The 72,089-nt window shown below is 32.9% G+C and overlaps 5 protein-coding genes across 7 annotated transcripts in view; 2 read left to right on the top strand and 3 right to left on the bottom strand.

Annotated features, from left to right (window-relative positions):
• The window catches only part of LOC132757546 (beta-1,3-galactosyl-O-glycosyl-glycoprotein beta-1,6-N-acetylglucosaminyltransferase-like), a 5,692-nt gene extending 1,162 nt beyond the window's left edge, over positions 1 to 4,530 (bottom strand). The window contains exons 1-3 of the mRNA XM_060748859.1: positions 4,050 to 4,530; positions 1,810 to 2,279; positions 298 to 521 (exon numbers count right to left, since the gene is read on the bottom strand). Coding sequence (XP_060604842.1) covers positions 298 to 521; positions 1,810 to 2,279; positions 4,050 to 4,496 — 1,141 coding nt within the window. The 5' untranslated portion in view covers positions 4,497 to 4,530. The remainder of the gene's footprint in view (positions 1 to 297; positions 522 to 1,809; positions 2,280 to 4,049) is intronic.
• Positions 4,531 to 16,876: 12,346 nt separating this feature from the next.
• LOC132757545 (cyclin-dependent kinase 9-like) lies at positions 16,877 to 41,615 on the top strand. Its single transcript, XM_060748858.1, has 4 exons — positions 16,877 to 17,091; positions 35,502 to 35,583; positions 36,608 to 36,698; positions 37,540 to 41,615. Exons 1-4 carry the CDS (start codon positions 16,940 to 16,942, stop codon positions 38,361 to 38,363), a joined length of 1,149 nt encoding a protein of 382 aa, XP_060604841.1. The 5' UTR covers positions 16,877 to 16,939; the 3' UTR covers positions 38,364 to 41,615.
• Positions 19,823 to 25,259, top strand: LOC132757544 (uncharacterized). 3 transcript variants are annotated; one of them, XM_060748855.1, is made up of 3 exons: positions 19,823 to 19,853; positions 20,280 to 20,375; positions 20,852 to 25,259. In XM_060748855.1, the coding sequence occupies exons 2-3, from the start codon at positions 20,304 to 20,306 to the stop codon at positions 23,006 to 23,008; spliced, it is 2,229 nt and encodes a 742-aa protein (XP_060604838.1). In that variant the 5' UTR covers positions 19,823 to 19,853; positions 20,280 to 20,303; the 3' UTR covers positions 23,009 to 25,259. The 3 variants fall into 3 exon arrangements, with proteins under 3 accessions (XP_060604838.1, XP_060604840.1, XP_060604837.1); XM_060748857.1 differs by lacking the exon at positions 19,823 to 19,853 and having other exon boundaries at positions 19,860 to 20,375; positions 20,852 to 22,919; positions 23,229 to 25,259; XM_060748854.1 differs by lacking the exon at positions 19,823 to 19,853 and having other exon boundaries at positions 19,860 to 20,375.
• An 8,310-nt stretch (positions 41,616 to 49,925) lies between the features above and the next one.
• On the bottom strand, positions 49,926 to 52,857 carry LOC132757556 (uncharacterized). Its single transcript, XM_060748870.1, has 2 exons — positions 52,837 to 52,857; positions 49,926 to 52,298 (listed from the first exon to the last, which is right to left on the bottom strand). Exons 1-2 carry the CDS (start codon positions 52,855 to 52,857, stop codon positions 49,926 to 49,928), a joined length of 2,394 nt encoding a protein of 797 aa, XP_060604853.1.
• LOC132757543 (uncharacterized) lies at positions 52,164 to 68,920 on the bottom strand. Its single transcript, XM_060748853.1, has 13 exons — positions 68,517 to 68,920; positions 63,836 to 64,467; positions 63,327 to 63,354; positions 62,291 to 62,815; positions 62,035 to 62,106; positions 61,330 to 61,725; positions 59,976 to 60,182; positions 56,519 to 56,653; positions 56,069 to 56,154; positions 55,676 to 55,778; positions 53,811 to 54,173; positions 53,135 to 53,576; positions 52,164 to 52,298 (listed from the first exon to the last, which is right to left on the bottom strand). Exons 1-12 carry the CDS (start codon positions 68,671 to 68,673, stop codon positions 53,152 to 53,154), a joined length of 3,129 nt encoding a protein of 1,042 aa, XP_060604836.1. The 5' UTR covers positions 68,674 to 68,920; the 3' UTR covers positions 52,164 to 52,298; positions 53,135 to 53,151.
• Between the last annotated feature and the right edge of the window lie 3,169 nt (positions 68,921 to 72,089).

Genomic DNA, 72,089 nt, shown 5'->3' with positions numbered 1-72,089 from the left:
ATTTATAATATAGCAAGCATCATTTTGTGGAGAAAAAGTAAGATTTCTTCATAAATCGACAGCAGTCGTGTAAATAAATCTATATAAACGTCACGATTATCCAATGAAAAGCGACGTTACAACCTTACAGTATTATAAAACACTACATTCTCAATCTTCCAGTTACCGCCCCTCCCCCAGTAATATACCTCCTAGTAATACCCCCTTATTTTGTTGTAAGCGTTGTGAGCAGTTTGGTATAATTTCTGTCGAAGATGTACATGTATTACGGATATAAATGGCTAAAATATAGGTTACCTCTATGTGACCCTGGTGCTTTAAGCTTCTGATTACAGTTAAGTGTTGAAAAAGCTATTTCATCTGAAGGTATCTTCAATTGCTTTGTCCAGTTTAAGACCGCTTTTGCTGTTTTATTGTAAAGAATAAATTCAACAAACTCTCGAGTTAAAACAACATGTGTTGAGGTCTTGTAGGCAGTAAGGCCGTAAGGTGGCTGTCCTGATATAAGTAGATCAGGCTTTCTGAAAACAAATATCATTTATCAAAACTATTTGCACTACTAAAACGTTTTTGATGGAATGTAAAAGTGTCTAATTTAGTATGTCAACAATCGTCATTCTTGAAATTTTCCCAATGCACGGTATCACTTTTTATATATTTTATATCTAAGTATTATTATATTGACTTTATTTTTTTATACAATGCACTTAGTGTGAATGCATTCCTTTATGTTTCTTACTTCAATGTTAATGAACAATCTATATTTTAATGGCGTGTTATCAATAAACTACTTGTACGCCGATTTAATCTACTAATGGATACCATATATTATATAAAGTACGGAAACGTTAAAGGGCCTCCAATAAGTGAGACCATGATGTGTAAGTCGACTGATTTTAATTCGATTTAATTATGCGTTTTAACACAAATCAATTTATTACATTCACCGAACTTTTTCCCGATAAATTTTTTGTCTAGGCATAAAGGTATCTTTTCGTCTTTTGTGACTCCTAGACTAAAAACTTCAAGCATTTTTAGAAAAAGTGAGTAAGAATGACAAAAAAATGGTATTGTCTTTGTGAATAAAATGAATTGATTTAAGTATATACATCGTATTTTCATTTTCCGTATTTTTACTGTAAAAAAAAATATTTTTCCCTGCAGCGAAACATATTTTCCATATTTTCACTGGTGCCTTGCCGGACAAATTTCTTTTAAATTTAGCCAGTACACAAAATTATATGGGAAGTCTTTCAAAAAGGAATGTCAAAGAGAGAAACAAGTTTATAATTTACAGAAAATTCAAATTTTTCCTATAAATACTGGATTTATTTTCATCTTGTGGCATGAAAATCGTCATATTTCACTCGTGGCTACCGCAATTTATTAAATATTCATTTTCTTAAATAGATAAATAGAATATTATATTCTTGTAGTTTCAATACTAAATTTATTGAACTCATTGAATAAAACAGTATGATTTTATTCAACTCGTTCAATAAATTTAGTATTAAACTACACTCATTCAATATCCTCTAACTATCGTGGCTTGATGTCGCGTATGATACTAAATACTGTCAACATAATTATCTTATACAACAGACATTCTATATCAATAATAGTTATAATACGGTGAATGGCGATTTGTGATTTTACAATATTATACAAATATTGACTTTTAAACTGGTGAATATGATGTGATATTTACAGAAAAAAAGAAGTTAATATTGACCGAGGCAGAAGCAAAAATTTACTTCTTAGCAAATAAGGGAAACGCATATATAGTAAAGATTAGTGCTATATACTCACTTTATACGGTCGCTACACTTCATGTTGTTGTAACCTCGGAGAGCAATAAGCACCTTGGCAATTTCGTAATTAGTTCGTAACGGGAATTCTTGCCCGGTTAGGTTAATAAAATATTTCCAAGACTTAGTTTTGTTCAAAAGGTCTTTCATGCATGACATTTCGGCTTCAACTACAGAAAAATTGCCCCAGTAAACATTCACAGGCTTCGTGGCTATGAACACGTTTTGGAAACAAGCTGCAAGTCCTCGCACACGATTTTTAAAAAGTTTAGGTGATTTATTATCAACGTGTATACAGTATGTGTTTTGTGGCTTGTAGATAGTTCGTAGTAAAAATTCAACCATTTGATAGTCTTTATAAACTAGAATACTATAAGCTATTTGAACATCTATTTCCTCTTGGAATGCGAAATAACTAACATCCTCTATATCCTTGTGAATTTTCCTGCAGTTTGGTACCGTCGAGTAAGTCTACAACAGAATGATAGAAAGGAGGATAAATTTTCTAATCTAACAAACCGTATGTCCATTACAATGTAAAAAGACATTGAACCTAATTTTAATGGTAAGTATTTAGTAAATACGCATGACACAATCTAGCCGTTGAAGAATTAATTAATTCTAGAACGTTAATACATAGGGTTTCGGGGGTGTGGAGCTCGAAAATATCACAGACGTTGAAATAAGATTTATTTCTTTTTCAAAACGGCATATATTAAGTTTTTTTTTTTACATATATGACAGGATTGACAAATAAACATTTCATTGAAATTTAAATGTGTTTTGAGCTCCACACCCCAAGTGTCTGTGGTTTAGAACAAAATCTTTTATACTATACAATATCAATAAAGTGAAACAAACAATCAATACATTTCACGTATTAAGGTTTGTTTATTGATTCCACTCCCATGCACATGTTTCATCAGGGATTATATTAATTTGGAAAATATTTAGGATAACTAGTCATACATTTAAAGCCAACCTTTAATAAAACGAAAGAAGAAAAGCATCAGCTAGTTTCATTTAAATTAACATTAGTATCTAATACTGTAATATATTTCAAATATATCACATATAAATGTGATATTTCTGAATATTATGACATTTAAAAAAAAACAGACCAGCAAACATACCAGTATCTTGTGACATTTAAGGCTAAACTTGTAAAGGAACGGAGAACTAGAGGTGTCTGCCTTTAAACCAAGGCATCGTGGTTTCGAACTTTGGTCATGTTTCCTCATAAGACAACAGTACTGGTTATTTCCAAGGAGCGAACTACAGAATTATTTCAACAATCTTAAAAGCGATCATCATGAAGCGAAAGTTAAAACTATATGAGCCGCGTCACCACAAAACCAACATAGTGCGTTTGCGACCAGCATGGATCCAGACCAGCCTGCGCATCCGCGCAGTCTGATCAGGATCCATGCTGTTCGCTTACAAGCCCTATTGCAGGTAGAGAAACTGAAGGAGAACAGCATGGATCTTGATCAGACTGCGCGGATGCGCAGGCTGGTCTTGATCCATGCTGGTTGCAAACGCACTATGTTGGTTTTGTCATGACGCGGCTCATATATGTTTAACCCTAAGTCCGTTGTCTGCAACAAACTCCTCCCATGTAGCCAGTGCAGACCAAGACCAGCCGGCTCATTCATTTGGTCTGCCCTGTTCGGTTTTCAATCATTACATATATTAGATAATAGTTTTATCTAGATTGGAAGAGTGCATGGAAGATATAAAGCGTGCTCAAGGTTAAACCTCTCTTGTGATCTTTTGTTACATCTTGCAATAAAGGAAATGTGTGAACAGTGCATGGTAAGTGATAGACTATAAGATAGTCATGTTCTTTACTAGATATATCACTGATCTTACTACATACAGCATCAGTTTTTATATGCCTTTAATTTAAACATAGTTTATTTCAAATATACCACTTACACTATACAGGCATGAAAAGACTAACTCCGGATTAAAGAATATTTGGGGTTTTCCCAGCTAATCCGTAGGTACAAGTTACAACTTTGAAAATGAGCGCATAATCTTTTGTGAAGGGTAGTACACATACTGATTAGCTGGGGGAAAACCAACATTTGCCGAGTTCCGGATAACATCAATTGTTGAAAAAGGATTGGGTTCGAAAGCTGAGCTTATAAAGGACTTAACCTGAGAATGCCTTACGTGCCTTTATTTGTCTTGCTCTGGAAGTCAAATTACAATGATATTACATGTACTTGTACTCACCTCTAATGACATATTTTGATTTGTTATTGTACAGTTGCCTAGATTTATCACTTTTCTTGCTAACGCTTCAAATGCCAAACTTGTTGAAACATCAACTGGGATAATTTTCCCTTTGTTCCACATATATAGTTTTTTACTTCCAGCTTCTGGTTCGAAATAGAACTTTCCTAACGTTTCTTGATTTTCAAAACGGAATATCCAACTCTTGTTATCTCTACTAAGATCAGCTATATTATTGTTTCGTAGGTGCTCAATATCTATTTGAATACCCCTTACAATACTGGAATAGCTATACATGAAATAAACACCAGTCAATGCTGTTTGTAGACACACAAGTATCATGAACGTAACTGCACGTTTTTTAATTCCTTTACACAAAGTAAATCCATCGCACAATTCAATTATCTTTGCAGATTTTAAATCAAAACTGTTTAACATTTCTGACATTATGTATACCGTACACGCGTAATTAGATACTATTCCTGTGCGACACATCTCCTAGATTTTAGTGTAGATTTCCCTACAGTAGTTTCATATTACTGATGATTTAAATCAATATCGTCCTCATTCTCGTTATAGTATATCGTTTCTTGATGAAGTATTGCAACAGTGTCAAAGATTTCTCTTGTATTACATTAGGAATAAAATTTTAAAATTATTTTAGATTAAATGATAATGTTTTAAAGGTAAATGATACACCTGTGATACATATATAATGTTATCAATAGCTAAACAGTCGACATACAATGACTTGTATTTTATTCTTCATGTAAGTCAAATATATAATTATGTCTTGTAAGATATTGATTAAGTTTGCATTTCCGTGCCTGATAAATACCAAATAAATGATATGAAGGTACGATACAGAAATGATTTGAGGATTGTCGATTGCTAAATGGACTAACCTTTGTCCAAAATTATTCTCTTTTTTCACCAATTTAATTTAGCACAATTAATGAATATTAAAATCCGATCACTGGTACATTTCGCAACTTTATATTAATACCCGCGCCATATCATCATAATCCATTTTGTCCAAAATGACGGATAAAACTTAACCCCTCTTATATATACAATAATAATGCCTGTGATATACTTCACTATAGACTGTACGACAAATATTGTTGCAATATGATCTTATGTTAAGATTGTGAATTATTGAATACTATTGTAATCTTTGTTAAATCTGTGAATACGATAAATTCGTGCATATTTTTAGATCAATACTTGTATTGACGCGTATTAATTTGTTAAGAAATACAAAAAAAAATATATTGTGGTATAATCCGCTTATCTTGACATATTTATAGCGATTGTTACCTTAAGTTGAATCACAAATAGTATTAAAAGTGACGAATTTATATTATTTTCTTTTAATTGGACTCCACTAAGGGTTTTTTGACATGACGGAACTGGAAATGATATTTTGAGATTGATGTTTAACTTGTTGTTTGAGATTAATACATGTTTTATTTATTGTATATACCAATTACTTGTGTGCAAAATTTCAGATCATTCGCTCACTCTGTTTTTCCTTAATGTCCAGAATTGAAAAGCGTGGCATTTAACTCTTTTCACTCATCGATCAAAACAAAAACACAAAAATACGATTTTCAATTTATTTGCGAGCTTTTGCATGTTTTTCTTTTTTAAGAACCCCTGCTCACCGTAGGGAACGTGTTACAGTATCGCGTTTTTCGGTTACAGTATAGAATTTTCAAGATGGAGGATTATTTATGGGAAGAGATGTAGGTGATTTTTATTCAGGTCCATACTACAAGTAGTTTAGTTTCTAAAAGATGTTTTTGTGCTTTGCTTGTAAGGAACAGAATCCGGTATCTAGTCATATATTTCTTCAGACCCTGCACCGCAGATTTATCTCTATATTGTCTCATAAATGTGCAGATTTGACAGTTTAAAAATTTGAATCGAGAGACCAACGCATTTTTTCCCCATTCCGACATTATTTAAGCATGCCTAGATAAAGTAAATCTACAAAACGTTAGTCCTTTGTGTTAAGAAACGTTTATAAAAGTAAATGACCAGTTGAACCTATTTTTCTGTTGGTAAAATGCGTTTGAAAAAATAAACAATGTTACAGTATAGAGCGAGGTTAATTTTGAAGGGTTACAGCATAGACCTAGCGACTTTGATCCAATTTTGTTACAGTTTATACCCAGATTTCGGTTACAGTTTAGATACTTGCCAAATTTCAAACAAAGTTCGTGTATCCATTATTTTTATGAAATAACTCATACCTTTCTATTTAATACATTCTTGAAAGGTTGTATTACTTTTTTCTTCAGCAGAAAAGTTATAGTTTGCTATTTTTCTTACTTTAAGTTTCAGATTGAGACTTTTTGCAGAATAAGTAATGTCCTAAGTAAGGACTGTTTTCACGACAACAACAGTAACGAAGAAATATTATTGCTTGATTTCATTACACATTATAATAATGCCTATTAGTAATAAAATAGAGAAAAAAGAATCCTTAACAGAAGTCCAACACGGAAAACATGAAAATGTTGCAGGATCAGTTTGATTAAACCTGTTCATGGACGGTAGTGGTAACTGCAAGCTACCGTCCAGGCCTCCTAGCACCGGCTTCAGCAGAATTCACATTAAACATGAACTGGTACACTTTAGATTTTTTAACATCTGTGAATGTGTTCATATGGTGGTTATCATGGAACCTTCAAAGTGACACGTTATTGCCATTCTATGAAAAGCGGCATATTACCCCCAAGTTAAAAATGTCGTGTGCCCTAAACGAGAATACAATGAGTGAAACTAAATAAAATGAAATTTTGAGAGGGGATCGGAGGTTATGAAGCCTGCATACCATAGATAAGCTGTCAAAAGACACAATTAACAAGCAGGAAATACCCTGAGAATGATTAAACAGTGAGCAATATTTCAACCTTAAATTGTATTTTAAGTTGGAATTTCCATCTACCATAATGTATTTTGTAAGTATTTAAAAGGGTTTGTTACGTTTGGCTTTCTTGGATTTTAAGTTTCAACGACACTGAGGTCATGTGAAAACATTCCTGCTTTAGTGTAAAGAAAGACCCCAGATACCCTTTGTGAACATTTCAGACACGAGCGGACACCTGACTAGAACCACCGACCTTCCGTAAATTAGCTTGATAGATTCCTCACATACAAAGAATCCAAAGTCATGATTGGATTTCAACTACAGCAGTAAATGAAGATGGCCTTATCCCGACTCTACCACTTTTATGTACCTCAATCAGCCTCACTAGAGAAGATATTGTAATTGTCTGACCTTAATTTATACTTTCAATATTATTTTCTTTTTCAAAAACATGAAAACTGTTATACAGAATGTCTCTAATAAGAAAAAAACGAGTTTCAATTTAATAATGACAAAATAATCATAAATTCAACAAAGAAGCATTCGAAATGACGCCATGATCATGATTTGATTTGAATGCTTTTGGTTCGAGACGAGAAGGGTCTTTAAACATTGCTTTTTTCAAAATCTTTGTTTTGGGTTTTCGTGTCCCCGATTGCAACCGAAACCATTTGAACAACTACATGTAATTGGTAGAAAGTCATGTAAATTTCAACTCATTTAGTCAAGTAGTTACTGAGCGGTTGAGATTGAACACACATGTGTACGACAGACGGACGAATAGACATCGGGCCAATAAGCTCACAGAGATTTAAAAGTCTATGTAACATTCATACATTTTACCTAGTATATATAGAAAATACCGAAGTCTAAACTGTAACCGAAATCTGAGTATAAACTGTAACAAAATCGGATAAAAATCGCTAGGTCTATGCTGTAACCTTGCACAAATAACCTCGCTCTATCCTGTAACATTGTTTATTTTTTCAATCGCATTTTACCAACAGAAAAATAGGTTCAACTGGTCATTTACTTTTATAAACGTTTCCTAACATTAAGGACTAACGTTTTGCAGATTTACTTTTTCTAGGCATGCATAAATAATGTCGAAATTGGAGAAAATGCGTTGGTCTCTCGATTCAAATTTTTAAACTGTCAAATCTGCATATTTATGAGAAAATATAACGATAAATCTGCGGTGCAGAGTCTGAAAAAAATTATGACTAGATACCGGATTCTGTTCCTTACAAGCAATGCACAAAAACATTTTTTAGAAACTAAACTACTTGTAGTATGGACCGGAATAAAAATCACCTACCTGTCCTCCCAACAAATAATCCTCCATCTTGAAAATTCTATACTGTAACCGAAAAACGCGATACTGTAACACGTTCCCTACGGTGCTGCTGATCTTTGTAAGAAATTAAAAATTTATGGTTTTTTTTATGATTTTGAACCTCAGCCGGGTACCTTTTAACTTTGGCTAAAATTTTTCTTTTCTATTGTAAGCTCATAATTTATAAGTTTAATATCGACTGGAAACCAAATTTCGGACTACTGACAACGTTTACGTTTACCCTAGTGATACCAATTATAATTATCAAAATGTTATTACAACAATGGTAACAATATTGATAATCTTAATAAATCATAAATTAAACAGATAATGCATTTTCTTCTTTTTGCAAACTAAAGCATTTGTTTATATTATGACTTATTTTTCTCTCTAACTTAATTACACAGACTTTATTTGACAAAGATCGGACACTATCGTATAGCTAAAAATTGTAATTATTAAAGTTCGTAGTTAAGGTAACATTTTTTACCAGACCGAGAAATACCTTATCAACGGAAGGACATATTTACATGTACATGTACATGTATGTATAAGTATACGTACAGATCTACCATGATAAGTTTATGTCTAGACCTTATTTGTCAGTTTAATCAACTCTTAATAAATAAATATTTTCCTTCTTCTTTTTTCTTTCTTTCCATTTCTGGTTTTGTTATGCGATATGTTATGATAACAATGTTAGTAAGAACAGTTGCTGGAGGGATACTATACGGGAGAATATATATAACCTTACAGGAATAGATATAACCGGTTAATAAAGTGCACGGGTCATATTGACCTATATACACGAATATAATATTCTATTTATCACAGAACGCTTAACACATTAAAAAATTACAGACACGAATACATTTTTTCTCCTTTAAAAAGGGCAAACATGAGTGTTATAAATTTTAAACAATGTTTGAAGGATATGTAAGATACTTTTTTATCGAAAGAAAATGACGCTGATTGTAAAATTATTTATCATAAAGGTGGGAAAATGTTATAAAGATATAGGTATTTTGACTTTCTTTAAAATACAAGATCACTTTATATCTGTACTAACTGGCAAAAAGCAACAAAAGCAAAAGGATGGTTCTGGTAAATGGCCAATGATCATGAGGATCGTTTTGGAAATTTTAACAGGTCACGAAAAACAAAATAAAGATTAAAATACGATATTACTTAAACAAAAAAATAATCAATCTGTAAAAGAAAAAAATCGGAAAATATTATTAACGTTACTGTACAGTACAAGTCTCGGCACTTTAACACTAGATACAATGGTTCATTCCGTTTTTAATCCTGTTCTTAATCTGAACCGATATATCAATTGATTAATGATTCTCAAAATTCTACTTTTTTTCTGAAAAGTGTTTTACTATTTCATATTTCTAAAAAAAAGTAACGGTATTGCTTGTAAGTGCTTTAATAAATTGGTATGACCGCCAGAATACACTGCATACGTGTATTTGATATGAATGGAAGTAAGTCTGATTTCACCGAACTTCCATAAATGGTGCTATTATACGTTTATGTGAATGTTTAATAATTATGTCGGAGAGATGGTACCCAGGGACTATCTTTGTGATGAGTACTGGTTTCGTAGGACTCGTACTTTTTAACAGATAACATAAAAATCTGTCAACGGAAGAGTACAAAATTTTGACAACCTGTTTAGCATTACCATGTTTTCAATGTTGCTCTTTACTTTTTATTTGGAATAAATGCCTGAAATGTAACACTTTTTCTCAATTTTATTCAAAATTTCATAGCAGTATTCCGGCCCTTTTTATTATGAATATAATTCAGGGGTACCAGTAAGCAGTGTTAAGATATTTTTTTCAAAAATAAAAATAACTTTCCAACTGTCGTCTGCTAATATATTGTTAAAAATATTGATTTACCTAGAATGGGATCTCTATTATTGAGCACGGTCGTTCAAACTAGAATTCCCCTTTTTAAAAGTCCCAAATTCTATTATGTTACTTTAAACAACAGGTAAAGGTTAAAAAACATATGAATCGCTGTACTATTTTATGTGCTGTATTGCATAGAAAACACATATATCTCCGATAAATAAAGTGACATATAGATGCTTAATTGATAAAAAAGGACTGTACTGAGGGGCCGTAAATCTGCTAGGAAACCAGTATAAGAACAGATCGAAGTGACCAACTATAACACAGCTGTAAATTGATTTAGGTTAGAATTGTTCTACCGTTTATCAATTAGTAAATTTAAATTAAAATGCATATCTACATCTACATCTACATAATAATGCTTCAGAATCGTTAACGATTAAGCAGGCGCGTTGTCTGGGAATAGCTATTTATAACAAATGTGTTTAGTGCAAATATTTTAGGTACAAGATAAAAGCAAGTTAAAAGATAACTACAATGCTAAGATAAGAATTTAAAAGCAAAGCTGACTTAGAACTGGTAAAAAGGATACAGCTGCCCAGTAAAGAGGTCAAAACTGGGACTAGCTTGTAAGGACACGGGTAGGCAATTCCACAGACGAATACTTCTAAGTAAAAATGAATAGGAGTGATATTGTGTCCTTCAGTATGGTATTAGGCAGTTCCGGTTTCTAGTGGGTGTCCGATGATGATGGTCGACCCTCACAAGATTGTGTTGGATTTTGTAGAGTAAGGTAACAAAGCTGATGTTGCGCCTCTGCGCTAGAGTTTGCCAATAAGATCACTACACTTAGTGGGGCGGGAAATAGAGAATAACAGGTTACTGTCTTTTGAGAAAGGGTTTCTCAGACGAGGTTAGATATGGTCCTGGAAGGGGCGAGGCTTGCCGAGCCCCTTCCGGACCATATCTAGCCGAGTCTGAGAAATCCCTTCCTCAAAAGACAGTAACCTGTTATTCTTTTTATCATGCCTCTATTATGACTTTGCATCTTATTTTTTTAATTCGGGGCGCTAAATTTCTGAAAGTACGGTAACCAGAAGAGGGTTTTACGCCAAAAAAGTAGTCCGAGGGTTTTTACCAATAATTTTATAACACAACACAATTTTTGGTACAATCTGTTTTAACAATTTATTTACTGTGTATTATCATAAATATTCAACAAAGTCAATTAAACAATACCAACAATAAACATCATCAATGCTGATCTGGCGTAGGAACATAGTGTTCTCAAGTCACTGACTGAGAAAGGTTGATGTTCTCAGACAGGCTTTATCAGGCAGTTGTCATAGTAATGGCATGATAAATAAGGTCTCTGCTGTCAAAATAGTGCAAATTGTGATACAAGCATCAAACTTTCAGGAACTTATCTTTAGACCATGTAGATTTCAAAAGTGAAGTGGGCCCAAAAATATCTCTGCTCATTCAAGATGGCCGCCATTTTCAAGATGGCCGCCATATAAATTTGACGTACATAATAGCTCATTCATTCCAATTTTTTGTACAGACTTGAAACTTACACCAAATCATGCATACTGTTTCCCCTTTTCAAATATTTAAATCTTTTAGCAATTTCCCTTGCATATTTCTTCAGAATCTAAGATGGCGTCCAATATGGCTGCCAATTTTAATGAAAACTGATATATCTCTTTTGTAGTATTATTTTTTGCACACAGTATGCTTATTTCCATACAAAATTGTTCAACATATTAGAACAAAAATCAAATTTTAGGTTAACCACATTGTTAGTCATGTTTTTAGTTTTTTGTACAAAAAATCTTTCACAATATCAAAGAAAAAGTGCCACTTTTTGCATTTTTCTCTAACATGGTTTTCTAGGTCTATGTACAAAATTCCAAAACTTACAAAGTTTCTTAAAGTGTATTTGATAATGAATCAACACTATGTTTTATTTAAAATTGTAACAAAAACAAAAAAATGTGAAGGTTTTATACTTATTCAAAGTGGGTGGGGTAAATTTATCAGACAATTGTAGTACAAAATAACGTCTTTTCTGAATTCTTATGCAAATATTCACTGTCAAAGTATTTCATTGTATTAAGGTATTTTTGTCTTCCTTCAGGTTAAAATATCAATAAATGCAGACACAATCATATGTATACATTCAGTTTAATTTTAAATGTGTTTGCATGATATAAGTTGTTTCAATATTCTTAATATAATTTGATAATTGTACAGAAAGAAGACTGAATATTCATCAACGAACCATATGTTAGATAAAATCATGCCTGGACCTGAGTGAAATGTTGTCTATTTATGAATAAAATTATTTCCTGGACAATTAAGTCTTGCTAAAAGCTTGTAACAGAATGATTCAAAGTTATATTTACTTGCACATCTTTGTAACCAAGTACAATTGAGTAAGTACTGTCCATTTCTTATAACTTATGTAGACATGATATTTTCAAAAGAAACAAAAATTAAGGCGACTGATACATCATATTATCTATGTGTGCTAAAAAAGGTATCAATAAACCGCTTGACCCACATAACATATCTTATGATTTGGAATATAAACTAAATTTATTCATACTTTATTTTAACCCCATTAAACAATAAAGAATAGTTGACCCAAGATCACTCGCCTAAGATCCACTGCTGGAATTTTAAGGTCTATAATTCTTTAATACTGAAGAATGCTAAAATCATATAAGGAGTATCTTTTTTCACCAAATACAGATTTATATACTATTTGAAAAGAAACATGCCCAATAACTAGGCTCTCAGAACTACAAAAAGACTCATATAACTATATTCCAATAAGAGTCCATGTAAACTAAGTGATTTTGACCATACGCCAAAATAGTTCATAATCTTTATATAGCATCACAATGTGATGGTATACGATATATTTTATTCTCTGTACACTGTAGTTTCAGAGAAGAATTTTATTATATAAGTAAATGTAAACAAAGTGACAAGTAAAGTCATTTTGGACTGCAGGAGCATGATTTAAAGGCCCTCACGAGGAACCCAGTTTTAAGAACCTGTGTAGGGAATCTTATTATCCCCCGCCGATGGAATCGGGAGGGGGATATAGTTTTGGCGTTGTCCGTCCGTCCGTCCGTCCGTCCGTCCATCCGTCCGTCCGAATTTCGTTTCCGGAGTAGTTCTCTGCAACTAATGGCTGGAATTCAACGAAACTTTATGGGAATGTTGATCAGCATGTGAAGTTGTGCACCTGGGTATTTTCGTCTGGATAATTTAAGTATTTTTAGAGTTATTGCCCTTGACTTAATAAAACATCCGAATTTCGTTTCCGGAGTAGTTCTCTGCAACTAATGGCTGGAATTCAACGAAACTTTATGGGAATGTTCATCAGCATGTGAAGTTGTGCACCTGGGTATTTTCTTCTGGATATTTTTAGTATTTTTAGAGTTATTGCCCTTGACTTAGTAAAATTTTGTAATTTTCAACTTGTGTCGCATGTAACTCAAAAAGTATTTGACCTAGAGTCATGAAACTTTACAGGAATGTTGATCAGTATGTGTAGTTGTGTACCTGGGTATTTTCATCTGGATATTTTTAGCATTTTTAGAGTTATTGCCCTTGACTTAGTAAAATTTTGTAATTTTCAACTTGTGTCGCATGTAACTCAAAAAGTGTTTGACCTAGAGTCATGAAACTTTACAGGAATGTTGATCAGTATGTGTAGTTGTGCACCTGGGTATTTTCGTCCGGATATTATTACTATTTTTAGAGTTATTGCCCTTGACTTAGTAAAATTTTGCAATTTTCAACTTGTGTCACATGTAACTTAAAAAGTATTTGACCTAAAGTCATGATACTTTACAGGAATGTTGATCAGCATGTGTAGTTGTGCACCTGGGTATTTTCGTCTGGATTTATTTAGTATTTTTAGAGTTATTGCCCTTGACTTAGAAAATGTTTGCAATTTTCAACATGTGTCGCATGTAACTCAAAAGGATTTGACATAGAGTCATTTAACCTTATTGGAAAGTTGCTCAGCATATTTAGTTTGTTCCTGGGGTTTCGCTTGTGGATTTATCCAGTATTTGTAGAGTTATTTCCCTTGACTTAGTAAAAACTGTTTCATTATGTTGTTATTTGATCCTTGAGTGCTTGAGTTAGAATCAACCAACTTTACAGGAATAATGATCAACATCACTAAATTACGAATAATGAAGTCTGGAGATTAAGATGTTTTTACATCTAGGTGAGCTATTGTGATCCCCCACCGTCCGTCGTCATGCGTCGTCAGCAATTTCTTTAAACAACATCTCCTCAGAAACAAATGACTGCACAGCAACCAAACTTTACAGGAATGATCCTAGGGTGGTCCCCTGCCAAAGTTGATCAAATGGTTCTGGTCTGTTGCATAGCCTTATGTCTTCAGTTGTTGTGTTAATAATCACCAGTACTCGGCGGGGGATATAAATTCAACGAATTTGCTTGTTTAAGTTCTTTTGTTGTTGTTCAAATTCAAACAAAATCACGAACAAAGAAACTACAATGCCTAGAGCTTGGATAGTCACCATATAGCCTTGCCAAGTAAAGAAGACCTCTTTTAAAGTTACATAAAACACTTTTGGATCATTAAGTGTAAAAATCTTCTCAAAAATCAAAATGCACAGAGCACAGGTACTAAGCATGTAGCACCACCTTGCGTCTTTATTAACATATATTTAATGTATTATGCCCATAGAGCCACTTGGGTTCACATACTTGTATAGGAACACACATTAAAACATCAAGTGTTAAACTGCAATGACTTTAACTTAGATACTTGGGATGTAGCCTGATATAACATGCATACATTTGTATAATGCCACTAGAGCCTAAAATGGTTTTGCAATGAGTATCACTTAATTTACAAAGACTAATGTATTAAATCTGTTTTCTCCTAACCAACAGTATCCGACGCATAGACATTAATCATGTATCATCATAATTGTGTTATACTCTACAAATATTTGATATATCATGGTCAGCATGGTCAAAATTTACTAAGTTTATATGGATTCATATATGAATATGGTTATTAAAGTCCTCTCGTGTGAAAACAATTGAAACTAGATATTGAGCATGTTTTCTTTAAACGCAACCGGATTCAATTATGACACAAATCATCTGTGTTATGACATAATTGACACTCCCAAAATGATCTTGTTACCTTTTTTCCAAGAATGATCTTTGGTGAGTGATCCAGGGTCATGATTGACCTCTTATTGAAAGAAAAAAGGAGATATAATTACTTTAGGAAACACACTTACTTTGTATCTTAACTTTTCAAAAAACTGCATGCAGGCTAGGTCATATCATTGATATATCTGTTACAAATCATATACATTTTGTTGGCTTTTAAGCCATGTTTATATTATAAATATAAAATTGTGAAGGAGTTAAAAATATGCGTTTATGGACTACCTTTATACCTTACATTCATGTACATGCTTCCTATTTTAAGCACGTTTAGTTGATTTATTGTCTTCTTATATGTCTTTACAATAAACAATTAATATATATCAAATATATTGAAACAAAAATTATCATGCCACCAAATTTAATAACTAAATGTATACACATGTTTGTATCTGCATTTCTTGCTTAGCCACTTGGCCCAAAGGAAGACAAAAATACTTTCATCCAATAAAAACTACTTTTTAAGTTGGAACATTTGCATAAGAATTCATAGAAAAGCAAAAAGGCAAAGAAATAGAATGAACGTAGCTATGTTTATTTTCTGTTGTTTTTTCTTTTACAATAATTACCGTATAAAATTACCCCACCCACTTTCACAAAATATAAAACCTACAGATTTAATGTTTTTCTTACATTTTTTACAATAAACACATGATATTAATGGAATGTCAAAATACAGTTTAAGATATAAAGTAACTTTTTTAACTTTGTACATTAATTAAGGAAATCAAATTTGAAAAATTTGAAAAAAAAATGGATTTTTTTCTTGATCTTTCTTAAAGATATTTCTAAGACAAAAACTTTTAAAATGTTTACTTTTATTGAGATTAACATATAATTTGATTATCTCTGATATGTTTAAACACTTTTTATCATAATAAACATAATTTGTGCAACAAATTATACTATAAAAATGATATAACGGTTTTGCACATAACCGACGGCCATATTGGACGCCATCTTGGATTTGGAAGAGGGATGAAAGAGAAATTTTGTAAGATTTAAATTTTTGAAAAGGAGAAACTATATACATGCTTTTGGTGTTAGTTTAAGGTCTCTACCAAAAATTGGAATGAATGAGCTAGTATGTACGTCAAATGTATATGGCGGCCATTTTGAAAATGGCGGCCATCTTGAATGAGCAAAGATATTTTGGGGCCCACTTCACTTTTGAAATCTACATGGTCTAAAGATGATTTCCTGAAAGTTTCATGCTTGTATCACAATTTGCACTATTTTCTCAATTTCCCGCCCCACTAACTAGGCCTACTGGTGTAATTACATATCTGGCTGGTGACCTTTGAACTTGTTTTATTTTGTTAAATATTTTTTGCCAAGAATGCCAAACCGTGGAACATACATATAAGTTTTGTAGGCAGTTTCGTTTTTGTTGGAAGTTTTATAAGATCATAAAATTATCGCACGTGTACGCTGTTAACCCACGTGACGTGGTAATTCGGAAAAGGAACGGAATTTACAGAATTTGTTCAAAACCATTCACATAATTTGGTGACGTTTTCCACACTTCCGGTATAAAGTTCAGCACGTTTTTACATCCAAAAAGTTAGAAATGCAACAGACTCATTCTGTTTCAGCAAATATAGCTGGCCAAGCTGCTATACCAGGTCAGAGCAGACATAAAATTGAAGAACTTGACTTTCCTTTCTGTCCAGAGGCAACAAAATATGAGAAATTAGCCAAGATAGGACAGGGAACATTCGGGTACAAATTGTTTTTATTATGATTCTGTATTATATAGGAATTTAAGACATTCAGTCCGAAGACGGCCCATACATAAACGTTTTTGTCAATAGTGTAGACTATCACAGCAAAATATTATATTTGAAGTATTCATAAGAAAATTTTACAAATTTTTAAATTACAGTCAATGATCCAATTCCGGACCGTGAGCAGTTCCGGCACACTTCGTGTACTTTCGTTCAAATATTTGACAAAATATTGCCAAAATTAACAAAATTTTGGTATGGTTTTATAGTATAATTTATTTCTCATAAATTGAAAGTTTTTTTTCTGCGTTGTAAACATTCCAACTCATTTGGCGCTTGGTTTTTAGAAGCAAGCATTTGAGAAAACAGACTCGCCGTAATGGCGCCATCATTGATGACTTTTAATTAGCGCGAATTAAAAACATAAAAAGGTAAGTATTTTATAAAACTTTGTTATTGTTTTATGTGAAAATGTATAGCCTATCAAGAGATATAACTTTTACATGGTGGTCATGCAATCCGGTCAACTCGTCCCCTGGTCAACTCGTCCCCTAGTCAACTCGACACCTTTTTGGTCAACTCGTCCCCTACTTTTGGTCAACTCGTCCCTAATATGGTCAACTCGTCCCCTTCTTTCGATCTCTGTCTTTAAAATTTCTTTAAATAATTCTTTTATGTAAAATATGTAAAATAAATACTGAATTTGATTGATATCGAAATATTAATAAAATAATTACGTCTTTTTTACGTTAAATTTTAATGATCTTTATCTAAGCGCACGTGCATAGCTTTGATGTCAAACTACAAAGACAGGTAAGTTTACAAACATTCAATTAATGTTTAATTAATCGGAGTTTTAATGATAATTAAAACTAAAATTAGGCCCAACTCTTTGATTTTTACCGCCTCCCTGAATGGATTAAAGACTGACGACAGATTAACAGAAATTAGAAACGCTAAAAACTTTATGTCGGCGCGTATTGATCTCATTATAGAAGGATCGTGTCAATTAAAAACATGATAATTGTTTGTTGGGATATTGTCAATAAAAAATTTTCCCTGATAAATATAAGATTTATTCTTAAAACACATTTGCTTGTACGTTATACAATACAATACAATACAATACACTTTATTCCGCTTTAAACTTACAAAGTTTATAGCAATAACAACAACATAAATACATGAGAAATGGTTTACACAGGGTATATGAATACTGTTGGAAATTTACAATTACAATAACGTACGAGACTTCAATTTCAATTGTTCATAGAAAAAAAAAATAAAACAATCATAATGACGTATTTGGCTGACATTTTAATTACTCATCGATAAAAAAAAAAAAAATGTAAAAATAATGTACGAGACTTAATTTGAAATTTAGTATATAACAACAATTAACACATCATAAATTTGATAACCTGTCATTTCGTAACTTTGATGCAAAGTAAATATATTTTGCTAAGTTGGTAACATTACTTTTAACATTTGTCGACATTAAAATTTCAAATTTCTTCAGTGTTGGCCATCTGCAAAAATATCTTTTAAAGAATTTTCATTCTTAGATCTCTGTATAACGGACATACAAGAAGAAAGTGATATTCAGATTCTAAAACTCCCATTGAACAGCATTTGCATAATCTATTTTCTCTCAGAGTACCATCATATCTCCCAGTTTCTATGGCTAGTTTGAATGTGCTGATACTCTGAACTTAGTTAATGCTATGCGATATTTTACAACCGTTACGGTATCTAAATATTTCTCCCGATTGAATGAATGTTTAAATAAACAATAGGCTTCTAGTTTTCTAGAATTGTTAATATCGCTGTACCATGACTGATAAAAGGCATCGAATAATCAACATTTTAATATATTTGACCATACACCATCAAAACAAATTCGACATTTGGAAAATAAATTTTGATAACAACTTTTGGCACGATTTTCACGCAATTTCAAATTAAAGACACGCGTTCTTTAAATATATAAAAAAAACGTATCCAACCACAGAGGTATTTGTGTCGTTAATCCTATTATCAAATTACCATGTGTATACTTTAATAACCAAAGGCACGTGTCATGATATATTTAATTAACAACAATTTATATCATGCATAAAACAGTACAGTATCCACTTATCGTCAATCAACACGATAATTTAGGTCATTGTATCAATTGTGTCAATTATATTTATTTATCCTCAACGGGACTTTTGAGAGAATTCGGCAACTTATACAAGCCTCAAGAGTAGAGTCGTAAGATGTCCAAAAAAAGACAATGAAATATGTGCATGGAAAAAAAAACAATGAAAGTGTGAAAGTGATTAATCGTCTTCGTGTTTTTTTTTTCTGTATGTAATTTAATCAGAATTATGCATATATATCCTTATTATAAGATGGAACTCCAAATAATCGCATACAAAAAGCGTCAAAATATGTCCAATTCAGTAATTTTATAATATATTATTTTAACAGTCTATAATGATTTATGAACTATATGAAAAACAAGTAGTAATAAAATATAAAGGACGAGTTGGGGACGAGTTGACTAGAGGACGAGTTGTCCAGGGGACGAGTTGACCAAAAAGGTGACGAGTTGACCAGAGGACGAGTTGACTCTGAATCGTGGTCATGCCGAAAAAAGGTAGAAATCTTGTTTCGAGCGAGTATACATGCGTGACCACTTCCGGTATTCTGATTTCGTTTGTTGGGGGCTGTGTCAAAACATTTATGACGTGTCAGAATGGAGTTAAATGAGTAAACAAGATTTTTAAAACATTAAAATGTGTAGTAATGAAACTGTATAGCATTTTTTCTCTAATTTATTTTATTTATATGAAATAAATTTATTTATAAAATTAGTTTATAGAATATTATTGATACATTTTGTATAAATATTGATATTTTTTTTCCAGTTTAGCTTTATGTGGAATTGTTTGGCTCCTGTTCATTTCTATGTTTATTTCTAAATATATAATTAGTTGGAACTACATTAATACTTAATTGTTGCTCATTTTGCTAGAAGAGGCTTATACAGTCACAGAATGCTATCAAGTGTTAATTTATCTTCCTGAAAAACTAAATGTAGAGTTTTGAGTCATCAATTGATTGATGTAAAGATAAATATTCTATATACAATGGGGTTATAATATTTAAAATATTTCTCTTATTTGTTTATTACAGCTTGGAAATAACCATACAGTGACAATGGGAAAGACAAAGAAAAGTGGGAAAAAGCCTTGTAGCCCTGCAGTTAAGACAGCCAATTCACTAAAACAGGTATTACATCCACAATAATTTAAAAGTAATATATTTCTTGAACTACAACCTATCCTGGCCTTCGACATTAACAGATTATAAGCTCAACTTTTCGAAGAATAAAAGTTCAGTGTTAAAGTCAATTGATTGTCTTACTCTGCATGTGCGTGAGCATCTGCATTGGTTAAGTTTTGAATTGCAAGTAGTTTTCTCTACCATTATCAAAGGTATCACCTTGAAACTTATTGTAAGTTTCATTTAAATTTTACAAGACAAGAGAAACAATACAACAAAAGCTCTCGAGGGTCTTTTAACTGACTGATTTAACATAAAAGTATGTAACATCAAATTTTCAAAAGGGAAGTCATACCAGAAAGGCATATCATTAAAAATAAATATAATCTTTGAACTGTCCGTCCGTCAGTCATTCGGGCAAAAAAACTTTACATGGGCTATAACTTTATTATTAATGAAAATGTACAAAAAATATTTTGTAGAAATATGGCACTGGGAGTCTATCACCAGGAAAGTGTCTACGGGCAAGACGTGCATTGATTGATGTGCAAGAAAAGAAGGCTTCAATCAGGCAAGCAGCTAAAACGCACTCACTGTCTGTAAGTTATTTAAGAAGGAGATTGTTTGGGGATGTGTCTGTTGACAGCAGAAATGGGCCATCGCCAGTGTTCAACAAAAAGGAGGAAGAAGCAATGGCAAATTGGTTGCAAGAAATGGCTCAGAGAGGTATGGGTTTGAAGCCAAGTGAATTCTTAGACTTTGTCCAGAACACAGTTAAGAAAGAAAAAAGAAAAACTCCTTTTGTAAATGACAGACCCTCTTACAACTGGTATAAGAAATTCATGTTTAGAAACAAACATATTATAGAGATGAGAACAGAAAAACCGCTTGAATCCAGTAGAGCAAAACTTACTCGTATAGGTATGGATGAATGGTATTGCAATTACAAGAAATTTATGATTGAAAATGCTTTACTGCATAAGCCAGAGTGTATATATAATGCAGATGAGACTGGTTTTAATTTAGCAAGCAAGGCAGGAAAGGTTATAGGACCAGTGAGAAGCACTCAAAATACATCTGTACCTCATGTATCTGGGGGTCAAAGTAAACAGCGAATTACTGTAATGTTTTGTGGCTGTGCTGATGGGAGTATGGTTCCGCCATTCTTAGTATATCCTGAACCAAGACCTCGTGGATATTCAGCGTTAACTGGAGGAATAGCAGGTAGTGGTATAGCATTCACAAAAAAAGGCTGGATGGATTCTGAAGCTTATGAAGACTTCCTTAAACACTTCGACAAACATGCTTGCAAAGACAGGCCTGTAGTCCTTTTGATCGACAGTGTAAGTAGTCATATCAGCCAGGGTGCATTTGAAATGGCAAAGTCAAAGGGAATACTTTTATATAGAATTATACCGAATGCAACACATCTAATGCAGCCATTGGACAAAGGCGTTTTTGGACCATTGAAACAGTCCTGGTACAAGGTTATGAGAGCCCATGCAAGAGAAAAGCCAGGTGTAGCTATAGGCAAAGACACCTTTTCAGAGAAATTGAAAGAGGCCTATTTGCTGTTCTACAAACCGCTTACTGTTGTCAACAGCTTTAAGTCATCAGGAATATACCCTGTAGATAGTACAAAGGTAAGGGATTCAGATCTGAAACCAGGTTTTACGTACACACATACTGATGATGAGGTAGAGGAATCAGGAAAAGCACAGCAGACAAAGTCTTCTCAAGAGGAGCTTGATGCACAGGGTGCTTTGCGTGCATTTGAAAAGGCATTAACAACACCAATTAGAAAAAAATATAAAACACGTATGGAAGAGGGGTATAATGTTGTAGGGGAGTCTCCATGTTTTGAGGTTTACAAGAAGCTTAAGTTTGCCAGTGAAGGTCGAACCTCTGAAACATCTACTGAAAAAGAACCTGTTGGAAACACAACTGATGCTCCATTATCTGGATTAGAAATTCTTGCTAATACAGCATTAAGTCATGAAACTGCCACAACATCTTGTGACCAATCATTAGAAGACCCTCCCTCTGATACTGTTGTTTCCCCAGTACTGGTTGAATCCCTGGTACTGCCAAAGTCAATAAAAACAACCAAGATGCAACCAAAAAAACTATTAGATAAACTTCCACACCACCTTACATCAGATGAATGTCTTCGAACAATGGCCTTACGTGACTTATCAAAACTCAGAGCTCAAGCAGAGAAAGAGAAAAAAGCAAAGCTTAAATATTTAGCGGCTGCTGAGTCGAGCTGTAGTAAAAGAAGCAAATCTAAACATAGTAACATTAAGTCAAAAGCATCTAAAAAGGCTGATCTTTCAAGGGCTGGTACAAGTAAAGGCATTGGAAAGACAGAAGAAGAAAATGAAGATGATGTGAAGTGTGAAGGTTGTGGCATGACTTGGAAAGAAGACCAAGAACTTGGTCTTGGAAAAATATGGGTGAACTGTGACTTCTGTAATAAGTGGCTACATACAGATTGCTGTCTAAATGAAGTTAACATTGAAAGTGATGACCCTTTCTGCTGTCCAGAATGTAAGAATGATTTACCAAAACCAAATCAAATTTGTTCTACCAAAAAATTACAAATTCATATTTCATACTTGCATTTTTTCAAAAGATGATTTCTTAGAAAAGGTATAAATTTCTGATAAATTTATTTGAATCAAAACATGTTTATGTATCCAGATAAAACCAGTGCAAAGGGAAACTTATTTTTTCAAACAAATTTTAGTTTCTTTCAGCTGTATTTAAAAAAAAACTAAAGAAGTTTGCTATTTGATAAATCCCTTATACAATTTAATGTTGATATATGAATAAATATATATATACTTTAACTTGTAGGTGCCAAATGAAAAAAATGAGGAATGTACAGAAGTGTTGGTAGGTCAGTGTGTAATTAAAGGCTATCACTCCTTCAAAATTCGACCTCCAATGATAGATGATGCCCCCTTATTAACTGTAGATAGAGAATATTGTAACATTCATGACATAAACGCATGCTTGGTATGGCTGCCTGGTTTAGAGGAGTATAAAAGTGAGTTTCATCAATTAGAAACAGACAAAACACGCAAGCTGAAACTTAATGATATAGCTGGCCTGCCGATAGGTCATGTCCCACGAGGTTTAGGTGGATGTTTTCGTGAGATACTTGACAGAAAGGATTTAATATATGCAGAGGTAACTGGTGAACCCCGGCCAAGTTTTCCACCTTGGCCAGCACCACATGAGACTGGTGGTGGTGCTGTCATCCCTTGTAGTTACATAATTAAGTGCAAGGATGTTTCTACAACCACAGCTCTTATTAGAAATGCTTTACAGGAAATGGAAGAGAAAACAGTCATGACTGTAACAAGGAGGTGTTCAAAATAGTTAGTCTAATGTAAAGAAAACCGTAAAGCTGACTGTTTCATTTTGATATCAACACAACAATTTAAAATCTTGAAACTTGTATATGTATATATATGTAGCATTTTTAGTTTAGCTCAGTGGTGCTATTGTGATAACCTTTCATTTTCCTTAGGCCACACTTAAAAAATTGTTTGTTTGCAGTAACACGACCCAAGATTTTTAGTTTGGGTAAGTAGGTTGATTTTTTTTTATATGTATATTTTTTAGAAAGCCTGTAAAATTTTTGGGTATAAGTATAGAAGGAATGGGCTAAAAAAAGCTTTTGGGTAGGGGATGATTTTGGTGAGTAGGTAGCGTTACTGCAAACAAACTATTTTTTAAGGACAGCCTTAACCACATAGTATTTTTCATTTAAACTTTTGAATGGTATCCCTTGTGTTGTGGTGAAATATTTTTTGCATACACACTTGTCGCCATGGTATTCATCTCATAATTACATGTTGACCTGTACAAAGTTTGTGCAAACCATGGTAGTCTGATTAATATCTACAATTTACATACCTCCATTTAACATGTAGTATAACATTAACATAACTTTAATCTGTCTAAATTTACAGCTGAAAGTGAGCAATTAAGACCATCATTGTCATATTTTTTGAAAGCAGTTGATTTTGCATTATTTTTAACATCTGGTGTAATTATCTTTGTGGATAGTCACTTGTTCTATGTTTTTAATTGTGACATACCTATAGATCAGAGAAAGTCTGCTGGTTAATTCTTAAGAAAATGTTTATTTTGTTGCTTTTATATTAAAAAGAAATGTTGCATGTGACTGGTTAGAGATTAATTATCTCCATACATGTGTAATTAATGGTCAGCAAACGGGTTGAGGTTGTGATATTCAACATGCATATTAGGTATTATTACAGTATTTTTATTTTCATATTTATTTTCAACAAGCAGTTGTGATATTTGTACAGTATTTTATTTTCATGTTCAAATAACCCACAGGTGGTACAGTATTTTAACTGCAGTCCTTTCAGGAAGTTTGTTCATTATTGGACTTGTGGTAATATTCCAGAATTAAAAGAAAGCTATGGAATATTTAAATTTATCTTTGTGTTGTTCTTTTTTTATCATCAAATGTAAGTCCAACTGAGAACACTAACTTCAAGTGGTATTTAAAGTTGAAACAGGACTAATTTTAATCTGGTTTGTCTGTAAACATGTTTTGATAGATAAATAATATTTTGAGATGCCCCCCAATAACAGAGGTTAAAAATAATATCAAAGAGGGCGCCACATCCGGAACTGCATCCGAGGTCACGGAAATGCATCGTTTGGTTACAGCGGAGTCGAGCAAAATTTACATTCTTCTTTACATCAGATTTAATTTAAACCGTTTCAGAAAGGTAAAAGAAAGATTTGTTATAACAAAAATGACCAAACTTTCTCCAACAATAAAGGTTTCATGCTGTATGCAGACAAATAATCAAAAGTGGTACGGAACCGCATCATAGACTGTATATGGTGGCACACAGGTGACATGTGTACTTTTAAATATATCTTGTGCGCATGTATTAAGTTATGCACATGAGATGATAAAATCATGCTCATGCATAAATTATTACAAAAATGCCATAAAAATTTAAGGGTAAGTGCGGTAGATGTGTAGGTCCTAATATTAAAACATTACATGCCACCAATCGAGTGTTATACTCTTTATATGGAGTTTATTTCATAACGAAAGTGTTGCCATGTTATAAAGTTGTTCTGAGTTAGTGATATAAGTATGGTCATCTTTAAATTGATGGAAAAAAATGTAACCAAAACTCAGCAAAAATTTGAATACTCTTCCTTCAGAACATGGCTTAACATACCCCAGAATGCAGCTATGGCAATGTAGATTTTCAAAATTTTCCGGGGGAGCATGTCCCCGAACCCCCCTTACACAAGTGCCTACACATTGGTTTCTTTCAAGCTACGCCCCTGTCATGAGATACTAAGTCATGGGCACCAGATAATTAACTTACAAGTGTATGAGATACCATGTCGTTTATAACTCAGAGTTTTTTTCCTTATATAACTGATACCGGAAAACGGCACCGTTCCCAATAGAAAATAGACAGCAAATTTCCCAATTCATCACCACAGATATATAAACAATGGATAGGAAACTCCGAAAATAGACGTTAATCCGATTCAGACCCACAATCCTTTGCGCGCTTCGGTGATAATCAGGGTTTCCCGCTAGTCTGCGATTTTCATGCTATCGTTAAACTTCGGCGATATCCATGAATAATTGCTTACATTGCCGACATGGATTTTCATCTGAGAAATATTTTTGTGGAAAAGTGTGTTTTGTATGTTTTAGAAAAAATAACTATTGCTTCTTATTGCCCCCTGCCTTTTCGAAGAAAAAAGGGGGATATAGAAATAGGCTCCGTCCGTCTGTCACACTTTCGTGTCAGGTTCATAACTTTGTCATTTATGAAAGGAATTTGAAATAATTTGGCACAAATGTTTATTATAATAAGATGATATGTCATGCGCAACAACCAGACCCCTACCTCCAGGGTCAAGGTCGCACTTGCTCATTCAAGGTCAACATTGTCTATTTGAGGGTATATGTCGTGTCCGGTCCATAACTTTCTTATCTATGAAGGAATTTTGTAAAAACTTGCCATAATTATTCACAATAATCAGACGATGTGTCATGCGCAAAATCTGGCCACCTACCTCCAAGGTCAAGATCACACTTGGAGGTCAAATACTTACATAGTCCGTTACAGGGTATATTTTGTGTGCGGTCCATAACTTTTTCATAGATCAAAGGATATTGAAAATAATGCGCACAAATAGTCACTATAATAAGAGGATGTGTCATGCGCAACACCTGCATCCCTACCTCCAAGGTCAAGGTCACACTTAGAGGTGAAAAATTAGTCTGTTATAGGGTATATTTTGTGTGGGATCTAGAACTTTGCATAGTTCAAGGGATTTTGAAATAACTTGGCACAAATAGTCACAATAATAAGACGATGTGTCAAGTACAACACCTGCACCCTTACCTCCAAGGTCAAGGTCACACTTAAAGGTCAAAGGTTAACAGAGTCTGTTATTTGGTATATTTTGTGTCCAGTCCATTTCTTCTTCATAGATTAAGGGATTTTGAAAATACTTGTCACAAATAGTCATAATGATTATATGATATGTCATGCGTAACATCTGTGTCCCTACCTTCAAGGTCAAGGTCACACTTAGAGGTCAAAGATTTACATAGTCTGTTATAGGGTATATTTTGTGTCCAATCTATAACTTCTTCATAGTTCAAGGGATTTTTAAAATACTTGGAACAAATAGTCTCAATAATAAGACGTTATGTCATGCACAACACCTGCTTCCCTACCTCCAAGGTCAAGGTCACACTTAGAGGTCAAAGCTTAACATGTTTCATTTTATTTTTATGCCCCCGCCATGTAATGGCCGGGGCATATAGTGTTACCCTGTTCCGTCCTTCCGTCATTCCGTCCTTCCTCCATTCCGTCATTCTGTCATTCCGTCATCATCAGTTTCCGTTCATTATCTTAGTAAGGGTTGCACACATTCAACTCAAATTTGACATATGGATATGTCTTGAGAAAATACAGGTCAAGTTCGAATTTGGTCATGGTTCGATGATTTTTGGCAGAGTTATGCCCCTTTTACTTTAAAATAATATGAAATTTTCAGTTTCCGTTCATTATCTCCCCAATGGTACAACACATTCAACTCAAACTTGACATATGGATATGTCATGAGAAAATACAGGTCAAGTTCGAATTTGGTCATGGTTCAATGATTTTTGGCAGAGTTATGCCCCTTTTACTTTGAAAATAATATGAAATTTTCAGTTTCCGTTCATTATCTCCCCAACAGTACAACACATTCAACTCAAATTTGACATATGGATATGTCGTGAGAAAATACAGGTCAAGTTCGAATTTGGTCATGGTTCAATGATTTTTGGCAGAGTAATGCCCCTTTCACTTTGGAAATAATATGAAATTTTCAGTTTCCGGTCATTATCTCCCCAATGGTACAACACTTTTAACTCAAACTTGACATATGGATACATCACAGGAATGCACAAGTCAAGTTCAAAGTTGGTTATGGTTCAATGATTTTTGGCAGAGTTATGCCCCTTTCACTTTGAAAATAATATGAAATTTTCAGTTTCTGTTTATTATCTCCCCAATGGTACAACACATTCAACTCAAATTTGACATATGGATATATTTTTGGAATGCCCAGGCCAAGTTAGAATTTGGTCATGGTTCAATGATTTTTGGCAGAGTAATGCCCCTAACACTTTAAAAATAATATGAAATTTACAGTTTCTGTTCATTATCTACCCAACTACTCAAATTTGACATATGGATATGTCAAAGGAATGGGGAGTCTAGTTTGAATTTGGTCATGGTTCGATGACTTTTTGGCAGAGTTATGTCCCTTTCACTTTGAAAATAATATAGATACATCTTAGGAATAAGCAGTTTAAGTTTGAATTTGGTCGTGGTTCAATGATTTTGGACAAACTTATCTTTCTTGAATGTTGTAAAAATTTTGAACTTTCAGTTTCAGCACTGAAATGTATGTAGCCAATGCCCATTATTTTGGCTACAAATATGAAATATGCTATTTTCAAAAGGTTTAGACTGAATAATTTCAGTGCCTTGAACATTGTATGAAAATGGTTTGTGTTAACATTGAAAAGTTTTAAGGGCTTTGAACTTAAAATGAAAAAAATTATTTGTGCAAACAAATTTGGAACTAAATATTATAACATCTGAAATTTTGGCTGCATGCGGGGGCATCCGTGGCATGATGACACATTTCTAGTTTTAACAAATTTATTGTTGCATTTGCAGATCTAGCATTGATCATAATTTTGGACTAAATGTCCTGAGATCTATACCTCAATCTTTTGAAATAGCACAATTTTATGCTTCATATAAAACTTCCCGAGGCAGTGGACGTTGGTAACTCTGTTACAAATTCTTGTATAAGTAGAAAATGTTAAGTCTTTTTTGTTGATGTACCTCCAGGAATTTAATATGGCGGTATTTTGGCTACTTTTACCCAGGATGAATCAAATCTTGCAAAATCTCATGACATATAACTTGGGGGAACACAATTCCGCTGATACTGATTTTAACTGTGTGACATCACAGTTTCTTCTCCGTCTTATATTTAGCTCCATGTCATGACTGATAAATTCCAAAAATAACTCTGAAAATTTCCTCAAAAATAAGCAAATTTAAAGGTAAACAAAGACAGTAATGGATGCTTCCATATTGATAAGTGATATACAATAAAAACCAAGTATAATCACATAAGCGATATTCCTACCCAGTTCATTTCATATTTTTAATGTTTCATACCTAAACATTATTTATGTACAATTGTTATGATTATCATTTTTTTTTTCAACGAAAACCGGGTTATTGAAATGCCGAAGTCAGCATTGGACGGTCGTCAACTTTGATTTCCGCTCAATAACTTGTATTTGCTTTGGCCCACCAATCTTGGTGTGTCAGTGTGGGTAGCTTATATCAAGAGGCAGCTTGGGATTGCTACCCTGATGTCTGCGATCAAGGTCAAGGTCACTGTTGTTAAAAAAAGAAATTCAATTTTAGCTCAATTACTTGAGGTTGCCAAGGCCTATTGACAATAAACTTAGTGTATAGTAAGCTTATATCAAGAGGCAGTTTGGGAGTGCTACTCAGGTGTTTGTGATCAAGGTCTAGGTCACTGTTGCTAAAAATAGAAATTCACTTTCTGCTCAATAACTTAAGTTTGCTTTGGCCTATTGACACCAAACTTGGTGTATTGGTACCTAATATCAAGATGCAGTTTGTGATTGCTATCCTGCTGTCTGTGATCACGGTCTAGGTCACTGTTGCTAAAAATAGAAATTCACTTTCCGCTCAATAACTTAAATTTGCTTTGGCCTATCAATTGACACCAAACTTGGTGTATTGATACCTAATATCAAGATGCAGTTTGTGATTGCTATCCTGCTGTCTGTGATCACGGTCTAGGTCACTGTTGCTAAAAATAGAAATTCACTTTCTGCTCAATAACTTAAATTTGCTTTGGCCTATTGACACCAAACTTGTTTATGGGAAGCTTATATCAAGAGGCAGCTTGGGATTGCTACCCAGGTGTCTGTGATCAAGGTCACTGTTGCTAAAGATAGAAATTCAGTTTTAGCTCAATAACTTGAGTTTGCTTTGACCTATTGACACTAAACTCGGTGCATGGGTAGCATTTTGCCGGCCCTGGTTAAACATTAATTTTGACTAAGTTATGGCCCTTATTTATGCCCCTCCCCCATTTAAAAAATGGGGACCATCCGGTTGATCAGTACATATGTACTAACAGCTTGATATCCTTGTCCATTTCATAACTTGAAAAGAAATAAGCCCTGGTTTATTTATTATGCTGCCTGAAGGGTGAGCATATAGTCGCCGCTTTGTCTGTCTATATCTGTCCGCTATTCTTGTGCGGAACATAACTTTGAAACAACAAGAGGTATCAACATGAAACTTTGAAGGTAGATAGATCTCATTGAATAGATGTGCTGTGCACAAGAACCGTAACTCTGCCTTGCCGAATTTTTGAATTATTGCCCTTTCTTTATTTTTACACTTTGAACTTTGTCCGGGACATAACTCTAAAACTATAAGAGGTATCAACATGAAACTTTGTAGATAGATAGATCTCATTGTGAAGAAGTGCATTGCTAAAGAACCATAACTCTGTCTTGCCTTTTTTTGGAGTTATTGCCCTTTGTTCATTTTTATACTTGAACTTTGTGACATAACTGTAAAATTATAAGAGATATCAACATGGAACTTTGTAGGTGGATCGATCTCATTGGATAGTAGTGCAGTGCTAAAACCCTGAGCACAGCCTTGCCTATTTTTTGAATTATTGCCCTTTGTTCATTTTTACACTTTGAACTTTACCCGGGACATAACTATAAACTATAAGAGATACCAACACAAAACTTTATAGGAAGATAGATCTCATTGAATAGTGCAGTGCAAAGAACCATGACTCTGTTTTGCCTAATTTTGGAGTTTTTGGCCTTTGTTCATTTTTTCATACTTTTTCAACTTGGTAACTTGTGCGCATTACTTAATAACTCTGTGCATGATATAGTGTATTATGTGCACAACTTAATTATTATGCACATCATGGTATGTGGTTTGTCAGTCACTTACATATCTCTTGCGTGCGACTTAGTGTTATGGGTTAGAGGTTGATGGGTTACGATAAGGATTTTAAAACATGGATTTTGCTGTGGACTGTGGACATATTCTAAAAGTGCTCTTATTTATCTTTCTTTTTAACAGCCTGTGTATTTTTATGACAAATTATGGATTTGAATTAAATTTACTAAATTTGTTATGTTTATATGTTAGCACCGGAAATTCTTCTATATTATTAAAGAACCAAAAGTGATAAACCTTTTCCACCATTATTGAAGTGACATTATGCCCATCTAAGGGTATATAGTGAGTGAACATGTGAATATATAAATAAGTTTTCATTTTGCAATAATTCCTTTTGATTTAATAATTGACTTCGCATAAAAAATAAATAATGCACGGATCCTATGGAATATTCTATAAATATCCATTAGAATTTACGTGTAACGTTCAGTTTATAAAAAGAGACTGAGTGGGGTAGTCTTTTTATATTTAGGCAGATTTATATTTTCATCCTAACATTTTCAAATATTACTTTTTGGTCAGACATCATTTTAACCCTTTCGCTGCCAGAGGGTTATTGTTTTATTGCTCACCTGTATTATTGATTTATTATTATTACTATTATTATAATAGAAACGGCTAAAGCCGTCCCTATGGCAGTGAAAGGGTTAACAGTCAATCTTTTGAAATATAAAGTCAATTCAGCTCAACTTGACTATGAAAATATAAGCATAATGTCACTTTGATCTTGGCCACCTTTCAGGTGTGTGCATACAGTTTAACCAGCTTCTACACCTTTGGCTGACCACCTTCAAACTTTCATCTTGATATCCCCAAAATGATGAATAACAGTGTTTAAAAAATGCATTGGATATTTATAGTAGATTTGAAATGTCTGGCATTTAGTGATATAAAGATAGATTGGTTTTTCTGGCTTTATTTTTAGCCTTCCTAAACAAAATTCAAGCTATTTTTTTTCTAAGGTCGATTTCAGTTTATCACTTCAAACTTAGAAGATTTAGTCAGTTTTTAAATTGGAATGCATCTCTGAAGGACAGATACATGTTTTGATCAGTGTAATTGATATACAATTACTTTTATAATGCTTTACAATAATAAATCAATTTCAATGTGGCTACTTTACGATAAGCACTTTTGTAAACACATTTTAAATTTTATAAGCCAGTAATTTTTTTGTTAAAGTATACTGGATATTTATTCTGTGTATACTGTATTATAGGTGTAACTACATCAATATTTACATGTACAAACATGTAATTGAATTCAATATGTGCCCTTCTTTATTATCACTTGATATGAAGAGAAGTTTGATCACCTTATCAGTTACACAAACACTAATTTAACTGTATACACTAGTGAACCATTAACTTTTAATGCAAAACAGCAAATGAAAGCCATTATGTTTTGCTATACAATATGATACATAAAACCAGGCAGTGTAACGTGGTATTTGTGACATACATGTAATCTTAACCTAATTTTACCCCATGTATATTGCGAAAAATGGCCGTTTTCATTGAAAAGCCTATTGTAACATGTTCAAACTGCTATGAAACATGCTTCAATACTGATGAAACTTGGCACAAATGTTGACTAGACCATAGCCTCTGTGCGTAAAATTCCTGTTACCATAGCAACGGGGAACGTCTCAAAATTACCAAAAACCATTATTTTGCATTGTTTTTTTCCATCAAAACTGATTGCAAAGTGTTGCAACTTCTCAATGAATTGAGATAGGTAAAAGGCTTTTCAGCGTCTGTTACTAGTTACCCTGAGATTGACCTGAGTCCATTTTTAGCCTATCAGATGTCCAAAATTTTCTTGGTGATGAGGGGGACTGCCACCCCCTTCAAACCCCCCAAACAGAAGGGGGCACATCCCCCTTCTGGCAACCCCCTGATGTAACATTTGGATGGGGGCGGCGCCGAAAGAGTGGTCACTTTTTTTTTTTACAACATTTTTTAAACAATAAACAGTGTTTGGGGCCTAAATAAAGGGGGGGGGGGGGATGGGGGGCAAAAAGCCATCAAAAAACATCTATATGAGAGAAAAGGTTAAGTGGCAGATCTATTTTAAGAATTAAGACTTGTGTCCATGTTTAGAAAATCATATAAGAATTAAATAAAAAAACGTCAGTTTGAACCGCTTACAGTAACATTCCTATTACACTCCCCTAATAAAATTCCCCCTATAAGATCAAGAACAAAATTCTTATTAAACCTTTTACAATGTGATATACAAATAATAACAATCTTTAAAAATATTTTTTTTTGTATTTACAGAAATTTAAGTCAATAAAATAACCAAATTTGGTAATTAAACTGTTAATCAATTATGGCCGATTATTGACTTTCATGCTTTTAGGCACTATCGGGCAGTTTTCATTACCTTTTTTCGTACAAATTTATAAGAAAGTATAAAACATTCATTTTTGTGTTGCCTCTACAGAGTAGTGGTGACATATAGTGATCACTTCCGTTTTGTCTGTTTGTCCCACTGTCCATACAAACATATATATACTGGGGCTGTGGGAACAATTTGATGCTATATACATTCAGTAAGCTCTATGTGGCTACTTTTTCTCTTTTCTTGGCTAAAGAAAATAAAAAGAGAACGAAAGAGTAGCCACTTAAATACCAAACTTTGAGCAAATCCATCTGTCTGTCCGTTTGTCACAAAGCTCAGTGTCCAGACTTCTCCTCAAAAACTACTGGTGCAATTTGATCCAACTGTACGTAGGAATGATCAGTGTCAAGTCTAGTTGTGCATGACATTTTCTGGTTCATTGATTTTTGTCAGAGTTATGACCCTTTAATGATCTTTATTGTTAAAGTTTGTCTGGACTACTCCTCTTATACCACTAATGCAATTTCATTTAAACTTTACAGGATTGATCTGTAGCTCAAGTACATGCACATATTACATGGGTTTTCTGGTTGAATGATTTTAATAGCAATTATTGACTTTCTATGGCAACAATTGACTTTTCAGCAAACAGTGTTTTCTAAGCTAGGTGAGCAATAAAAGGGCCCTCATGGTCCTCTTGTTTAACTTAGAATCTTTATCAAAAGTGGTTACAAGTGTTAACAGACTGCATGCTGCGCTCTTGTTTTTTTCTGAAAAATATGTATTTATGAGTGAAGTGGATGCCAAGGATTATTTCCTTGTTTGTTATGGTCAAAAGTATCTCACCAAGTCCTTTAGAATTGATGGTCTATTATGGCTTTCCCAGAATTACAGAACATGACTACAGTACTACTATCACAAGGGTTTTCATAACAAACTGTTTGTTACAGCTGCCCTGTCTGGACAAATTGTGAGTTTTGATTTAAAAGAAAAATGAAAATGAGGCTTATATTAGGGGCATCACAGACGAAATATACCAGTTCTTTTAAAATTGTTTTTTTTAGCATTAACCTGCTGAATTTCTGAAAAAGACTGGTCCTGTTTCAATTTTTGGAACAGTATATTATCAGTGTTTGGAAGACAAAAATGTTGAGTTAGTCAGTCAACAGTATAGAGCCTGGTTAGACAGTGAGTGCGCCAATGTGCATGTTTGTCTGTCAGTATATACTGATTAACCCCTGGTTATGGGTTAATTAGAATGAGGTGGAGTTTCTTTCAGTGATAATAATGTACATACATGTAATTTTGCATGATTTGAATAAATCATTGTTTCGACCATTACTATACATCTATATGGCCACAGTGACATTTAAACAGATAAAATAAAAATGGAAATGAAGCTACTGAAATATGATGTTAGATCAACATATTTCCACAAATTCTCTTCTTATTTTCAAGTCCTTGCGCATATTGCACGGGTTTTTCGGTTGAATGATTTTTGGCCGAGTTATGGCCCTTTGATAAAAAGGTGTTTTTTTCTGTGTGTTGCCAGATACGCAAAAGCTTGTCCGGACTACTCCTCATAAACTACTGGTGCAATTTCATCCAAACTTTACAGGAATGATCAGTACCAAGTTTAGTTGTGCATACTGTCAGCATTTTACGGTTCAATGATTTTTGTCAGAGTTATGGCCCTTTAATAATATTTTTTTTAAAGTTTGTCCGGACTACTTCTCTTATACCACTAATGCAAAGTCAATGAAACTTTACAGGATTGATCTGTAGCTCAAGTCCTTGCGCATATTATACGGGTTTTCTGGTTGAATGATTTTTGGCCGAGTTATGGCCCTTCGATAAAAAGGTGTTTTTTTCTGTGTGTTGCCAGATACGCAAAAGCTTGTCCGGACTACTCCTCATAAGCTACTGGTGCAATTTTATCCAAACTTTACAGGAATGATCAGTACCAAGTCTAGTTGTGCACTGTCCGTCTGTCTGTCACAAAACTTGTCCCAACATGAAATTGGCCATCATGAGGCGACACATGTGATTACTGATCGCTCTTGTTAATTTTTTTATTTTTAAATTAAAATCTATTAATTTTCCTAATTCAAGTATTAGTGATTTATTTCTATGTCAGGGAGGTTTTTAAAGCGAGAGATAGAGCTAACAGACAAGTGGTGGCTATGAAGAAAGTCCTGATGGAAAATGAGAAGGAAGGGGTATTAACTTTGATTTTATCATCACAGGCAAACTTTTTTTAATGCAGATCAAAAGCTTTGTGTTTTCATTAATGCAATGCTCATCAGTCTGAGAGAGACAGAATGTGATTGTTTTAAAATTTTGATGAGAATTTAATTTCATTTAAATCTAAATTAGCCCATAAGACCTCTTTCTAGGTATAGTGCGCTTTTGTGTCATATGTCCATTATTGTATTTGTGTGCCTCAATATGCATCGATGCATCAACAATTTTTTGTCTGCTGTAGACTTGTTTCATTTGAAGAATAGGGAGAGCTAAATTGTACTCCTCCCTTTGTTAGTATTCACACTTTGGCTTTGCTTTCAAAAACTACTAAAGCTTTACACACTGATTTGAGACCATGAATAGGTCAAAATATAACATCCTATATAAATCTAACATGAATTTCGACAGATCTAGAATTATGGACTTTTTAGAGTTAAAAAATAATTCTACAATATTTAGGTTCTTGTTTTACCATCAGTAGTACTGATAATAGTTGAGCACCCTGTCATATGACAGCTTTTGTTAAGTAAAAATGAAAAGTTAATATACTAAAGATTTGTAAATATAATTTTTTTGTGGATTTATTTATATTCCAGACCAATTTTATAATTATAAAACCTTGCCAGTTACAGGTCTTAAAATCTTTGTACCAATTTTAGAATGACCTGATGCCATCTTACATATATATAATGGACCTATCACTTCTGAAGTTGTCAAAATAGGCATGTTTTAATACAGTAAAGGGACTCCACTCGGGATTTTTGACATGACAGGACTGGAAATAATTTTTCAAGATTAATGTTCTTTTGCTTTCTGTTTAAAGTGGGCAGCAGATCTATGTAAGAAATTCAAATTTTATGGTTTTGGGCTTTTGGACCTCAGTGGAGTGCCTTTTACACTGTTGACTAGAATGGTTGTTAAAATACCAGATTTAAATGACTTGGATTTTTATATGTATGAAATCATATATAATTTGTATGTATTTCATTTGTATTTCAGTTTCCAATCACAGCACTTCGAGAAATTCGTATTCTGAAGTTACTGAAGCATGAAAATGTTGTCAACCTTATTGAAATATGCAGAACTAAAGGTACATATATAACAAGTTGTGTCAAATATTTCACATGCCTTTTCCCAGTTTCACCACAGGTCAGATTACCAGATCCATTTCCATTGGCAAATTTGCTTTTTTTTCCCTAATATTTAAAATATTATTCCCAATCCAACTGAAATTCTCAATATCAAAACTGACAAATTTGCTGGAGTTCATTTCAGTATGTTATCCGACAGATGATTCTACAAATTTTAATGTATCTTTATGCTTATAATGATATTTGCATTGGTTGGAATAAACATTTTTGCACAATTCAAAATACCGTGTAAAAAATTAAAGATGAATAAGGTTTCAAAATGTACTGAATATATATTTTTTTCCAATTTAGCAATTTTACAAAGCAAAATTTCCCAAAATGGGCATCGTACTTTTTGCCAAAATGGCATTTCTAAATACCTTTCATACATGTGTTTAATTATTACTTTTGGGTATTATTACTGTATATAAAAATTGCAACTTTTCCATGAAATCTATCTACTCTGGACCTGTGAAATTCTGACCTGCTTTATACAAAATTGACATAAGTGTATCATATTGATGTGTTAAATTATATCATTATGCCCAGGGTAGGTCTGTTCATTTTAAAAATTAAAGTTTTTTATAAAAGAGGTCACAGTCTGAAATGCAAATATCAGAATATCCTAGTACATGTAATTGTTTAACAGCCGTACTAAAGTTAAAAATAATTTTCAAACCTTCTGATATCATTTCTTTTTTATTTGAATTTCATGTACAAAGTGTTTTTGTAAATAAAATGTGTTGAAGTCATTAACTTATTAATTTTTCTAATACATGTATATTTTGTTATATTCTTCAGCTAGCCAGTACAACCGATTTAAAAGTACTTTCTACCTGATATTTGAGTTCTGTGAACACGATCTTGCTGGGTTACTAAGCAACATGAATGTCAAGTTCAATCTAGGAGAGATAAAGTATGTCATCAAACAGTTACTGGAAGGTCTGTATTATCTTCATACCAATAAGATCTTACACCGAGATATCAAAGCTGCGAATATTCTCATCACGAAGGGAGGGATATTAAAACTGGCAGATTTCGGGCTGGCACGGGCGTTAGATCATATCCAGAAGTACACAAACAGGGTAGTGACATTGTGGTACCGCCCACCTGAGTTGTTGCTAGGAGAAAGGAATTATGGGCCGGCTATTGATATTTGGGGTGCTGGATGTATAATGGCGGAGATGTGGACACGAACACCAATCATGCAGGGACGAAATGAACAACACCAGTTACATCTGATCAGTCAGTTGTGCGGCTCTATAAAAACTGACGTGTGGCCAGGCTGTGATAAACTCGATATGTTTACTCAAATTGAAATTCCCCAAGGTCACAAGAGAAAGGTCAAAGAACGATTAAAGCCATATGTCAAAGATCAATTTGCTCTAGACCTTCTAGATAAAATGCTGACGCTTGACCCATCTAAAAGACTAGATGCTGATGGATGTTTGATGCATGATTTCTTCTACGAGGACCCTGCTCCACAAGAGCTTACCCGCATGCTATCCCAGCATTCAACGTCAATGTTTGAGTTCCTGGCACCCCCTCGACGAAATCAACAGGGACGTCCAGTTGCTCAAAAAGTACCGCAGAATATGGATCAGAACTTTGAAAGAGTGTTTTGAATGGAATTAAGTGTTGAGATATTCTGAGATTTGTTTAAATGGTTGTTGTTAAGTTTAAAAAACAAAACAATACAAAAAACTGTATATAAAGGGGTTTTATAGTTTACAACAAGTTGGTTACATTTGCAAAAGAATTTATAGATATAAGTAATATCTAACATTGAATCTAGTTGTATGAGATAATACTTTTAATATTACATTAAAATAATGCAGCAAAGCATTTTTTTTATAGATAAGTGGTATATAAAGTAATACCTGTCATTGAATATGGATGCTCGGGTTTTAAATTTACTATTTCAAGAATGTCAATGATTATAGATTTGCTTTTATGGTTACTGTCATTATATCTTTTACAAGACTTTTTTTTATTCATTATGAATGGAGCATAGGTCTTGTATTATGATGATGAGCAACATTATATATTAATTTCCAGTTTTAAAAAAAAATAACGTGACATTTATTTACATACTTGTGTACGTGATATAAGTGGGAGGAGACCCTTTGCTATTAAAAATCATCATAAATTTATGAAATGATGATGAATTGCAAAAAATAATACACAAACAATTTTACTTTAAGCTCACCTGATTGAGGGCAGTGTGTCCGTCATCCACAACATCTCCTAAACCACTTGATGGATTTTAACCAAACTTCACAAGAATGATTTTATGTTGTCCTCTTCAAAAGTTATATAAATGGTTCCAGTGCACCTGATTGAGGGCAGTGTGTCCGTCATCCACAACATCTCCTAAACCACTTGATGGATTTTAACCAAACTTCACAAGAATGATTTTATGTTGTCCTCTTCAAAAGTTATATAAATGGTTCCAGTGCGGTAATTAGGTCACAGGAGCTAAAAATTGACTTAAATTAAAAATGAAATCTTAAAAAATCTTTTTCGAAAAACTACATTGCCCAGAGCTAAGATATTTTACATGTAGCATCACCTTGCGTTCTTTTAAATAAGTATTAATCATGCCCCTGAGGTAAAAAATGACCCACCCTAGAGGTCACGTAGTTTACATAGGATTTCTATATAGGAAAATAAATTATAAGTTTTTTATGAAACTGCATTGAATGCCTAGTTTAAATATTTAGCATGTAGTATTTCAAAGTTGACCTCTACAAAAGTAGAATTTAAAATAATTAAAAAAATAATTTATATAGAATTGTTATGTTGAAATTTAGAATATTACTACTCAGAAACTACATTGCCAAGAGCTTAGATGTTTGGCATGAAGCATCTTGATCAAGTGACCTACATTTTGTAGTTAGTTTTATGTATAAAATTTCAATTGCATGCTCATTTCCAGATGCAGATTTGAACTTAGTTGACATAGATTTCCATAATGCCTGTCTTTTATCAATAGTTATCAGTATCATCAGTCTTCTGTTATTTTGAGCCTTTATAGTAAGGTGAGCAATATAGAGCATCATGGCCCTCTTGTTACCAATATTCATGATATCCTGGAACTAATTGAGTTAGAAAAAGATTTTTGAATATTTTGAACTTAACTTATGTGGATAGTTAGTGCATTAGACTTAGGTTAACTTCCTTTAAATTAACACTTGACAACATTTTCTACTGAGAACAATTTTGTAATTTTTTATAAAAAAGAGGACAAATCGGGAAGCTTCTGCTTTAACAGTTTGTTAATGAATTATATAGATAAAATTGATCTACCTCAGGATTTTTAAATTTAGATTTTGCTTTTTGTTTGGAAAGATAGAACTATTGCATGATTAATATTTGTTTACTTTTTTCAACCAAGGTGGAAATATTATGTTATTCAAAGTGACCTTTTCACCTTTTTAGATGATGTTGCCAGACTGTGTTCATGTATATTCATTTAAATTTTATTTTTCTGTTTATTTTTTCAAAATATAAAGAGGATATTTTTTAAGTTCAGTGTAAGATCGGAATATATTTTACCGAGTGAGCACCAAAAGGTATATTTCACGAGTGGCGCAGGCACGAGTGAAATATGAACTTTTGGTGTTCACGAGGTCAAATATATTTCAATCTTGCGCTAAACTTAACAAATTTTCTTTTTATTACATGCTATGAAACCTTTAAAAAGACATTTTATCATGGTACTAAATGAAAAGCGCGCCAAATTTTAATACAACATGTCGTCATTTACAACGTCACGTCATTAAGCTGGTTTCCAGTGCTGTGCACGCTGGTATTTCACTGAGACAACGTATCGGGCTTAAATTCAAAACAGTGAAATTATCAAATTGATAATTTCACTGTTTCAAACAGTGAAATTACCAGTTTATAAATCACTGATATATTTCTATAATCCACCAAAAAGCATGTAATAAAAAGACATAGTTACCTAATCCTGTACATTATTTTGTGTAAAGTTAATTTAAACTTCTGTTTTATTTTTCTGTTTTGATTTGTTTGTTTTTTTCTGTAAGATTTAAACTTTACAGTGTGTAAGACTTGAGTATATCTTTTGCCAAATCTTGCCTGTGTTCAAGTATGTGCTGAAAAGATCTCAATTTTCATGTTATAGTGTTTATTTTCCATACTGTTGTGTCCTAGTGTTTGTTTTTCAAGATGTCCTAGTGTCTGCCATAAATGTCAAAATTGGCTCTGCCCTTGGGTTCATTAAGTTTATAATATTATACAACATAATCATCAAAATTGATGGTAAGAAATATTATTAAGATTAAGCAGCTAGGATTAAAAATGACTAGCCCAGTCAATGTGACCTTATAAATTACTCATTTGTTTTAAGAATTATGATCTTTTCAAGCAAATTATCTCTGGGTCACCATGCAGCCCACCCACTTTCCTCACGGATGGTTTTGTTTGCTTTATAAAGTAGAAAAATGGAAGTCAGTGCTTTGGTGCTTTAATTAATTGCCTTTGAATTGACCACCCTGTTGTTTTATGTTTATTGAAAAAGTTAGATGGTTATTTTGAGGGTAAGACCTTACAGAATAATTTGATTCTTTTTCTTCAATGGTTATGCCATTTCTCACATAGTCCAAGGTATTGAAATAGTCTAGCTCTAATTAAGCGGTGTGTATATGTGTAGGCGAGAATAAAACCAGGTTGTAAGCATAATTTACTCATTCATTCTAACATTATAGCATTGTTTAAGTTGAACATGTGATTTAAATTATTTGAGATGTTTGTGTTTTTGTAAAAGTATGATTTACATTATGAAAATATTGTTAAAGTTAAAAACTTTTATATTTGAGTTTTTTTATTTGTTGAGTTTCAATAAAATATTTAAAAAAGTTAAATTGTTCTATGATATGAAAACGTACAAAGTACCTACAGTATTACAAGGCATTTTTGTGTCGCCTCTACGGAGTAGTGGCGACATATAGGGATCACTTCTCCGTCGTCTGTCTGTCTGTCCGTCTGTCCGTCACAAAACTTGTTCGGACTACTCCTCATAAACTACTGGTGCAATTTCATCCAAACTTTACAGGAATGATCAGTACCAAGTCTAGTTGTGCATATTGTCAGCATTTTCCGGTTCAATGATTTTTGTCAGAGTTATGGCCCTTTAATAATTTTTATTTTAAAAGTTTGTCCGGACTACTTCTCTTATACCACTAAAGCAATTTCAATGAAACTTTACAGGATTGATCTGTAGCTCAAGTCCTTGCGCATATTGCACGGGTTTTCCGGTTGAATAATTTTTGGTTGAGTTATGGCCCTTTGATAAAAAGGTGTTTTTTCTGTGTGTTGCCAGATACGCAAAAGCTTGTCCGGACTACTCCTCATAAACTACTGGTGCAATTTTATCCAAACTTTACAGGAATGATCAGTACCATGTCTAGTTGTGCACTGTCCGTCTGTCTGTCCGTCTGTCACAAACTTTGTCCCAACATGAAATTGGCCATCATGAGGCGACACATGTGATTACTGATCGCTCTTGTTCATATAAATGATCTTTTAGATTGTGTATCTAGCGTATCGAAGATAAAATTAAAACAATATATAAATCCTTATGAACGCCGGAGGTACTACTGGTGTGCCCGTTCGTGCCTGAAATAACGAATTGAGAGGCATCTGAGATCTTCATCCACTACTAAAGCTGGAAAGTCATAACACCATAACCAATCAAAGGGCTGCAAGCTCTATGGTATTTTCTGATCTTTGCAATCTAAATCATACTGACTATCTGTATGTATTTTCCTGTATAAGTTTATTTTTATATACTATAATTTATCTTACGCAGCGACTGCGTTTAGATTTTTTTTCTATAACAGTTTGAGATTGATACATATGGAATTTTGCATGACTAGAGTTGCATCAAAAAATCATTTTTCATTTTTTATGACATCCACACTTTATCCTTGCATATCGTGGCTACTTCCTTAAAAAGACACTTCAATAAAAATAAAATTGCCTCGACTAGGATTTGAACCTTAGGCCTCTCACACCCCAAACGAGCGTGCTACCTCTGCACCACGGTGAAGTAATACGTATGTACCTTGAATAAAACGAATACATTGTAATTCTAAATTTAGAATTGTAATCCTTATTAATTTCGAGGTATTTTGTTCACAATAAACCTGTTGTTTAACACTGATGAAAATAATTTAGCGAAAATCTTCTCGCCAAAACAGTCCGACATGTATATATTCCACTACTCGACAGTCAGATTTATTTGTGTACTACGCTCTGGAGCATTCGGTAATCGACATAGCTAAAAATAGCATTTTCATTGATTAAAATGATATTCATCCGCGTGATTTGTGATTGTGCATTCATGATAGCCTAATCCGAAGCTTTACGGAAATAGCCGAACATTTTTCATTGGGTAAAAAAGATATTCATCCGCGAAATTTGTGATTGTAACGTCATATTTCTATTGACTAATCTAAACTTTTAATGCACTGTAATTCGTTAAATGCCTACATTAAAATAATTCTTTCTTTTAAATTGCTGGTTTTTAAGCAGTTTTGAGTGAGAACTACTTTGCGTTGTTAGGTCTGTAAGGAAATTTTGTGTGAGACCGTGGATGTTCGCTTTGTATTTACTGATCTTGCGATCAGAAAATACAAAAATAAAAACTTTTATAAAAACAGTACATATATGACATGAGTTCAATCACAATGAATAAGCAATGGAAGGCCAATTGACGTCACTCCCATAAGCTTCAGGCGTTTCTTAGACGCTATTTCATACAATACTTCGACTCTTAGAGAAAATCTTGCACTTTTAGTCAATAGCGAGGTTTGAAGAATCATAAATGTATTTAAAAAACGGTTGGAAATTTTATTTCTCACAACCATATTCCATTGAAAATAAAGATAGCTTTGACTTCAAGTTGTAAAAATCTATGAAAATTTCAAAAGTTACTATATCTAGTTAAGGTTTAAACGGAGCTACACACATATTTTAGAGGACATATAGAAAAAATATGACATTGTGTATTTGAGTTTATGTATACCCGCCACCGGTTGCCCATATGGACGAGTCCTCCAGAAGAGTATTAGTCATTTGAGATTTTGGAGGATAGTGCAAGATACAGAAAGATGCACCAATTCCAGAACTTTCTCCTGGTTTTTTAACGTGCCAAGTGTTTAAGCACCCATAGTCTCATCCGGAAGACTGATTAGTAATTTTATTGACAAACCTTGGAATTGAACCCACATTGTTGAGATTACAAGCAAAGATTGGCCAGAAACGAAATGCCCTTGGTAATGACTAGCTATTGTTATGAAGAACTATATATGGCGGAGATTAGTCGATAGAATGCCTATCAGGTCACGTTAAACCTATTGCATGTTCTGTTCAAGGGAAGTAACAAAAATGGAAATGTTACAACGAATTGCAGAGCTATCTCTCTTTGTTTCAACTGTTCTACTAAAACTATAAACGAATGGTATCATTCACTTTAAATCCTTAACAAGATGAATTTTAACAAAACGAGAGTATTTATGTTAAATGAATGTGTCAGCTATGCTTTTGAAATTGTTTGTGACATTTGTTTTATAAATACACGAAGAAAGCGTTTAAACTCATTGAGTACGTCCATCACATTTACTAAAATATACAGGTACAATTTAATATAAAGCTGAAATTGATGTATTTAAGTCGCGATCTACTTTTTCGTCCAATGACAATAATTTTTTACTAATCTTCAGTAGCCGAGAGATTAACGTCGGACCATGAATCTAAAGTTTGTTGATCGCGTGAGTTCAAAGTCCTACATGGACAAGCCGTGATTTCCTTGAAATGCTTAGTATTGATATAATTTAGGAACAGATTTCAAGTATGACTTTAAGCTTCTTTCACAATCGAATTGAAATAATTCCTGTATGGGACATGTATTACAAAATTTACTTAACAACCATGCAAGTGAAAGACTAAACTACTCACATATTTTAATGATTTGTTTATTATTACAATAAATCATTATAAACAGTTTTACAAATAATGGAATGCTATAAATATTACTTCACATAGTTGTAACTGGATTGTTTACGAACATAGATTTGTATACTTCCAGTATTTTTTTATGATATTTGTGCAATGGCAACAATTTTAAAGATATACTATGCTCATATTTGAGAAAAATATTTTTACTGCAGAAATTTATTGAAATCTATAAAATTCTTACTAAAGATGTCTTATTAAAAAAAGAACGCACAGACTATGTATGGGAATCTGTGTCCCCTTATCACCAAGTAAAGCTGGTAATTTCTTTAAAAAAGTCCAGTATTTTTAATGACACTTTACAATATAATCATAGTGTGTCCACTTAAGTGTGAAGAATTTAAAGCATAACATATCTACTTTGTGAGAAGTCAAAACGTATTTAATTCATATTTACAAAAATACCGTGTAGTAAAATCAAATTTGAGCGTTTTATGCCATTATCAAGACAAAACTTTGCAATCTTGATTTATAGGGCTAAGATATCAACAATGTTTCTAATCTTTATATGTTAAAATATTTTTTTTTTATTTCTAACGTTATTAATGATATAGTAAAACGTAGATGTGTCATATAAATTGTTTGTCTTTGAATGAACATAAGATTACTATAGACACTTTAAGAATACTGTTTTACATGTTCAAACAGCACAAAGCACATTTTCAGTTAAACGATTTAATTGAAAAAGTAACTTTTAACATTTGGTACTATAGCTTAGTGTTTGTTAGTACGCATTAATACAATTAAATCTCTTACGCGGCACAGATGAGCTTCATATTAAATGAAATTAATGCTAACTTAACAAATACTTATCTACTTAGTAACTGAAATGATGGAATGAATCATTTACACAGTGAAAGATGGTTCGCTGACTCAACAGGATAGTATTTAATGACATGTTGGTACCGATTAACCCATTGCTTCATGAGCATTTGGTGAAACATTGAAAGTCTCCCGTTACAAGTTCAAATTGCTATAAAACTATAAAAACTGCTTCAATATCAAACGTGGCACAAATGTTGACCGGACCATTGCCTTTGTAACAACATGCCAAGGCTTGAATTTCCTGTTACTATGGCAACGAGGGGACATCTCAAAATTGCAAAAAATCACTATTTTGCGTTGATTTTTTTCCATCAAAATTGATTTCAAAGTGTTGCAACTTCGCGATGGATTGAGATAGAGTCAAATGCTTTTAACCGCCGTTGGTAACACGTTACCTTATGATCGATCTCGGGTCATTTTTATCCTCTGACAAGTCCAATATTTTCTTTGCGATGAGGGGGATTGCCGCCCCCTTCAAACCCCACAGACAGAAAGAGGCACATCCCCCTTCTGGCAACCCCCTGATGTATATTTTGGTTGCGGGCCGCGCCGAAAAAGTAGTCACTTTTTAAAACAACATTTCTCAAACTAAAACCCAGTGTTGGTGGCCTTAATAAGGCATTTTTTTCACCATTTGAGACAACAAAAAAAGGGGGAGGGGAGTGAAAAAGGCGTTAGAAGGCGTGTATATCGGGTAATGGGTTAGATAAATAAAATGTACTAAAGAATTTGGATAAAGGAACCATCTCATCGGAAAAAATGTAATTACATAATTTACACCACTAGAATATATTCTACGACATTACAAAAAAACAAAAATATTTACTTTCGAACAGTCAATTACATTCAAGCTTGAATAGAAAATATAAAGATTCATTAAATACATTAATACACCTGCACCAAAACAATTAAAAACTTGAGGTCACACATAATTCTATATCCGGTTTAAATATGTAACTACATAATATACAATGCATAGCTAATGCAAAAAGCAAACAACTGATTTTCAACTGACAACTTCTTTACAATAAAGTGAAGAGGAAGGTATTGCTGTAAAACGTTTTAAAGCAGCATGCCTTTATATTCGTGTTAATGTTTATGATTTTTTAAAGGATTAGAAAGTAGAATATTGTGAAGTGTACAATGAAAAGAACTTACAAATGAAAAGAACTTACACATTATAAACGGCACAAATCTGCGAAAAATACCAATAATAGGTAAAAATGTGCAAATATAGCCGTTACAGCGTTACCCATGAAGAAGAAATATGGTGTTTAATTCTACAAAATCAGACATTAACTGGATATAAGTTGTAGATTATTTCTTAAATCATGTGTAAATCATGAATATTTGTACATTTTTGTTGTTGACTTTCTTGAAATATTTTGGTTTATCTGGAGACATAAAGATTCAAAGTTACATAAGTTTACAAGGTAAATACAATACCGTGTATACAACTAAACGCTAAATTCAGATACTTCTTCCTAAAGCTTTAACATTGTATAATTTGATTATGTACTATAATCCGATAGACCTTTTGTCTATGTTCATTACAATAGAATATTATGCATCACTGTTAATTAATACAATATCACAATAGTGGCAAACTGTAAACTATGTATACGCGTACAAAACAAAGCCATACTTCTATAAAAAAATGCAATAATTTTTGTATATTTCGAACGTTCCAAATCTAACACTGAGGTATCCCTTACATAAAAAAGAAAATGATAAAAAATTTAATGGTTATTCTGTAGTATGATATAAACAAAACAGAGTATATCGTTATATATGTATGTGTTAAATAAACTTACAACAGACAAATACGTGAACATTTAAATTGTTTTCCATAATGCAAATAAACTATATAACTCCATCTTAGAGGTGAAGAAAGCTAAATTGATATTGAAAAAAAATCACTCTCTGTCAATGTTTGTTTTTAATTTCGTTAGGAACAGAACAGAACATATTTCATTAAAGTTGTCCTAAAGTACATCACCGTTACATATTTACAAAATTCATACATTTACATTTAATGTAATATTATACAGTCACATGATAAACCAGTGTTGATTAGTATCGAATCCCCCTACTCTGACATTTTATTTGTATAACAATAAATGCAACCAGAAACATTGACATAACAAAATGTTCCGGTGAAATTCCTATTGTAATGCACTACTTTAATTTGAATTAGACAGGTTAAGGTTATATAGGATTAGGATAAGGAATTTCATTCAGTGGTCAGTACAACTCATTCAGTGGTCAGTACAACTATATACTTCATAATTTAAAAAATAATCATCGAACATTTCTTGGGGCAATCTTTATTTATTATTAATGTACAGCATACGTACTCAATTTGTTTTGATATCGCAAATACACCATTCAACAATATATTAAAGATGTTTCAGTGTTACAGTTATATATGTTCCAGAAATGATAATGGTATAAGTGCTATGTATTATTGTTGTCAGTTGATTATTAATTACTAGCACATTTAGCTGTCTTCTGCACAGTATAACATTGATACATACATTAAATAAAATTTTCTTGAAACATTCTATATTTCTTAATGTGTTCGGTACACACACTTGTAATCGTCAATATGTATTGTCACGTTACGGCAATCGGCAACAATTGAGGTTCATCAGCAATTATTTTCGTAGTTATTTGAACACCAAAACAATGTCCGCGCGTTGACTCCGTTTAAATATCCTCGAATTTTTCCTTTTAATAAAAGTCTGGAAAAAGGTGATCCATCCGAAACAATGACACAATAATACTATATAAAAATGCAGACTCGGTTTGAATGAGTTTTTTTTATTTTTCACGACAGATAATGTTAAGCGGTATTCCATTTTCAACAGTAAACATTCAAATGTACTTAAATAATTCTCTGTATAAGTTTTGAACATATTGAAGTTAAAAACGTTCCTCTGTCTTTTTATCTTGTACTACAAAACGCTAAGCATTTTTCCTGTACATCCCAAACTATGATAAATATAATGACAATTCTGTACATCAAAAGAAAATAGATATGAAAAATAAAAACAAAAACCTATATTTACATGGGGAGTTTCAATCAAGAATTAACAATACACGCATGCATGTGTGTATGATATGTTTATATTGCAACAATTACATTAAAATTTAGCATTAAATACATAATGTGCAATAAGTTTAAAATTATGTTCTATATACACAAAGCACATGTGTTTGAAAGTGGTGTATAAAGTTAGAAATAACATGCCAAACAAGCATATTTATACTGTAAGTGATACATTATTAATACGCACATCTTGGCTCTCAAACCTCATGAAATATAGCAAATGAATTTCCAATGAATTTAAACTATGAACTAAAAGTAACAAAGTTTTGTCAAAATGTACAAAAAAATTGTCGCGTGATATTGAAATAGTATTACTCATTGTTGAACTCGATACTGATTCTATTGGACCTGTACACATGTACACAGCTGTCAAACATAATACTGGACGAGGTGCTAATTAGAATTCAGTATTGTAATCAATAATGAAGAATAACGTCATATCATACATAAAAATTGTTTTGTTTTATATTTTTCACTTTGCAAGTGCATTTTCAATAACCATTTTATTAAAAAATAATTTTAACCTTGAAACACTCATAATGGACATTAAAACTATTTTGCTGATATTTGCTTGCAAAAAAATTGATACAATTAAACATGTTTAAGGGAAAATACATTTTACAAATTACTCTGGTCATTTGCTTGAATTGAAGAGTTACTTTATACTCGTATCAATGAAAGGCAGAATGCTCCCAAAGGACTAACCAGCATCGCACGTGATGAACCGCTGAAATAGAAATTATTAAGTTGTAAATAACTGAATACATATTTTAATTATAAAGCAAGAAAACATTTCCTTAAATGATAACGGTCAGCTCATACTAGTTAAATCAATCTGGACGGGGAATCCCTCCGCAAGTAAATAAATAAGTAAACAAATAAATTAATTAATTAAGATATAAATTGATAAATAATAAATTGACATGACAATAGTGGACTAGGTTTGATTAACTCATAAGAGATAATGGAAAAATGCAACATCTTGCAAGCCCCCTTCTAAGCGGTATTTGCGGTGGTATGATTTAAAACTGAGTAATATGAATATCTGTATCAATCATTGTAAGATACCGACTTTTGTGTCAGCATGTCTGACAAAGTGTTTTTTTTAGATGAAAAATACTTGTTCAATGTGTATGATGTAAATCAATTAAATAGTTACGACTGATGTAAAATTTGATATATTCACCTGTTTATCTTGCAAACAACTCTAACCAGCGTCAAAGCAATTTCGCACTTTGTCCCAGTCCACATTAATACCGGTGTTATTTTCGATTTGGTTTTCTCTTTCATGCATGTAGTCGGAATCATCCGGATATTTTTCTTTCCATACATTGAACATCGCAATTATTAGAATTTTTAACTCTTTTACTTGATCACATTCGTCACTGATTGACTTTAAATCTTCAAATGACAGACCTATAGCGATTCCAAACATTTTCCAATTAATTCCAAACTCTCGTGCCACTCTCGAAACCAATTTGTCGTTTTTCGACGCTTTTCGTATAATACTGGTTTCAAAATCCGTGATGCCTTCTCCTTGGAACCATTCTGCAATAGCCTCCTGTACATATATCGGATGACTTCTATTATCTGGACAACATACCTTCGGTTCATTTCTGATTTCATCTAAAAAGTGAACATTGTGACTTCCACGGCCTTCATGCTTAGAGTCATTACATTTGAAATAATGTCGGTAAGGTTTTACATCTCCTTGTTGACGTAAATGATTTTTACGTTTCTCAAATGTGAGAACCATCTCTACATATCGACGAAAACGATCAGACGTTGTACTTTGTGGGTGTTCAGGGGGACAAAGGTTTATAACCATCAGTTCTATGTTTTCACCCGACTTTTGTATTAACCCGGCGTGTTGTAGATCAAGACGATACAGTCCTTCACGTTGTGAAACAAGGACTTGATCGTTGTATTCAATAGGGGGCCATTTGCCAAGCAAAGCCGCCGTACATTTTTCAAAGACTGTGGTAGATATTAATCCTTCTAGTTCAAGCCCAAGAATGACTCTTGTGTATTTTTTATGTTGTAAAAAGTCATTTGTTTCATGTCGTGAAAGCTCAGGCTTAAGTAGACTTGGTATCATGTATTTTCCTAGAAGTTGGATACTGCCAGTTTGTTCATCCATTTGCCTTAATTCAGCAAGTATCCGATGTTTCTCTAGAAACATAAGCAAAATCTTTTTGAAATTGATAAACTGATCTTCTTTCCAAACAGCATCTAAAAACTCTGGTTCTAGAATAGCCTCTCGATTCAACTTCTTCGCATTTATCTGAACAGTGTGGTTCCACCTACAAAACCATTTGGCAGAAATAATGCACCTAAATGCATTTATCATAAATTGCGGGTTCAGGACAATATACTTGTCAAGGCCATCTTCATCAAAGAAGATAATTGTGCCTTTCGCATGATGGTAGTTGAGGAATTTCCTGATTTCATTTGTATCTGCGATTGGATGAGTATTGAGTATATCTAAAGCCACAACCTCATCAAACTCTAAAATTTGCTTTTCCTTTTCATCTCGAATATTCAGCAATGCAATCTCTAGAGGAATCCATTTTGCTGGTATTTTGATGCACTTGGCATTTTGTACGCCTAAGTTATATATTGTCTCCTTTAAATTGTCTATTCCATCATCAGCTTTATCAAGACTTGCAACTGCAAATGGTTTCTCATATATATGGTGTCTGATTTTTGTATTTTCAAACAGCTGATAAACCTCATGGAATTTGGAGTCAACGTTTCCCTTTACCTTGTCGCTGTGTGTTCCTACTAATATTATTGTCGGTTTCATGTTTTCTTTCGAGTCATCATCACCAACAAACGCATGTATCGAGTTTACCCAGAACAATAAACTGTTTCTCATCTTCTCCTGTCTATCTGGAAAGTCGCAGTCAATAATGATTGTATCAAGATCCTTTGTAAGATCAAACACCAGCAGATATATTGCGTCCCTCGAATGAAATATTTGATGCGTAGCATAATAGATGAATTGACCACCAAAATCCCAAATATTTGCTAATAGTACATCTTGATCATTGATTTCTTTTTCATCTCTCAAATGATTAGAAAACAATGTCTGTAACTGTATTTCCGGGTCGTTTGCTTGCTTATTTTGCTGCTCACTAAACTGTTTGTTACACTCAACATTCATTTGTGTGCTTGATTCTGGCTCACTCGAAACATCGCCTTTAAATGTCCTAATCTCACCACCTTCTGACGTGTCAATGATTGCATCAATGACATTTTCTTCTTCAAACTCTAAAGGGACGGTATGCTCCCTGTTTGTAACATCTACCAATCGCCGAGAACATTCGTCATACAAGTTTGTTGTGTTACTTGTTTTCCAAAATTTTCCATGCATTTTGCACTTCCGCGGGTAAATTTCTATACCATCTGTACAGGCAATGCTATCTAAAGGTTCACCTAAAAGTCTCCTTGTTAAGGTCGTTTTCCCTTGCGCAAAGAAACCAATTATATTTATTCTCATTTGGGAGTCATACTCGAATCCATCCTTCAGCGTATGGTTGTAAAGTTCTTTGTCATAAGGATCAATTTTGTCTGCTATCTGTAAAATTCAGATTAATGAGTATCTGTATCAAGAAGAACAGTAAACAATAAATTCCAACTTTTGTAAAACATGCATTTCCCACACTGATACATGTTCAAATTCACACATTCGCGCATATGATATTACTTTTTCTCAAATAGAAAGATGTGATGTTTGTACACAACAATAGAAATTCATGATTCATACTATATTTTCTATTGTACATTGGTGAAATGAAATAGACTGATTGATTGCTAGTGATTACCTTTAAGAATTAATTGCCAAAAAATGTGTCCTTGTTAGGTGCATGGTTCGTTACTAACAAAGCCGCAACTAGTAAATTATTTCAACTGCAAGGAATTAGATTTTGAATTCTTAAATGACCAGTCAATAGATTTTGTAAACTTTGTATTTGATTTTCTAATATATGTTCAACTTCTGTATAGTGTATACACATTAAATGCACAAAAGCGAACGGGGTGACAACTTATGTTTGTAGTGAATAAGGCGATTTACTATAATTATGATATGACAGTTTGTTATGTATGAAATTTACTAGTAAATCATTCATCCACATTTACGTAATATTTATTTTATTGATTCGAAAGAAAAAACCGACACCACAACAATAACAACAACAACAACAAAAAAACAAAAACAAAAAAAAAACGCGGATTCGAACATTTCTTAATGTTTACGTGTACAATGCATTTAAATTTTGCAACTTATGAAGTATTGAATTTGAATTGAAAATTTGTTGAAAAATTAAAGTAAATTAACAATATTTCATATGGGGACGTAGCTCTTACAATTCTTGATTTTTTATGATATCATTTCAAATTATAATATTTTACCTGTTCGAATTTATCAATCATAATGTCTGTCCAATTTTTTTCCCGAGGCTCTTTAAGATAAAACCGATCTGTCCAATTAAATACTCATCTCCATTTTTCATTTGACAACAAAGCATTCCAACACAGTGGAGTTGACCATTAGTATCTAATAGATAAACCGGAGATCCGTCATCTTCTTTTTGTGCAAAAGCATCACCATTTTCATTTTTAGCATGTATATAGCCGTAATAAGGGACAGCTTCCGTAATCATTCTCTCATCGTACGTATATAGAATTGTTTCTGGTTTCGTGATAACCTTTCCATCAGTAAAGAGCATTCTACCTTTCGTCCATCCAGTTTTATTCCCAACCTTAGTTAATTGCATTTGAAATATTTCGTTTTGCTTCGCATTTTCAACTTCAAAATTTGAATGTATGCATGCGTATTTCGGAGCAGAGGACCCTGAAAGTAAACATCCATATTAGAATAAGCAATTATCTGAAATAGTTTGTTTTTGTTTTGAGTATATGATAAGAAAGATAATACATTAAAACTAAATTTTGTTTCTGGACAAACTACATATTATTCAAACTATTTTGTTTCATGAAAAAGTGCATGTATCACTAACTCATTATTTTCTGGGCTTAAGTCACATTTAGTTCTTTTTCCTCAGACATAATATTAATTGAGAATAACCTGCTTGAAACATCTCTTCATTGACTGCTGCAAAACTGTATCTATTTGGTATATGATCTCGGGATAATTTGACAAGAGCAGCGTCAATGTATTCGTTGTATTCTGATGCTATCACTGTTCCACATACACGCTCAATTCCTGCATTAGTGTTGATACTTAAACGATGGGCAACCTTTGAACCAATAAACATCTTATCAGGTTGCTCAAGACGACCAAAAATATGTCTCACAGTCAGGAAACACATCTCTCCTGTTTCCTTTATTTTGACGAAGGGCCCAACTGTCCCAATTGAACCTTTGTCGACTGGCCTTATACAATCGCCTATAGATATTTGTGTCTGCACATGTGTAGATTCACCGTCACCTATTTATAATGTACATGTAACGATTAATGCTTGAAAAAAATCGAAGACAATGTACACATTGATTGTAGATTAAAATTTTGTTTAAGTCTTAATACTGGTCAAAAGCATGAAAATTGTGTCCTTACACAGTGTACACAAGTAATACATATTCAAAGATATTTACGTCTGGAGCAAACGGAACCGGCTTTGCCTGTAGATAGTTTCCAGAGAGAATCGTAATTTGCTAATGTGCATGTGTTTACACCAACATGGACAGATACAGAAATAAGGGATGCCAGAGTAGATATTAAATTTTATATAGATAATTTTCAACACCTATTTATTGTTTGCCAAGTTGGTGAGTTTGGGAATTACCGAATTATACTTTTTGGTCCCCAGTATGCGTTCGAGTAGTCAATTAGAAAACTTGTGCGATTTAGCCGATATTTGCAAACATTTCATAACTGTTAACCAATCTAGATTAGGAAACAGGAATAAAAAAAGTAATACAAAAGAATACAAAAATCGTTAACCGGATAGGATACACCGCAATTTCGAAGGGTCAAAAAACAATGATTCGATTTAATGGGTATGGCTAGACCAGGACTAACACAACGACCAAGTAGCGGTCAAGAACAGAAAAAAACAGATGGAAATCTTTATGACCTCAGAGAGCAATGAGTTCTACCAATACTTGTCTTCACCGCCAATTTTATCACTTAACGGACGTAGAATACATGGCGATGAACTAGATAACTGGATTCAAAAATAACATTTATATCAAGAACTAACAGCCCACACCGAGGGACTTATCAACTTAGAAGAAGTTAGATCCGAAGGGGAGCCAAAATTCATTTACCCATTCCAAGTGTTCACCATGCTGGGAAATGATGGCTTCACCTTAAGTGTTACTAGAACATATCGAAGCTTAGCCAAAAACTGATATTGTTACCTTCAAATGTAACCTCAGCGGCAAATTCAATCTAAAGTTGAAGGGCATAACCATCCATTACGGGCTGAGTAGGAAGGGAAGAATGACCATCCATTAAGGGTTGATTAGGAAGAGAAGAATGAAATGCCAACCAAATGCGTAGTCGAAGTACAAACAAACTTTGACACACACGTTTTTATGACATCAGTATATGCAGGGAATACAAATCTAGCCGGAGACAGTGCCTAGTCGATGTCAAATCAATTGGCAAATAAACAGATAGAGCTTGCAAAAAAGTTAGAACATATGAGACACTCTATTACCCCTTTTCGAGAGATAAAAAGGCATTGGATATACTTATACTGGACAGAAAGGTTGTATCTCAAAAATGCATTCTCGAACCCGATGACGTTGCTAAGGTCTATAACGAAATATTCATGGAAAGAGTCGCAAACTGTCGACTTGAGTGCCTAGCCATCGGTTGAAAAGCCTGCCGACAACCAAAACTGATTGATGTACGTTACAATAAACACAAGTAAAATATTTCAAACATAAGTGTCAGTATTTTTTTGAGAATTCAGTAAAAAGTACCTCTGTTTTCACTGTCTGTATTTTCAAGGGAATGTAGTACGCTTTGAATTAGATCATTTTTCTCGTCATAATTCTCCACTCTGTGAAGATGCTCCGCTTTTGTCTAGTAGCGAAATAAATATGATATCTTGAAAGTTATCTAAACATCATTAAATCAAAAACAAAGGCGTTTATCGATAAGCATAGGTACTTCAAAAGAGGGTGAGGCATGAAGTTTGATATTGCAGGACCTTAGATCCTGTGCCATTACTTACAACTTACCTCATTTACTTGAATGTCAATTTTCATTGTTTCAAATATCACTGTTGTCATGTTTTTAGTTCTTAACCTCTGTCAGTGCATAACATTAATAATTTAGAATTTAACAAATGCAAAAATATAAAATATACTAACTGTCTCAGTTGGTTGTTTGTTTCCTCCTGTTTTGTATTCATCGCCCATGGAGTAATAACCACAAATGCTATCTGTGCTCATGTTCACTAATTAAAGATACCATATATTTAATTGATAAATTAATTGATGTTGAGTTTTTTCTTTGTATTTTTAGATAAATCAAGAGTCAATACCACAGTTACCGCGAAAAACAGTGATAAGTTAGCGAATTAATCATGAAGAATAACGGAGTAAAAAAAGTAATTTTTGATAGTTAACGTCTTCTATTTTTTTCACTTCAAAATATGCTACATTTACCAAGTGAAAGACAATCAAGAGATAGAACAGTAAATTATAAAACGTTCTTGTACGATTATATAGTTGATTAACATGCACAAACATAGCTAGGATTTCAAAAAACGAAATAATCTTTTTTTCTGATATAAAATCAAGTTTCCCGTTTTAACCCACCTGGCATCATTGAGGCATACTGTCCTGGAAGAACATGGTCATGATGTACCTTGTCTAAATTAACATCAACGATTGGTTGTGTTAAACACTCCCTGTCTTCCGTATGGTCACCTATCCTGATGTATTTTCCTCCTCCTAATAATGTTCACATTTAATTATTTAGCAACTTTGATAAAATGCCGGCCGTGAAAAGTGTATTCTGTTGAGAAGATATTAAGTTGGAAATACCAAATATCGGCAATAAATAAATTAATTTCAAGTAAACAAAGTACCAAATCGGAAATCGGCTACCAGAAAATAATTGTTCAAATACGGTAGTAATAATAAGGTAATCCAACTGGAAACGATAAAATTGTCAATAATGGATACACAAAGAAAGAGCTTGAAGCACTCAAAATTAGATCAAAAGCCAAACACATTGCTGAAAATGAAACCTCTTCGGAGTATTTCTTCGACTTAGAAAAAGAGAGGGGCAAGCAAAAATTATGGACGCAAATAAAATCCGAATCTGGAAAACTTAAAAGCGACATAAATTCAATTTTAAAAGAACAGTGTGCATTCTACAAGAAACTTTTTTCTTCTGAAGGAACTGATCTCTGTTCGGCAGAAAAATTGGTTTCAAATATTACTACTAGTATAAATAATGATGAGAAATTTGCCCTTGATTCAGATTTTCGGGAGGAAGAAGTTGAAAAGGTTATTATGGGTTTTAAACTAACAAAATCCCCCGGTGAGGACGGCCTCACTGCAGAATTTTATCAAAAATTTTGGTACTTAATAAAAAACGACTTTCTTGAAGTAATTTTAGAAATTATTGGTTCCTATAATTTATCAAATTCACAACACAGGGGTGTTTTATCATTGCTTTATAAAAACGGGGATAGGTCTGATCTTAAGAATTGGCGTCCACTTACACTTCTAAATGTCGATTACAAAATTATTTCGAAATGCTTAGCAGAAAGACTGAAACCATTATTATCGAAGTTGCTTCATTCAGATCAAAAAGGTTTTATTAAGGGTAGACAAATTTCAGAGGCAAACAGACTCATACAAGACATAATAGATTACACTGATCTAGAAAAGAAAGATGGTGTTATAATTTTTTTAGATCAAACTAAGGCTTTTGATAGGGTAGAATGGGATTGGCTAGATATCTGCTTAAAAAGGTATGGTATAGGAGACAAATTCAGAAAATGGGTTCAAATGTGTTTAGTCGGCTCGGAAACAGCTATACAAACAAACGGGTTTATTTCTGAATATTTTCAAATTTCCCGCTCTATTAAACAAGGTTGTCCAATAGCGCCGTTTCTCTATATCTTACAAGCAGAACCAATGGCTTGTGCAATCAGAAATAATATTAATATACACGGCATTAAATTGCCTTCGTTAAATGGCTATGAGCTTGAATTAAAAGTATGTCAATTTGTTGACGATACACAATTTTTTTGTGAGAATGAGTCTTCAGTTCCAGAAATATTTAATACTTTAAAAGAATATGAAGTTTCCTCTGGGGCCAAAATGAATAAGGATAAAACAACAGGCATCTTTATTGGAAAATCAAAAGACAGGACTCCGAAATTTAAAGATATAAAATGGACGAGAAATTATGTTAAAACTTTAGGAATTTGTCACGGCTATAATATAGATACGAACGAAATTTGGATGAAAAAGATAAACAAAATTAAAAATTGTCTTCAAGTATGGAAAGCTCGGGGCCTGACTTTTAAAGGGAAAATTCTTGTTCTGAAAACATATGTAGTTTCTATTATTAAATTTTGAAATTAAAACGCGCGGTATACCGACAAAATACATAGAAGAAAATAGAAAAAACTATGAGCGATTTTCTTTGGGACAATAAGCGACCGTTAGTTTCAAAAAGCACAATTCTCCTTGACCTGAAAGACGGAGGCCTTAACTATTGTAATATTTCAAATATTCAAGCCAGTCTGGATGTTAAAACAATATACAAATTATACACTCTGACATACAGAACTGGAACGCAATAGGAAAATATTTTTTACAAAAACATGATACTAATGGAGAAGATATAATTGATTATTTTCTATGTAAATGTTCCTCATTAGAAAATTTACCTTTCAAATTGAACATAAGTACGTTTTACAAATCCGCTCTCGAAAATTGGTGTCGGTTTAAAGCGAAGTTTAAGCCAAAGTCTCTGTCCGATGTAAAAGATATATTTCTTTTTTGTAACTCTGAAATTCGTTTTCGCAAGAAAACACTTTACTTCAATTCATATGTTAAAAGTAATATATTGATTTAAAAAGATATTTGGGACTTTGAAAATAATAATTGTTTTTGGCATAGACACTCTTTTAAGGAAATTAAAATGTACGCAAAATTGGATTGCCGGATGACATATTCTCAAATCAAGCATTCCTTAATTGTATATTACTGCTTTAAAAGACTATGATTATGAAACAGTGTCGAATTACACTCACTTAGACGATATTGTCTTAACGAGCAAGACGCAAACAAAAATATTGCCTGAAAATATTAAAATAAAACAAATTTCTCATATATGGAATCAAAAAGACTGGTAAATTTGAAAAGTGAAAGAAAAATGGGAAACCTTACTTAATATGGAGTTTACCATGGAGTAAAATATGGTGCCACGTTTATGATTCTTTTTCTTCATGCAAAGCTGTACAATTTCAGTGGAAATTTTTACACAATGTTATTTATACAGAACACAAGCTGTCTCTTATGAATTTATCTGACGGTAAATGTTGTATATGTAAATCTCACAGAGAAACTTTGTTTCATCTCTTTTGGGAATGTGATTTTTCTAAGAATGTTTGGACATATGTAATTCAAAAACTTCAGTCCGCTAAAATTTTGGAAAATGATTTTTCAATTTCCCAATCTGCTGCACTTTTTGGATCTTTTGAACACGCAATTAATGATAAATTGATCAATACCGTTATATTCGAAACCAAATGGGCAATTTGGAAATATCGTAACAATTGTAAGCATAATTATTCATATCAACCAATACCTATCTTTTTAAGAAATTTGTTCAATGATATAAAATACCAATTTGAATACAAATGTAGAAATAAAGACGATTCAGTGACAGAATTTTTAAAATATTTGTAATTTGTATGAATATTACCTTTAATGTATGGGTCGCAACTCAATTGAAATTATAGATTTAATTCATAAAGAGTTAACTCGCTTTTCAACCTTGTCATTTTTCGTTTTTCGGACAAGTAAATGATACCTTTGCGAATTGTATATTTTTTACATTATCTATACTGCTTCTTATTTTGTAAGAAATCAAATATATATACTTGTATTATTGTAAGGCTGATAGGAGGATGCTCCTCGATCCCTATTATGCCAATGACGGGGAAAATAAATGGGGTTACCCCTTAACTGGGCGCCCGAAACTGAAAAAAAAAAAAAAAAAAAAAAAAAATGGATACACAAGATTCACCTGTTTCCTTATAATAGTGAACAAATCCCGGATGAGTTTGTAGCATAATGTTTTGTCCCAGATTTTCAGAAAAAGATCTAGCCATCATCTTTGTACTGCCTTCCATTTCTTTACTTTGAAATAGTGACCATACTTCCATTAAACCAGCGGCTGATTTGCACGTAATCGGAAGTCGGATACCATTTTGATTTCCAGGATTTCCTTTATCTTAATTATACAATAACAGTGTTGTCAAAATTTCATTTCTTCTTTCACTTTTAAAATGAGTGGCATTTTTAAGTAATAAAGAATTGTTATCACTAAAAAGATTTGCCAACAAGTCTTTAGTTTTATTACGGATACTGTGTAGCATACTGTGTAGCTAACATGTAATATGAAATGGTATGAGAAAGGAAAATGATTCAATATTTGATGAACTGTATGTTTGCACAAATCAAAAACAGCAATTTGTATTTCTGTAACTTCAAATTGAGAAACATTTATAGATACAGTTTATGTTTACTTAATAAAGATAAACTGTCTTATTTATTTTTCTTTCAGGTTCACAACAGACTGTGTAATAAAATTGGTTGGAAAATAATGGATCCAACAAAACTGCAAGAGATCGCAGATGAAAGAACTCGATATCTGAGCACACCATGATTAAAGATATTGACATATGCATTAAGAAATGATGCATACATGTGATGATTTCAATAAATAAATGTTTTTGAATAAAATTCATGTTACAAGGTTTGTTTTGTTCAAACTGTTACATTTCTACAGCGATTCCAGTTGTTAATGATAATCACCTATTACAGATTCACACATATTTATCATACATATTGCATGGGTCTAAAAATTAAGACCGACTCGATAATAAGACCACTTTTACAAGGGCCCAAAGTGGTCTTAATAGCGAGACCTTACTGTACACGAACATTCCCTTTCTTTATCTCCGTTTTTTTGCACACTATTTCAGTGGATAAGATTGTTAAACATTATTGATAATTACATTGATAATAGAAGATAATACAAACTGTCATAGTGACCTTGCTAAACATTTACAAATTATGTTTCTATAATACTAGTTTATATTGTGATAAACGAACATTAACTGATATTTAAATCTTGAAAACTTTGTATGTAGTTTAACAGATTCCCCAATTCCCCAAAATGCACAATATCAAAATAACATGTTTTGTTCTTCCATAGACCGTCTAAAAGGCTATATTTAAACTTTTGATTAAGAAAACGCCATATTTTATTAAGTAGCTTAAAAACTACTCCCAAATGATTACTTCCTATGGTACATGCTTGTAAAGAATAATTTTACGTACACGAAAAATACTGTGATGTAACCATTGGTACTTACCTTGTATGTTTGATGAAATTCTAAGTAGAGATTCAAGAGCAAAGTTCGATTTCAAAGTAAAAACTTCATCAAAAATTGCCCCCAATTCACATCCAATTATATTCATGCATTGTTCAAAAGTGCCTTTTTCCAAATAACTAAAAAGTTCCAAAATAGCAGCTGGTGTATCAGATTGTATTCTTAGTATAATGCATTTATGTGCAACAGAAATATCTGTAATATCCGGCGTGCTTCTTATTGTACTAAGGATTTTGTCAACCTCTGTCCTGACAGATATGAAATAAGTTGAATCATCAACTCGTTCCAAAGCCTCTTTCCAGACTGTATATAATATTTTCTCTGCCATATTTGTTTTCTCTTTGTTTTCCCCAAGTGTTATAATTTTGATTTCCAAAGCTGATAATGAAAATGGGTTAATGGAATAACTTTGATATAAAAAATAAAGGTAAAATATATAGATAAACACAATAATTTGTCTTCCTCATTTGCCTTTCAGGGACAATGTATTTTTTATTGTGTCTTAGTTTATAATCATATATTCTTGGTACACCGTAAACTAAAATGTCAATACAGACGGTCGCCTCTTAAAGCTTGACGTTAGAACATTTTATTTATTTATGTGGTGCAATACGTTTGTATTTCATTATATTCTACAGTATCCGGAGAATAACGACATGTCATATGCAAGATATATTATCTACTTACTTTGTGGCCTCTGGAATGGTATATCACTATCTTTCATTTCCGTTAATAGGTCTCTTAACTGCTTAATTTCACCTGAAACACATCAGCAGAAGCTATATTAAATACATTGTTATAGTTTGTCAAAAACTTTTATTGAAAATTGCTATATTGTTGATTAGTTGTTCTATTTTGAAAACAAAAAGTACTATTTTTCTTTTTTAGGTTTTATAGTTACAGGTTTTGGTCTACAAGAGATTTTTTGACTTTGTTTGTATACCTTGGTACACATCAGTGAGGCTCTTCAAATTTGTACAATATCGTTGGAAATCTTTCAAATCAGCCTCAACATCTTTTGAGCATTTTTCAATGAGATCATCACATTGCGTTTTTATTTTTGTATCTAACATCATCGACAAACATCTTATACAACTGACAAGATTTGTCCACAGTGAGGTAAAGCTTTCATTGTCCAATGAAGCGATAATCGCATTCGCATGTTCTTCCACAGCACATCGTATCTTCTTAATTTCTATTCGTTCATTCTCACTTAACTCATCACAAAAGCGCTCAAGTAACAGTGTAGCAAGTTTAGTGACATCACACTCTGGCGTGGTACTGTCTGTAAAACTTCTTTCGTAACCACGTTGACTTTGGAGAGAATCGGTGTATGTGAGCACACTAGTGTTTCTCTTTTTGCATTCTCTTTCTAATACACCATACAGAACTTTGTTACCACCCTCTATAAGTAGTTTCATATACCGCTCGTATCGCCTTGGTCTTTCGGTAAAGTATAACTCAAACTCTGAAAGATTTTTTGAGCATAAATGATATGTTTTTATACGATGCAAAGGTGTTCTTGGTATATATAATTTCTAATTGCACGTTGCAAGATTTAAAACTATATTATCAATGTTTTAATGCTCTTATTAAATTGACATCTGTCATGAGCATAAGAGATAGAAAACAACTTAAACCCTCAATGTATATATATACTAAGCGACGACGTCACATTTGCCCTGATGATCATAAGAGAAACCGGTTGGCAAATAATAAAAAAAGTTAACTCATGGACTGTGTTTTTTGTTTTATATATGTACATGGAAAATTGATATTGTTAAGCAATTTGAATTTTTCAGTTAAATTTAAGTTGGACCTCACCCTGTGGACGAATTACTATACATGCCTGTTTTAGTTTCATGTCTGAAAAAAAAATGTACCGCTTGACCTAAACTCAAATTGGCTTATATATCATTACAAGTCAATTACTTTTTTTTCATTCCAATATTTACACTATGAAAAAGAATAAATCTTACCATTCACTGTTTTGAGAGACATTTCTACCTGTAAGAATAAATTGTATTTCAGAAAATAAAATAGGTAAACTATTTTTTGTGTTCTTAAAACAAAATGCATTTAAAGTTGACAGTATATAGCATTATTGATTATCGTCGTTTGTAACCATGCAATGAAGATATACTAATTAGTATGTAAAATGCTGTTGAAAAGACTTTCCAAAGAAATGTTTCTTCAAATTATAAATAGGCATGCCAATTTTACAACTGATCACAAACTTTGACTGGGTGTAAACAAGAGGCTGCTGGTTTGATGCTCGCGCGAGGCAGCGAAATTTCTCATTGACAATTAATCTCAGCCATGGAGTTGTAACGTTATCTGTCAGTAAACGCTGAAATCATGTGGGAGTAGGAGTAGGTAGATATTCAGGGAAGTCAGTTAAGAGGACTTCCGCCGAGATATGACCAAAATATGTTGAAACCAAATTTAAAACCAAAATGAACAAACTTTGGGTGCAAAGGCATATTACCCTTTCATTGAATGTTGTTGCCCATTCCTTTATCAGACTTTCATATTGCTTTGTCCTTGACAAACCTACACGAACTTGATAAGAATCAATTTTATTGGTTATTTCTGTCTTTATCTCTTCCGCTTCCCTGTGAGGCTCGAGTGTTTGGGTAATTCGGATGAAAATTATCAACAACTCATCCTTGATTCTATCGAATTTAAAACAAGGAATTGGGGGTCTTGCCATATGTGCAATAAATTCATTTCTTATCATACGGAGACGTAACAAATCTGCAGATATGGAATGATCTGTTTGATGAGGAGGGTTTTGCCAGCCTTCTTTCGGTGCAGGAAGTATTTTTTCTGGTAACAAGTTCTGTAATAAAGTTATTAAAAGAGATATGTCAAAGTTTTCTGTTTTCGGACATTTCCCGCTTGAAAGCCTGTATTCTTTTGCACTTAATAGTTTCTTTCTTTTTAACTCTTCAAGTGTCTTTTGCGACTCAGGTGATGTCAAGAAAGTAACAAGAGATCTGTTGTCATTCTTTAGTAAGGTCATAAATAAATTTAAAACCACTTTTGTTCCAAAACCAACGAACATATACACTAATTGTAGATACAGAATTTCATCCTGTCTTTCCGATAGTTGAGTTTCTGAAATATAAGACAATATCAATAAAAAAATTACTGTGGACCCGACAGTTCTGGGCTATTGACAATTCCGGGTCACATTGAAATAAAAACTGGTTATTGTTCGCGAATGATTCAATCATTTCAATAATTTTACATTCAAATTATATTTACTTATCACTCGACTAGTTTCACTTTGATTTCGATGTTGGCCGAACAATTTATACAGTTTTGTTTCTCTCAACTACCCTCAACTATCGTTTCAAAGGAACACGCTTTGTTAATTTTGTCATTGAGTGTACTTAACAAAAGAACGGAAAAAATATCACATGAGAGCCCATCAAAACACTCAGTCAAATTATTTTAAATGTTCATTGGGATAATATTGATGGGCCAATGGTCGGCATATAGTCATTTTCTCATACAATACTGTTACAGAGAACAGAACAAAGATTACATATCTATGCTGATTTCAAACAAACCTTTGTTCACAACACGGCGCGATCAAACTATAAAAAGGCCTCGCGATTTCGATAATTGTAGTCTAGTAAAATTTCCGATATGCTTCCTGTCACGCCAAAATGTATATAGTAAACGATGGTTTCTTTGCTAGGTTAATCGCGTTGCGTAGCGTAGAGTTAAAGACTTAAAAACTTTGACCGCACAGTTCTGATACAAGCATCAGGGAAACATTAATATCCATTGGCGCTAAGTCAATGCTGATACGTCCGTATGTACGACGTCATGCTAACTCAAGTGTAATAAAAGACGCAGAGTTGGCAATAGCATCATTCTATTGAAATATTTTTTCCTCCTGTGAATTTTAGGGGCGCGTTTATTTTTAAGTTAATCTTAAAATAAGTTCATAAATTTGAGATCTTGTAACTATTACATGCATCAAATTATTGTATGCATTGCTTTCCAGAGAAAAAACATATTATGCTAATGTGCTTAACACTTTATCTATTTAAATCAATTGACGCTACCCTAAGCTAAATTGATAGTTTATTTGGTTTGTTCTCGTCATCACTTCCTTGATTTGGTCTATTGCTTAATTATAGATTTGTAAAGTGTTTCATGTATGAACAATATTAATTGTACTTGAAGAAGAAAAGGCTATATAATATTTAGTTGGCTGTCGGATAAGAGATCTTTCATTGGTCTGACTGACGCTGCAAAAATCTTTCCTCTTTTCTTTTCTTTTTTAGTACTATTAACTTCAGTTTTGGAAAGATAACCTCACCTTCTTACACGACCAACATTACCTGTATTAATCGAGGTTTTATCTGAAATTTTCAAACCATGATAAGATAATCTTTAGGTTAAAATCAGCAAATGTTCAATACTTAATCCAATTGAAAGCCTTGATGTCATCGGAATAAACGAGAAACTCTCTTAAATTCAGGTGAATAAATGCATCTTTCAAATGCTGCATGATGTTCAATTTGCAAATTTTATAGTATGAAAAACACTTGACTCAGATAGCATATGGACAGAGTCCTCAACGGTTGAGATTCAATAGCAATTGTTCTTTAAACGTCAACGCAGAAACGGGTCGTTTCGTATTTCGAACAAGAGCTGTCAATGATCACATGCTTCACCTCATGATAACCAATTGCATATTGTATCTACTGTGTAGCAGGAGAAAACGGGATTTAAATCCAAGGGCCATAATTCCGCCAAAAATCATTCAACGGAAAACCCGCGTAATATGCTCAAGTACTTGAGTAACTAATCAAACCAGTAACGTTTCATGATTGAAATTACGTTAGTTGTATAAGAGGAGTAGTTTGGAGAAATTTTAAAAATAAAAATCATTAAAGAGCCATAACTCTCATAAATATCCTAAAACCAAAAACATGCAGATTATATGCAAACTAGACTTACACTAAACTTAGACCAGTCCTGTAAAGTTTGGATGAAATTGCTCGAGCAGTTTCTGAGGAGTAGTGCAGACAATTTTCTGTGCAGCTGGCAACACAAAAAAACAATCATTTTTATTCAAGGGCCATTACTCGGCCAAAGATCACCCAAGCAAAATCCCTGTGTAATTTGCTCTTCCAATCAATTCTGTAAAGTTACATAGCAATTACATAAATGGTATAAGAAATGTAGACCGGTTAAATACTTTATTAACACCTTTTCATATTCAAGAGCCAATTCTCAAGTAAAATTTTCTTCACCCGGAAACTAGACTAAAGTACTTATCACTCCAGTAAAGTTTTGATAAAATTGCATTATAAGTCTTGGGAGAAGTCCGGATAAGCTTCTTTGTACCTGCCAACACAAAAAACACCTTTTTTATTCAAGGGGTCATTACTCGGCCAAAAATCATTCAACCGAAAATTTCGTGTAACATGCGCAATTACTTGAGCTACAGATCAATCCTTTAAAAAGTTCATCAAATCTGCTTTAGTGGTATAAGAGAAATCTGACAAAATAAAATTCTTTAAAGGGTCATAACTCTGACAAAATCATTGGAGCAGAATGCTGATAATATGCACAACTAGACTAGGTACTGATTATACCTGTAAAGTCTGGATGACATTGTACTAGCAGTTTCTTAGGAGCAGTCAGGCAAATTGTGTGTCGGACAGCCGGGGGGATAGACAGACAAATAGATGGACGACAGACAGACAGACGACTGAGAAGCGATCCCTATATGTCGCCAAAGCTACTGATCAATGTAAAGGTTCTTTTAAATTGCTTATGTGGAGAAGTCCACAGAAGCTTTAAAAATAAAAATCATTAAAGGGCAATAACTCTTATAAAAATCATTGAACCGAAAGTTGCCTACAAAATGCACAACTAGACTTGATATTAATCATTTCAGTAAAGTTTGTGTGATGATCTTTTATAGGTTTCCTTTAGTTTCTACTGTGGAAGAGCAATAATTATGTATTTTGTAAATCCTGGTTTTAAATCATCACATTGGACTATGATCCTTTCCACGCTATCTTTTTATCAATGTCTTTAACAAAGCACAGCAATCCAATTGTCTTGTTTCTCTTTTATTTTTATCCTCTTTCACCTTTAACAACTTTAAACTTTACAATCATAAACTTTTAACACACTTTTAAGAATACCCTTTATTATACATTTCAGAATACTTTTAGCTTTTAGAATGAATGAACATTGACAAAATACTAGCAATATATACCAATCAAAGATTATTCTAGATGAAAGTTACTAGTACATTCTAAACTACTATAGAATACAGCAGAACACATCAATTATTTCTAGCAGTATCTAGATAATTTTACAGAGATCTCAAGAAACATTTTTTAGGAACGGACAGGTAGACGGACTGAAAGATACTCTGATGGTAAATCTTTACACATTCCTATGTGTTACCAAATATAAATACGCAAAATTCTTTTAATCACAAAGAAGAAAGGTGAAATATACAATTTTAAATATATCATTTATAGTTATAAAGAAGAAAATTAAAACAAAAGTGAAATATATTTCAAATTCAAAATGAAAATAGCAATGGAAACACATGACTTATGAATATAATCAGATATCATGAACGTGTTGATAATAAATGTATATTTATGAATTTGGAGTAAATTCATGAAGAAATAAAAAGTAAAAAAATAAGAAAAATTCAAAATTAAGGAGGAGATAATTTTGGAAATATGAACGCTAGATTCATAAACCTTGTCATATTATCATGATGTGGGAGTTTGAAAATTATCCTAGAAGGAATGAAGAAGTGTGAGTAAAAACTAATAATTACTAGAAAAACAATCTAAGTTCAAAGGGGGGGGACATAATTCTGGAAATAGTCAATCTAGCGTATTGAACCTTCTCACAAATGATTTGAGTGATAATCACAAACATATATACATATATAAAGTTTTAAGAAGATACATTGAAAAATAATGACGTTATAAAACAACAAGTTCAATGAGGTTATTAAGATAATTTTTGTGATAAAATTGTCAACCATTCATAAACTTATGAATAAATAATGAAATATCTCGTAAATGAATTTAACAAGCCTAATAAACGTGTGAACAAATTATTCAACTTATTCAGTTATATAGTTTGGTATGGCAGCTTCTTACCGTAAAGGCTATTTTCAGAGCCATTTACATTTGCACCAGAGCACTCATCGTCAATCTCATCATGTTCTTCAGTTTGATTTTTTCTTTTCTTTGTGGGCGTTTCTCTGTTTTGACCGGCGGCACAAACGTTTTCCGAACCGCGTTTTGTAGAAGACATTTTGATTCACTCAGTATCTGATAAGTAGTTAAATATTCCGGCAAAATAAAAGCATGTGATATTTTTCGGAAAGTTTGTTTCGGTTCATCACCTGAGATAATGATATTGTCCTTTGATTTGCTCTTTTCTTTGTATTCCATGTAATAAAACGAATAAAATCGTCCATTACGTCTGATAGTACACTTGTTATTGTGAATTAAAATTAGAAATAGCCATCACGTTACTTTTGATAAGACACTGTAATGCGAAATACTTTAAAGATGACTTTGTTAGTTGTGTGTTATCGCTGACGCACGTTGGTAACAATCTGTTTATCGGAAAATAGTTATGGAAATTATCTTCATGTTTACACGTCATGATATAGTCTTAAACAAGCATCTACCTGTATAAAATATGGTTATATCAGTATGTCAAGTTAAAAAACCTTATTTACGTAAGCACGAATCTTTTAAATATTTCTGTGAAGGTAGTTTTAAATGTAATGAACACGCAATAAAAATGTGTTATTAATATAGTATACCCTAAAGTTATTAGTAAGATTGAGAACTAAAGACGGGTTTTATAAAGTTTAAATATAGTTTGTTAGGGTATTTTATCAACACACTTCCTTCCCCAATCTAATAAATATGCCCAGGACCACATATTATAATATAAGCTAAACATCTCAATAGGCTGATCAATTTCTTATAAAGCAATAAAATGTGGGCTACAATGGTTACAGTGAAAAGAGAAATCAACCTTTCTTTAGTATAGCTGATGAGTAATTAAACGTCTGTCATAAAATATTTACACTATTTTAAACAAAAATGTCAAAACAGAACAAGTATATCAAATGGTAAAGGTATGTAAAAAAACTGGATAAAGTGTGATCCCTCGGAAGTATTAAACAGAACAAAATTACATGAAAATTGCAGACTCGGTTTGATTGAATCTGTACATGAGGGATAATGAAAGAATGCAACATATCTACTTGTAATTAAAGATACAATTTGTTTTCAAATTGATATCCCGCTATTACTCGTATAGAAACAATTCAGTGCATGAAAATTATAAGAATCTAAACATAATTGTGTTTTGTTTGTAAAAAAATATAAATCATTCTAAGGATATTGTAAGATGTTTCAATGACGTTTACACGTAAAACGTGGTCTTTTCATCTTTTAAATGTTGGAATGTTGGAATGGGATCAGCTGGTATTATCTAATTTCTAATTGATGCGTATGATCCGTGTTTTTACCATTAATATTTTCTAAATAAAATACACGACATATTAAACGAGAATCTGTAGATGTTTTTTTTATTTGTTTTACTGAATTCTCCCGATGCTAGGGAGGGGGGGGGGGGCGTGCACGGTTATTCAAACACACTCAATCAAACCGAGTCTTCAACATTTTCGATTTTGTCATTTTGGCGTTCTTTAGGGGTTCTGTTTTTCTACTTTTTATAATGACTAATTTATAGTCAACATAATTAATGATAGTGAAAATGGAAGAAAATGTGCAATTCTGTTTTGAAATATAAATTCATTTGGTACATGTACGTGATTCTTTAAGAACGGTTTTCAACCAGTCTTTTTGCTTTGCTATCTTTACTTGTTTTTAGTTTTACCCTTGTGTACCATCCTGATATCAAAGAGGTAATCAACAATAAAGTCAATCTATTATCCAGTTCAGCCACCAAAGAACACAATGGCATGACTTGTCTTCACGTCAGGTTTGTTATTATTTTGAAGAAACGTAGACTTATGCGTAAACAAAAGTCAGAGAAGTCTATTGTCGTTGGCGTCTTCCTGTTTATCTTCGACATTTATGGATGTAGCGTTCTTTTAAATGATGTGACACAAGCTTGTACAAAATAAACAAGCTGAAGAAATGTCGGTTATTGTCACATAATTTAATGTTATATAAATTATTTTTGAACAATTCCCCTTTAAAAAAAACTGCCTTTCGGCCGCTTATCATCATAAAAAAATCATATAAAAAAGGATTGTTTTTACAATTCATCTGAACATTTGGTCAAGAAATCACATGCTTAAGATTTATCAATATTAAGTATAACCGGCGATCTACGGAGCGCCGAATAATACCATATCCTCCCACTTAGTTCATACTTATAGAACGCTCTAAATTGTTTACCATTTTATTATTGAAGAATGTGTTTGCTTTTAATAAACTGAACCTACACAATATTTGATAAGTTTTTTTTCAAAACGTTGATTGATGGAGGGATCGGCCGTTTTAAGTTCATCAATGTTTACTTTATGAAAAACTGGGGCAAAGGTATTGATCTAAACCGCAATTCAGACGACGTGATATTTTGCAATATATATTTTCATGACAAGTTCACCACTTGAAACTAGAGTTTTAATAGATTAAACATCGTTATCTTTATATTATAATTTATGGAATGCCCATATACGCTCATTTTATTAGTTGACAGGACACTCAAACAGTATTTGGTTATTTTTTCGATACAGTTAAAATTACAAAATACAGCAACAACAACACTTATAAAAGCATCAATGCTGTAGTTTTCGTTTTTGAGGTTTAAGCCCTTTAAACTTGTTGCAATTTTGGGTCATAAATGTTTGATCACAATACTATATTTAAGAGCATTCTATTGAAGAAATTTTTCCCAAACCCGTGCCGATTTTGAGATTCCGATAAAAATTTATTATCCTGCTACTGTCTATTTCATCAGCTGGATAAAGCCCAAACTCCACGCACCGTTTACGCTACGGCCAGTAACTATCCTGTAATTGGAGATCACTGCGTAGGAGATTGGATAAAGCCCTGCCGGATAAACTTATCTATCTCCAGTCATTACGTCATATGATGACTTAACATGGTTAGCAGCTAAACAAAACTACATATAGAAGCTATTTTACCGGGAAAAGTATGAATTAAACCATTTAATTAATCTAAAAACATTATTAAAAGCAGGATAAATCAAATACATGGTTGATGTCGGGATGGAGAAGTGTATCCAGTTCGCTGCAAAAGGGAATCTTGGCTCGCTAAAGGTCGCCAAGATACAATTTCTCGCTCACTGAATAAACCTTCTCCATACCGACATCACCCATGTATTCTCTATTTTCACGGCCGAACATATATTTTAGCGTGACGTTCTGACGTTATTTGCGTTGCACAAACGTTAAGAAGCGCTAAATGTTAGCGCTAAACTATAGACGCGGCAATGAAAATGTTTCATTTTCCTTTCATTGGTATATGATAAATAGAACAATAAATTCGTTTGAGCTCATTACTGAATACAAACTCGTTGAATAAACTAGTATTATGCTTGCAAGAGCCTGGCAGAAAATAATTTTATTTAACTCGTTCAATAAATTCAGTATTAAACTTACACTCATTCAATATTTTCTATTTGGTCCTTTTTAAGTTTTAAGATATAGTGTA

This window comes from Ruditapes philippinarum, unplaced genomic scaffold (assembly GCF_026571515.1).
Source record: "Ruditapes philippinarum isolate M1 unplaced genomic scaffold, ASM2657151v2 ctg2575_1_1_1_1, whole genome shotgun sequence".
NCBI lineage: Eukaryota > Metazoa > Mollusca > Bivalvia > Venerida > Veneridae > Ruditapes > Ruditapes philippinarum.
The sequence above is the reverse complement of the archived record's forward strand: the minus strand, read 5'-3'. Positions and strand labels throughout refer to the sequence as shown.

What these genes read in the sequence shown, in the direction of transcription:
- LOC132757545 (XM_060748858.1), top strand. Translation starts at nt 16,940, where the DNA reads ATGCAACAGACTCATTCTGTTTCAGCAAATATAGCTGGCCAAGCTGCT. An exon ending in ATAGGACAGGGAACATTCGG is followed by an intron (nt 17,092 to 35,501) that starts GTACAAATTGTT and finishes TTTCTATGTCAG; the next exon opens with GGAGGTTTTTAAAGCGAGAG. An exon ending in TGGAAAATGAGAAGGAAGGG is followed by an intron (nt 35,584 to 36,607) that starts GTATTAACTTTG and finishes TTTGTATTTCAG; the next exon opens with TTTCCAATCACAGCACTTCG.
- LOC132757544 (XM_060748855.1), top strand. Translation starts at nt 20,304, where the DNA reads ATGGGAAAGACAAAGAAAAGTGGGAAAAAGCCTTGTAGCCCTGCAGTT. An exon ending in CAGCCAATTCACTAAAACAG is followed by an intron (nt 20,376 to 20,851) that starts GTATTACATCCA and finishes AATATTTTGTAG; the next exon opens with AAATATGGCACTGGGAGTCT.
- LOC132757556 (XM_060748870.1), bottom strand. Translation starts at nt 52,857, where the DNA reads ATGTGGATGAATGATTTACTA. An exon ending in TGTGGATGAATGATTTACTA is followed by an intron (nt 52,299 to 52,836) that starts GTAAATTTCATA and finishes TGAATTTTACAG; the next exon opens with ATAGCAGACAAAATTGATCC.
- LOC132757543 (XM_060748853.1), bottom strand. Translation starts at nt 68,673, where the DNA reads ATGTCTTCTACAAAACGCGGTTCGGAAAACGTTTGTGCCGCCGGTCAA. An exon ending in AATTTCATCAAACATACAAG is followed by an intron (nt 60,183 to 61,329) that starts GTAAGTACCAAT and finishes TGTATAATTAAG; the next exon opens with ATAAAGGAAATCCTGGAAAT. An exon ending in ACAAACAACCAACTGAGACA is followed by an intron (nt 55,779 to 56,068) that starts GTTAGTATATTT and finishes TTTCGCTACTAG; the next exon opens with ACAAAAGCGGAGCATCTTCA.